Consider the following 72089-nt stretch of genomic DNA (forward strand, 5'->3'; position numbering starts at 1 on the left):
CCTAGTTTCATCGCACCGCCTATTTCTTTGCCGTCCTCGACTGCACTTTCCTTCGACACCCATTCGGTTACTCTTAATAGGCCATCGGCTATCTGCCCTACACATTACATGGCCTTCCCAACTCCACATCTTCCTCTTAATCTTAGCTCTAATCCACATCGCTGTCTCTCTCTTAACGTTACGCTCACCATTCTTATTTTCATCACTCGTAACGCTCTCCATACGTTCTTTTCAAGCTTCTTTGTTAACCTTCAAGTTCCTGCCTCACATGTTAGTACCGGTAGAAGGCAACGATATTACACTTTCCTTTTATTCAAATCGCTAAGGTCGCTCCTCAAAACTACGCACTATTATTTATTATTTCTTTTCTTCAACAATAACGATAAGCTGCTGGCGATGATTTGGCAATGCTTTTTTTATTTTTGTGCATGCATTTTCTTTTTATGACCCTAGTCCCATGTGACTAATACGAAAGCTACAAAAATGGGTTTATCCGCTCTTCCTGCTGTGACTAATTGGAATAGGTAACTCGAGCTTCACTTTAATACCTTAGAAACCCCTCTAGGGGTAATTGGTAGTAGTAGTGGGAATACAACAATATGCATTTTGCATAATACGTAGCTGAGAACATGAACAAGAAAATACACGAGGTAAATGTTTAGTACATAAAACACAAATAAATTGAACCAAATAATACAAACTAGAAGTACACCAGTGGATAAGTACGTTTAACGTAAACCACAGTCGTTTTATTGTGAAAAGTGTGCAGTAACACTCTTCGTGAACATATAATAATAATAATAATAATAATAATAATAATAATAATAATGATAATAATAATAATAATAATAATAATAATAATAATAATAATAATAATAATAATAATAATAATAATAATAATAATAATAATAATAGTTTATTCGTAATAAGACACGGCGCGTTAAGGCATACAGGGTCGCACAAGGCAGAACTGCCCATACCGAAGTGGCTTGGGTGCCCTACCTGGAGCCCGTTGAGGGAGCACCAAAACGTGAAGAAGGGGAGCGAGGTGAATTGTTCAGTCACAACGATCGCTGCCCGGCCTTTATTATAGGCCCAAAGCCTTCGAGTTCAGGAGGGAATGTCCTGGTAATAGTTGGTGGAAGCCGTCTCCACAATGCAACAGCATGCGGCACCCAAGAGCAACCGTGCCTCTCCGTTCAAGTGAGAAGGGGCTCAAGGCGATTTGTGCGATGGTTCGGGCGCGGCCCGCCCACTATATATTGTCTGGTGGCCAAGAGCAAGAAGTCTGCAGAAAAGGCGGGCGGTGGTATCCTGATGCAAGAGGTTGCCAGGAAGCATATCGATGTAGTGTATCAGTCGAGACTTGCGTGTAGGAGAGGCGCTGGTTACTTGGTCTGCTGCTGCGGCTATAGAAAAATTTGGACGACGTTTAAGCTTCGCCTTTAAGAGTGGAGCGCCATAGCATTCAAAGATCCCTGACTGCTTCTCACACTTCCCGGCACCTGCAGCTTATGTAACCGTGGTGTTTGCGGGGAAACGCTGGCGGCGAACGTTATGCACTGTTAGGGTTGGCGTCTGGCACCACGTGTTGAAAGGAATTTCAACCGACCATCTGTCACCCTGCCTCGTCGAAATGAGGCGTGACTTCTCCTGCGATGGTTGGCGTCCCGCACAACGTGCAGAAAGAACTTTCTCTCACCCGTCCTTCTTCCACCAGGCCTCGTCGAAACGAAGCGTGACTTCCTAATTCGCCATGACCATTTTGAGTGTCTGCCGGACTGGCGGAAGCCCCGCAGCGTACAGGCCTCTTTTGTGTGTGTGTGTGCGTGTGCGTGTGCGTGTGTGCGTGTGTGTGTGTGTGTGTGTGTGTGTGTGTGTGTGTGTGTGTGTGTGTGTGTGTGTGTGTGTGTGTGTGTGTGTGTGGGCGCGCGCGTGCGTGTGCGTGTGCGTGCGAGTTTAGAGGCCCTTTCCTCGAATTGGACCTAGAAGAGAACTTCCACGAACCCGCAACGCGCAGAAGAGACGGACAGGCGTCTACAATTCCAGGAGGCGTGACAACCTCCTCCTTGCAGCAGACTCGGTATAACCAGACGAGGAGTGGCCCTCTTTTTGTGCCGGTCCCGTGACGTCGACGGAAGCAAGATCCCGCCCACGATTGTAGAGAGCCTATTTAAGGGGCTCCGAAATGTACTTTTGATCACTTCATGCTCTTCTCATTTTCGTTCATCTACCTTTGAATAAACCGTACAAGTTTCGCACTAGAAATCGTCTGGCCCTTGCTTGGTCGCCATGGTCTACCGGATGCCTGCAGCCCGCCGACAACGCCACGCTACCCAATAAGTAACGTCGGTCGAGCTTCGATAGGCAGGCGCCGCTACTACTCCGCAACAGTACGATACGCTACCCTGGAGTACGCAACAGCACCAAGGCGAGCTTTGCGGTGAAAATGCGGCCTCTTGCACGAACTGATCCTAGAGTTAGTTCACAGCTGCTCCAAAAAAAAAAAAAAGATAATTCCTAGGTTTGACGTAATAGTTCTGCGGGAACCCGCAAGGTCGAGTGAAGCAATTAAGGGAAAATGAGACATACATCCAATCGTAGCAATCGCTACAAAGGAAACCCATACGGGTTCCTCGAAAGAAAAGCCTCGCAGTTGAAGAAGAATTCGACCAAATTGCATAATTCGTACAAATTGTAGCAAGTGCTACGATTGGGTGGATGTCTCATTTCCCTAAATAATGACTTCCCTCGACCTTGAGGGCTTCCGCAGAACTATTACGTCGAACTCTCGCCTTTGCTTCGAGTTGTTGACAAATTCGACTTCGCCCTATCATCTGCTAGCCGCCTGGTTAGCTCAGATGATAGAGCGGTTGTCCGGAATCCCGGGTTCGAGTCCCGAACCAGGACGAATTTTTCTTCAACTGCGAGGCTTTTCTTTCGAGGAACCCGTGCGGGTTTCCTTTGTAGCAATTGCTATGATTGGGTGGATGTCTTATTTTCCCTTAATTAATAATTTCTAGGTTTCTGTTATTGTTTGGGAGCCGCCATGTTGGTGATTGTTCTCCACCTGGAGTAGGTGGTTTGGTGTTGTCGAGCTAAAATCCTCCGCGGATTCCACTCGTACTACGTAGACATACCGAGCCGCTTCCAACCCAACCGCAGTTGGCACTGAAATGGCAGATCCTATAGACCCCACTCGGCCAACTTGCAAGAATATCTCAAAGCAACCAATCCTGACATAATCGCGTTACAGGAAACCAACACCAAGAAAATAAAGCTCCTCGGCTACAACACTATGGCACACACTGCCTGCACCGCAGTTCTTGTCAAGAAGACACTAACTGCACAGTCTCACAAAATTGAAGACACTAGAGTTTTAGAATAGGGGCCCCAAACGTTTTGGGGCCCCAAAGAAATAGCGTCGAAACCACTGCGCATGCGCGAGACGCAAACTGCGTTTGGGTTTTGCGTTGGGAACGCTATTTCACCGATTTAGCGGGAGCTCAAATAACGTTCCCAAAAGCTTTGCGTCAACAAACATGGCGGCACCCATCTAAGCGACGGCTCTAACCTAGCACCAAACTGGGTTCGATTCGCGGTAATGCGTGAAGTTCGCAAGCTAGGAGAAGTGACTGCAGTTATCGCTTTCTCTCAACTAGCGTGTGTTATGAAGATTGAATCATTAGACGCCGCTGATTCCGAATTCGAGTGTGGATTTTATGGCTCGTAGGCCTAACACGGCTAAGCTTGGCTGGTGAAGGCACGTAAAGTTGGTTTTGTTGCTCCAAACTAAGCACAACTAATTGTTTGCGGCTTGAAGAATAACCTCTAAATTGTAATTAAACGCGAATACACGCAAGTCAAGATTACTATTCATATCATAAGATGGTATATTTTATTTAATTATTTTTAATCGTTTTTCTTAGACGCCGTAGTGGCGCTGTCAGCGCAAGACGCTATCTGCAAACGCAAAGCCCTATTCTAAAACTCTTCACTCCTGCGTGCCCCAACGCTAACACCCGCAAAGCTCTTTGGGGCCCCAAAATATTGGGGCCCCTATTCTAAAACTCCCTACTGAAATCGAACACACCATAGTGGAGGTGTTGCCGACTCGCAAGAACCAACAGAGCTTATACCTGGCCAATCTCTACAGCCCGGCGCGGGAGCAGCTACCCCACTACGACCACTTCGTTCGGGACCTTCGCAAGAACGTTGAAGGCAACCGGCTTGTTGTAGTAGGGGACTCTAACGAACCTCACGCGTCCTGGGGCTACCCCAATACCACCAAGAAAGAGGCACGGGTGCACGACGCCGCACAGCAGCACGGTCTTACGTTATAGAATGACCTGCTCCAACACACTCGAGTGGGCAACAGCATGTCGAGGGAAACCAATCCTGATCTCACGTTCACTCGAGACGTGTGAAAGGCCACGTGGACCCGACTCCCGGACACTCTAGAGAGCGATCGTCACATAATTCAAATCGAGGTTGAACAATCTCACTGCGCGCCCAAGACAGGAAAGGCGCGACTCACTGACTGGAACGCGTATAGGAATGAGCTTGACAACGTTTCGGTCATCAAAGACATTTAAACTTGGCTAAACGGTATAGTAGGTGCGGCTGACGGCCGCACCAGGACGATTTCACTACACGAGGACAATCCGGCGGTCGATAACCACCTACTGCACTTATGGGAGTCTCGGCGATCGCTCCTCAAACGATGGCGACGCCAAACGCTCAACCGCAAGCTCCAGCGCTGAATTGCCCTATTAAGCATACAGACACAGGAGTACGCTGAACAGCTAGCGAGTCAGAACTGGCGATCCTTCTGCGACCAACTTCAAAGGACCCTCAGCACAATGAAGACTTGGTATATATACGTCGAGCCCTGGTCGACGACACCCACACCAAAACCCAACAAAGACATACAATTCACCGACTAATCCACAACTATGGCGGCACAGAGGATCAGCTACTCCAAGAACTTCAGACGAAGCTACACAGCTCAGCTAACCCGCAAACCACTGCCACCAACCTTTCCATCCCCAGGGAGTACCAAGGAGCGCCGAACGAAGAGCTAGATCGGCCTTTCACACAGGCAGAATTACAGGCGGCCCTCTCTAGGCTAAACCGCAATACAAGCCCCGGCAAAGACAGAGTCACCAACAAGCAGCTTCGATAGCTACCCCCTCGGAAGTTGACGGCTATCCTTCGGTACTATAACGACTGCTGGATTAAGGGCGGGCTACCAACAGCCTGGAAACACTAGGAGGTAACCATGGTACCCAAGCCAAACAAACCCATCTCCATCGCAAATCTCCGCTCCATCTCCCTTACGTCCTGCGTCGGGAAACTGTTTGAACACATGGTCAACGAACGGCTCACCACACATCTCGAGGAAAACGATCGCTATCCGCACACCATGTTCGGCTTCCGCCAGATGCTCTCCACGCAAGACGTCCTCTTCCAGCTAAAGGAAGATATTCTTGACCATTTGAGCAAACACAGCAAGTGTTCCATTATAGCTCTAGACGTAAAGGGCGCCTTTGATAACGTGAGCCATGAAGCCATTCTCCGTAACCTAGAAGATATAGGCTGCGGTGCCAAAACATACGCCTACATGCGCGCTTTCCTCATTAACCGTACGGCCACGGTGGGGATTGCCAACCTCCGGAGCACGACATTTCACCTACCTAACAGGGGTACGCCACAAGGTTCGGTAATCTCGCCACTCCTCTTCAACGTGGCCCTCCTCAAACTTCCCCGCCTCCTAGACACCGTCCCAGGGATATCATGCTCTATATGCAGATGATATCACATTGTGGACGAGAGGTGCGAGAACGGGTGAACAGGAGGCCCGTCTTCAGGAGGCGGTCAACATCATCGAACGGTACTTCAACACCTGCGGCCTCCACTGTGCCCCGGATAAATCCGAGCTGTTAGTACTCGGGGCACGCACCCGGGGCCGGCCCCCAAGCCATGACGCACCGGACGCACAACCGCACAAGTCCTTCTTCAGGGAGTCCCGATACCGAAGGTCGACTCACTTCGAATCCTCGGAGTCCATATACACAAGAACAGGTCCGGCTCCGCCACACTCCCCAGGCTACACAACACCGTGGCACAGCATACTCATCTGATACGACGGGTGGCCAATCACCGGAATGGCCTCAAAGAGCACGACACATTGCGAATGGTACAAGCCCTCCTTTAAGCCGCATTACATATGGAACTCCTTACCTCAACCTGAAGACAGCCGAGAAACAAAAGCTAAACCTCTTAATACGAAAGGCCACGAAGCTCACCCTAGGACTGCCGACCACCGTCTCCACTGACCGATTGCTTCGCATGGGAGTTCACAACTCCCGGGAAGAACTCGCGGAACCAGATCGAGAGACTCAAGCTCACAACCACAGGCCGAGCAGTCCTCTGACGCACAGGATACGTAACCAACCTAGAACTCGATGGTGAACGTAAGGAAAACATCAAGTCGAAGCTCCGAGAATGTCTACAAGTTTATCAGAACCCTCGGAACATGCATCCAGAACACCATCGAGGCAGACGGCGCGCCAAGGTAAACGCCATCAGACACAAGCACCGTAACGACACGCAGGCGCGCTACGTGGACGCAGCCAAGTATCCGGGCCGAAACGCCTTCGCCATCAGCGTCACAGACTACAGGGGGACGACACTGGCGTTGGCGACAATTCTCACCAAACACGCATACACAGCTGAGGAGGCCGCTATAGCACTCGCCACCCATGCAAGCGAGGAAGCCATAGCGGTCTTCACCGACTCTTAAACAGCGGCATGCGACTACATGAAGGGCAGGATCTCCATCAACGCGATCAACATACTGAAACATGGCGACACTCCTCCCCCCTACACATGCATCATGTGGGTTCCGGGACACGAGGGACTCGAGGGCAGGGGCGTAGCCAGGGGGGGGGGGGGCTTATTGGGCTTCAGCCCCCCCCCCCCGAAATTTTTTCGTGCTGTCCATGCACCGCCGACCACAGCAACCCCCAGCGCCGGAAATCATTCTGAATTTTCTCTGTGATGTCTTTTTCACGCTCGAAAACGCATTTCACCGCGAACATTGCAATCTCGGGCTGGATTTCGCGGCAACGCCTGTGCACCGGGAGTCACATAACGCCAAGCAGTCCCATCCGAGCTCAAAGTTTCAAGGGCGTTTTGATGGCGAACGGGCTCGCCGCAGCGTCTCGCGGAGGCCGCGGTATCTACGGAGCGCATGAATTTCCATTCCAAAACTTTATGGGTATAAAGTTCTCATAAACTTTTCATGTGAAAGGTGCATTGAAATTTCTAAATTTGTGCTTTAGATTTTCAACTGCGGAACTTTGTGGGTTTAATGTTCCTATAAATATTTGATGCCAAAGGTGCATTGACTTTTCTAAAGTCTTACATCGGAACATACAACGAGACAAGCCAAATTAACAAACTATCAGACAAGTTGACAAAGCACGCAGCAAGGTCCGATGAGACGAAGCGTTGTGGTGGTTCAGTTGTGCCGTCATGTCACATAAAAAAATATCAACATTTCTTTTCACCTGCACCAAAGCATCCATGTCAAGACACTAAAGCCAGCCAAGATAACTACGTTCTTATTGATTTTTTCTACTTTGACTTCTATTCGCGAGGACAAATTGAGCCTCTTGGATCTTTTTGTTCGCGCTACCCTAACCGCGGGCTGCCAGAGCCAGCCAGAGCGCATGCGTTTTTCTCTTGTTGCCCAGAAAACCGCGCGGCGCACTTCGGTGCGCGTTCGGTTTTCTCTGGCCGAGTGGATTTTCGCCTGGCAGAGTTTTGGACGCTTTCTGGCTAGCAGACGAGACAAAGAAACAATCGTCACTCGTCGCCATCACTGCGGGGACTCGACGGTTTGCACCGCTTTCGCTTGAGCGCAACCTCTCCGGAAACCCTTGTCTCGCCAGTATAGGATACCGAGTAGTATGCGTATGGTTCTCGTTGGACCAAGTGTCTCACATTTTCTGCCATATTCCGTCGGTAGCCACATCAGGTGCCCAAAGCAGGCATTCGATTGTGGCCAACATACTTCCTTTGCGTTTTTTTTTATTTCGGTGCCCCGGCCACACACACACACACACACAAAAAAGAACAGACATTGTTGCGGCGCAGCGAATTGTCGCATGGTGAAAGTTCGATTTTGTTAGTTCTTTTGCGGAAAGTAATGGGCCACGGGACGCATCAGTTTCCGGATACTCTTATTATATTATTGCGATAGTAATTATATGGACACTCCAGGCGCACTCCTACCGTCGCTGTCGCCCTCATGTTTCGTATAAAGTCCACGAGCGATAACATCGTGACCGCGCGCCGCATGCTGTATGTGCGAATGAAAGCGTAGGGAGGAGGGTGGGGAGGGGGGAGGCTGGAATGGATGAGCCGACGATGGTGACTCAGTCTTTTGTGCGCAAAGGAGAAAAGCGGGGAGCAAGCGCGCCGCCTTCTGTCACGCGCGATACATCAGGGGCAGTGAATGGAATGGGGGCGGGATCTAGATTCTGTGAATCTGTGAATGCGCAACATGTTTGTTTGCCTTGTTTGATGTATTATATACAGTGACTTTCTTTAGATACGTAGACTTATTGGAGAATTATACGTATATTTAAACATCTTGTTGCGAGGTATTATGTATACGTGCCGTGAACTTTGTTTCCAGTGACACATTTTTTTGCCCTTTTTGAAGCTGTATCTTCGCGTTTATACATTTCATTGTATCTTCGCATTTATAATGTACGAGGGCATTTCAATTGACTATGAGCCAACCCACCCCGCGCAATAATGGTTCGGTTCATTATCTGCGAGGCATGCGCGTAGCCCCGAGGCATCTCTCATTTACAAAAGTAACACGCAGGTGTGAGGATAAGTGTTTTTCGATGCTTTCATACACTGGGTTGAACGTGGTTGTGTGACGTTATGGACGCTCCAGAAGTTCAGCAGCATGGTGCCGTGAGGTTTTTAACAGCTGAAGGTTGTTCCCAAAAATAAATTAGTCGCCATATAGCTACCGTGTACGTTGAACATTGCATCTAATTGGCCAATGTGAAGCGTTCGAGCAAACGGTTCAAAGAAGGACGTGAAAGTTGCAAAGAGGATCCAAGCCCGGGCAAATTCATCGTGCAATCACCTCTAACAAAATTGAAAAGGTTGATGAGCTGATGAGATAAGAACGGAGGATAAGCACCGATGAACTGGCAGAGCGTGTGAACATCAGTCACGTTTCGGTTCACGCCATAATTGATGAGCATCTTGGCTCTTGTGTGCGCAATGGATGCCGAAGATTTTGAACCACCGCCAGAAGACGGAGAAGTTCAGCGCTGCCTTAACTCATCTGAACCGGTATCACAATGAGGGCGACGACTTCTTGTCTGCAATTGTGATCGGGGACGAACCATGGTGACACAACTACGAGCCTGAAACACGACGGCAAAGCTTAAAGTGGAAACATTCCAATTGACCACCCCCAAAGAAAGGAAAGGCTGTCATTTCCGCCGGAAAGATGGTTCTGACTTTTTTTTCGATCATCAGGGGCCATTACTGATAGAATTCGCTAAATCTTGAGAGACTATCAATTGTTTCCGATATTGTGACACGCCACATCGGCTGCGTGTCGCAATCAAGAACAAACTACGTGGAAAATTGACAAATGGGTCATCTTGTTCCACGACAATGCACGTCCCCACGTCGCTGATGTGGTTAATACGAAACTGGCAAAGTTTAAGTGGGAAACGCTGCAACATCCACCATACACCTCAGGCCTGTCGCCATGCGACTTCCACATTTTTGGGCACCTCAAAAAACAGCTCAAGGGAACAAGATTCGTGTCGGACGATGACGTGAAAGAGTCAGTTGCAGACTTTTTAAAGCAGGAACCCAAGGAGTTTAATGAGACGGGAATCATTCGACTTGTTAGTCAATGGGACAAATGTCTAAATGATCATGGATACTAGTTTTAAATAAAGTACCCCGTTTGTCATGTATTCGCATTGGCTCACTTTCATTTGACTCGCCCTCTTAAATTTTTCCAGAACTCGTGCTTTTTATACGTGCTCTCTGTTGCGACTATAATTTCGGTGCAATTACTCACAATACACGACCGGTGACAGCTGCTCCTGCGTAATACTTCGGAACAAATGACAGCGCCATTGAGATTTTTCACTGGCCGTCGCATATGTAAAAGAATCTCAACAAGGTTATTGAATTACAAAGTTTCATTAATATATTTATCCTCAACTTGTTCCTTTCATGGCCTTGATATTTTTCATATCAGCGGCATGCACTGTTTTGCTGGTTTCGAACTGATATAGGTCTAGAGTTCGTGTGATATTTTCTTTACTTATAAATTGACAAAATATATGGAAGCATTGATATCAGTTATTTTGGGCACAATTTTTGGCACATGCAAGTATATCCTTTTATGAAAAAATACATATTTTACTTGTTATGACAGTGCGCAGCGTTCAAGAATTCGTTTGCAGCATCTTTGGTAATGGCAATGCAGGTATAATTCATGCATTTGATCCCTGGACAAATTGTTTAAGAGGAGCTTTAGCTCAGGCCCAACTCCGACGCGGCCTATTCGAATACGTGTAAAACGCAGAAATGCTTTACTGGGATAACGCCTGGATCACTTTTAATGAAATTTGTTGCATTTGAGAGCCAAAGTGAACTTGTAGTGTCTATTGGAAGTGGAATTTTGATTTAGGGCCTGAACTTTGTTTAGAATATATTGAAAAATTTGAAAGTTCGAAAAAAAAAAATAGAAGCACGACGTTTACAAACTAATAGCTCTGCATCAAGAACATATATCGCGGTTCTGTAAACGGCATCTATTATAACAAAGCAGACAAATTTGATTTGTCAATTTTTATATTAAGTGAATTGATTACGTTGTGTACAAGGTTTCTTCAAAGTTGTATTTCCATAATACAAAATTTTTTTTAGATTCATGTGTAACATAGCAATTTTGTCCGCTGTAGATGTACTATTAAATGCAATTTACAGAATTATGATATCAGTCTTTCATTGTTGAGTTACAGAGTTTTAAACGTGATAGTATCGTTTTCTGAAAACTTGCGATTTTGGTCAATTTTAATGAAGAATTGACAGCCTAAATGAAAAATTCGAAACCAACAGTCGCCAGCATTTAAGTTTTTCTTTTAAATGCAACAAACCTAGTCAAATTTGGTGCAGTGGTTGCCGTGAAAAACGAATTCTCCTTCTACATGTATTTAGATAGGAGCACCCGTGCTAAAGCTTCCTCTTAAGCAGGAGGCCGACCTGCAACATAAGCTCCCCCCGAACGAAATTTCTGGCTACGCCACTGCTCGAGGGGAATGAAGCGGCACACACCGCGGCCCGCGCAAGCGTCAACCGGGCCTCCCCGCACGAGATTCTAGACATGTGCCACCCACCCAAATCAGCGGAGGAAACGGAAACAATACCGCTAACTTACCAAGCACTGCAACGTGCCAGACACCATGGCGCACCTCCTACTGCAATGCAAGAAAACCCGAGAAACCATCACAGCGGAACAACTAGTCGCAGCAGACGCAGACCCAAACCTCCTCGCTGAAACGGGGGAGGCTGCGATCTCCAAGCCGGACCTGGTCGACCAGCGCGAACTCGTCGCCCGGGCCCGGAGGGCGATCCAAGCCAGAGGGTTCCTGGAATAAGGGACCCTCCCACCTTGACTGACAAGTCACTGCTTCAAATAAAGGTTTCATTTCGTCTTTCTTATGTTATTGTTTCGCACCTTTAATTGTAAATCTGAGAATATTTAACAAAAAAGACACGCGCTGTCGGTGTTTTGTTTTATGAAATTTGTTTGTGGGCTGTCATTATCAAAATTCAGAGGAATAACTCTGTCAAGAATGTAATTAAGACAAGATATGAGCAATTTCAGGGATAGAATGGCGTGGCAATATAACCTGCATATACCGCATGTCATATAGCAAGGCATGGCATATCATCATCATCATCATCATCATCATCAGCCTAGTTACGCCCACTGCAGGGCAAAGGCCTCTCCCATACTTCTCCAACTACCCCGGTCATGTACTAATTGTGGCCATGTTGTCCCTGCAAACGTCTTAATGTCATCTGCCCACCTAACTTTCTGCCGCCCCCTGCTACGCTTCCCTTCCCTTGGAATCCAGTCCGTAACTCTTAGTGACCATCGGTTATCTTCCCTCCTCATTACATGTCCGGCCCATGCCCATTTCTTTTTCTTGATTTCAACTAAGATTTCGTTTGCCCGCGTTTGTTGCCTCACCCAATCTGCTCTTTTCTTATCCCTTAACGTTACACCCATCATTCTTCTTTCCATAGCTCGTTGCGTCGTCCTCATTTTCAGCAGAACCCTTTTCGTAAGCCTCCAGCTTTCTGCCCCATATGTGAGTACTGGTAACACACAGCTGTTGTACACTTTCCTTTTGAGGGATAGTGGCAACCTACTGTTCATGATTTGAGAATGCCTGCCAAACGCACCCCAACCCATTCTTATTCTTCTGGTTATTTCAGTCTCATGATCCGGATCCGTGGTCACTACCTGCCCTAAGTAGATGTATTCCCTTACCACTTCCAGTGTTTCGCTACCTATCGTAAACTGCTGTTCTCTTCCGAGACTGTTAAACAGTACTTTAGTTTTCTGCAGATTAATTTTCAGACCCACCCTTCTGCTTTGCCTCTCCAGGTCAGTGAGCCTGCATTGCAATTGGTCTCCTGAGTTACTAAGCAAGGCAATATCATCAGCGAATCGCAAGTTGCTAAGGTATTCTCCATCAACTTTTATCCCCAATTCTTCCCACTCCAGGCCTCTGAATACCTCCTGTAAACATGCTGTGAATAGCATTGGAGATATCGTATCTCCCTGTCTGACGCCTTTCTTTATAGGGATTTTGTTGCTTTCTTTGTGGAGGACTACGGTGGCTGTGGAGCCGCTATAGATATCTTCCAGTATTTTTACATATGGCTCATCTACACCCTGATTCCGTAATGCCTCCATGACTGCTGAGGTTTCGACTGAATCAAACGCTTTCTCGTAATCAATGAAAGCTATATATAAGGGTTGGTTATATTCTGCACATTTCTCTATCACTTGATTGATAGTGTGAATATGGTCTATTGTTGAGTAGCCTTTACGGAATCCTGCCTGGTCCTTTGGTTGACAGAAGTCTAAGGCGTTCCTGATTCTATTTGCGATTACCTTAGTAAATACTTTGTAGGCAACGGACAGTAAGCTGATCGGTCTATAATTTTTCAAGTCTTTGGCGTCCCCTTTCTTATGGATTAGGATTATGTTAGCGTTCTTCCAAGATTCCGGTACGCTCGAGGTTATGAGGCATTGCGTATACAGGGTGGCCAGTTTCTCTAGAACAATCTGACCACCATCCTTCAACAAATCTGCTGTTACCTGATCCTCCCCAGCTGCCTTCCCCCTTTGCATAGCTCCTAAGGCTTTCTTTACTTCTTCTGGCGTTACCTGTGGGATTTCGAATTCCTCTAGGCTATTCTCTCTTCCACTATCGTCGTGGGTGCCACTGGTACTGTATAAATCTCTATAGAACTCCTCAGCCACTTGAACTATCTCATCCATATTAGTAACGATATTGCCGTCTTTGTCTCTTAACGCACACATCTGATTCTTGCCTATTCCTAGTGTCTTCTCCACTGTTTTTAGGCTTCCTCCGTTCCTGAGAGCCTGTTCAATTCTATCCATATTATAGTTCCTGATGTCCGCTGTCTTACGCTTGTTGATTAACTTAGAAAGTTCTGCCAGTTCTATTCTAGCTGTAGGATTAGAGGCTTTCATACATTGGCGTTTCTTGATCAGATCTTTCGTCTCCTGCGATAGCTTACTGGTTTCCTGTCTAACGGCGTTACCACCGACTTCTATTGCGCGCTCCTTAATGATGCCCATGAGATTGTCGTTCATTGCTTCAACACTAAGGTCCTCTTCCTGAGTTAAAGCCGAATACCTGTTCTGTAGTTTGATCCGGAATTCCTCTAGTTTCCCTCTTACCGCTAACTCATTGATTGGCTTCTTGTGTACCAGTTTCTTTCGTTCCCTCCTCAAGTCTAGGCTAATTCGAGTTCTTACCATCCTGTGGTCACTGCAGCGTACCTTGCCGAGCACGTCTACATCTTGAATGATGCCAGGGTTCGCGCAGAGTATGAAGTCGATTTCATTTCTAGTCTCACCATTCGGGCACGTCCACTTTCGGCTAACCCGCTTGCGGAAAAATGTATTCATTATCCGCATATTATTCTGTTCTGCAAACTCTACTAATAATTCTCCTCTGCTATTCCTAGAGCCTATGCCATATTCCCCCACTGACTTGTCTCCAGCCTGCTTCTTGCCTACCCTGGCATTGAAGTCGCCCATCAGTATAGTGTATTTTGTTTTGACTTTACCCATCGCCGATTCTACGTCTTCATAAAAGCTTTCGACTTCCTGGTCATCATGACTAGATGTAGGAGCGTAGACCTGTACAACCTTCATTTTGTACCTCTTATTAAGTTTCACAACAAGACATGCCACCCTCTCGTTAATGCTATAGAATTCCTGTATGTTACCAGCTATTTCCTTATTAATCAGGAATCCGACTCCTAGTTCTCGTCTCTCCGCTAAGCCCCGGTAACACAGTACATGCCCGCTTTTTAGCACTGTATATGCTTCTTTTGTCCTCCTAACCTCACTGAGCCCTATTATATCCCATTTACTACCCTCTAATTCCTCCAATAACACTGCTAGATTCGCCTCACTAGATAGCGTTCTAACGTTAAACGTTGCCAGGTTCAGATTCCAATGGCGGCCTGTCCGGAGCCAGGTATTCTTAGCACCCTCTGCAACGCCACAGATCTGACCGCCGCCGTGGTCAGTTGCTTCGCGGCTGCTGGGGACTGAGGGCCGGGGTTCGATTGTTGTATTCATATAGGAGGTTGTGGCTGTGATGTGTGGTGCGCGACGTGGTGCGGTGCTCGGGACGGTCGAGAGCAGACGACGCTGAGTGCACGCGCGCCGAGCTGGAAGGAGGAAAACGACGACGCCGAAGAGCGCCCGGCACGTGGACGCGCGGCGCAGGAAAAACAACAAGAAGAAAAAGCAACCAATTAGAAAAGACCACGGGGCGTCGGGCAGCCAATCAGTAAATGCCAAATCGGCCATACCACAACAAAAAGCGTGCCGCGCTGGCAGAAGACGGGGGCGACACGCAAGAGGACACGCAGGGAGACGCCGGGGAGACGCCAGGAGAGTCCCAGGAAGCAACGGCAGGAGGAGGTCAACCACCGGAGCGGGCGTTGAAGACTGGCCGTCGGGTTCCGGACCCGAGCCCACCAGGACTTCACCCGCCCGGGGCCTCCTGCCAACCTGTTCCTGTGCGTCGCCCGTCTACCTGAGCGTGCCGTCAGCTCCTCAAGGCCGGTGAGCTTTTGCGCCAGTGGGCAGGACGAGAACAGTCGGGCTTCGGGCCCGAGTTCTGCGCCAGCTGCCCGGCCAGAACGCCACCCCCGTCTGCCGTGCCGCCTGCTGCCCGAGGCCGGCGTTCGAGCTTCCGCGCCGTGGGCGAGAGGGGAGCAGTCGGGCTACGGGCCCGAGCTCTCTGCCCGGCCAGAACGCCGCCGCCGTCCACCCAGCCGCCAGCGTTACCTCGCCTCGCCAGAGCTGGCGCGCTCCCGGCGCCCGGTCGGTCAACCTACGCCACGACCTTTGGTGAGACCGGCGCCTCTCCTTCTGCCAGCTCGTCGCCGCGTTGCCGCGTCGAGACTGCGACGCGTCCCCGCCCTCGGGGCAAGCCCGGACTCGCGCCCTCGCTAAAGCCCTAAGTGTGTTCCTTACTGCTATGTTTTCTTGAATATTTTATGCATGCTTTCTGCTTCGTTCTATTTGCTTTTTGCCTTTTTATTTTTGATTAAAGTCTTTGTGTGTGTGTTCAAACCAACGGCTTTGTCCTCAATTGGGTTCTCGGAGGCTCCGCCTAAGAGAACCATTAAAACATTGAGAACACGAACCTCTCGCCCCCACATATCAGGGGTCGTCACAAATTGGCGTCCGCGACAGGACAAAGCCGTTCGTTTGGATTTTTTTTCTAGCGGCTAGGAACCATGGCTAACACACGAGACTTGTTAGCGCTAGCCGAACGCATGGGGCTAGAAGGTGCGGAGTTGAGGGCATGGCTCAACGAACAGGAAGAGCGTGCGCGAGAAGAGCGGGTAGCGCAGCGAGAAGAGCGGGCAGCGGAGCGAGAAGAGCGAGTAGCGGAGCGCAATGCTAGGAGGGAGCAACTTGCGCTTGAGGAGAAAAATTTACAATTACGGCTTAAAGTCGCAGAGGCTGAAGGCGCATATGTAGGCAAGAAACAGCCAGAAATTAGTCTGTCTGACTTAGCCACCGTAGCCCAGCGATTGGGTTTGCAGGGGGAAGACTTGCACAGGTGGGTGCAAGACAGGTGGCTGTTAATATGCGCGAAAGCTCAGAGGGAGTGCGAAAGCCGAGTGGCAGAACAGGCGGCTGAGAGGGCACGCCTGGAGGAGGAGCTTCGCAAGGTGCGTGTTCGCATCGAGGCACTCGCGAATGCTTGCTCCGAAGGGACGAGCTCCATTATTGAGGATGCAGCACAGCAGTGCAGCGGCGACCCGAGGGTTCCCCCCGATATGGCCTCAGGCCTCGGCGAGGAAAAAGTGTCTCAAGGAGAGACGACTTGTGACCACGCCATTGTAGGCAAAGATACTGTTAGGTCACAAGACAAGAAGCAGATTGCTTCTGTATCTAAACCAGTGCTGCTTGGGCCCGGCGCATGCGATGACTGGTTTGTGCAAGGTTCAGAGCTACCATGCATAAGCATGGTTGAGAATGAAGTTAGAACTGAACACCTCCAACAGGCTAATTATAGTACGCCTGAGTGTTCGCACCAGGATCAGGATGAACCTGAAAATATCAGGGCTCCTGTGGAACCGTGTTTGGTTTCCCCAAAAAGTATTCAGGGGTCGTTAGTGCGTCCCTCGACACAAACTGTTTGTGACACTATGTGCACTTGGGAGGGCTCAGGCATGTATACCCCACCAACTTATCGCTTTAAGGAACCAGAACATCCTTTGTGTTTCCATGCAGTCGTGTGTGGTTCGACCACTGGCACTGTTGCGGCAACCACGCGTCACAATGTTCACTGCCTTAGAACGCAGGCAGTGACTTGGTCGACGCCATGCAAAGACATTAATGCCCAGAGGGATATGGCCACGAACTGGCCAGTGCACTCTAAACGAGAAGACAGATGTCTAGTCCGCCTCATGTGGGAGAGGGTCACGTGAAGGAGCCGATGCTTCGCTTATGGCTCTTCACGGACTTTTGACCTCGGACTTGGTGACTTCAACTTGATTGTTTATAGAGTGTGTCGTGATAGCCTGTGATGCTAGTTTCTTTCTTTTCAGTTGTTGTGGTTTCTTTGAATTGTGTTTTCCTTTAACCTTTTATCTGTGTGCTCAGTGAACTGTGCCACTCTGTGAACTGTGCATTGAAACATTACAGTGCGTTCTTGTCAACGGACAATGACTGTAGTGTTGTGAACTATGTCGCGCACTGAGCGGCAGTTTTTCTTCAGAAAAACTTGTTAAAAAAGGGGCTTATGTGATGTGTGGTGCGCGACGTGGTGCGGTGCTCGGGACGGTCGAGAGCAGACGACGCTGAGTGCACGCGCGCCGAGCTGGAAGGAGGAAAACGACGACGCCGAAGAGCGCCCGGCACGTGGACGCGCGGCGCAGGAAAAACAAGAAGAAGAAAAAGCAACCAATTAGAAAAGACCACGGGGCGTCGGGCAGCCAATCAGTAAATGCCAAATCGGCCATACCACAACAAAAAGCGTGCCGCGCTGGCAGAAGACGGGGGCGACACGCAAGAGGACACGCAGGGAGACGCCGGGGAGACGCCAGGAGAGTCCCAGGAAGCAACGGCAGGAGGAGGTCAACCACCGGAGCGGGCGTTGAAGGGGCCGTCGGGTTCCGGACCCGAGCCCACCAGGACTTCACCCGCCCGGGGCCTCCTGCCAACCTGTTCCTGTGCGTCGCCCGTCTACCTGAGCGTGCCGTCAGCTCCTCAAGGCCGGTGAGCTTTTGCGCCAGTGGGCAGGACGAGAACAGTCGGGCTTCGGGCCAGAGTTCTGCGCCAGCTGCCCGGCCAGAACGCCACCCCCGTCTGCCGTGCCGCCTGCTGCCCGAGGCCGGCGTTCGAGCTTCCGCGCCGTGGGCGAGAGGGGAGCAGTCGGGCTACGGGCCCGAGCTCTCTGCCCGGCCAGAACGCCGCCGCCGTCCACCCAGCCGCCAGCGTTACCTCGCCTCGCCAGAGCTGGCGCGCTCCCGGCGCCCGGTCGGTCAACCTACGCCACGACCTTTGGTGAGACCGGCGCCTCTCCTTCTGCCAGCTCGTCGCCGCGTTGCCGCGTCGAGACTGCGACGCGTCCCCGCCCTCGGGGCAAGCCCGGACTCGCGCCCTCGCTAAAGCCCTAAGTGTGTTCCTTACTGCTATGTTTTCTTGAATATTTTATGCATGCTTTCTGCTTCGTTCTATTTGCTTTTTGCCTTTTTATTTTTGATTAAAGTCTTTGTGTGTGTGTTCAAACCAACGGCTTTGTCCTCAATTGGGTTCTCGGGGGCTCCGCCTAAGAGAACCATTAAAACATTGAGAACACGAACCTCTCGCCCCCACATATCAGGGGTCGTCACAAATTACACAAGTACTGCACAAGTACTGCAGGGGTCGTCACAAGTACTGCACCAGGGTGGCCAATCCTGCTCTGGTGAGAGAGTGCGTTACCGGTTCTGGTCACCGGGATCAGGCCGCACTCCAGGCCTGTTTGTGCAATTTTCTCAACACACGGTTTTTTTTTGTATTTTCCGGTGGGGAATAGCGCGGCACTGGGATTTGAATTGGCATATACATATACCTAAATATATGCGATGAGCAAAACCAGAACAAGGTGAAAGCGGGAGCCAACGGTTCGACAAGTGGACTTCTCTTTTTCTAGGCGACATATGCTTCCCTCGGCACAGTATCATCATCATCATCATCATCATCATCATCATCCTGGTTACGCCCACTGCTGGGCAAAGGCCTCTTCCATACTTCTCCAACTGTCCCGGTCATGTACTAATTGTGGCCATGATGTCCCTGCAAACTTCTTAATCTCATCCGCCCACCTAACTTTCTGCCGCCCTCTGCTACGCTTCTCCTCCCTTGGAATCCAGTCCGTAACCCTTAATGGCCATCGGTTATCTTCCCTCCTCATTACATGTCCTGCCCATGCCCATTTCTCTTTCTTGATTTCAACTAAGATATCATTAACTCGCGTTTGTTCCCTCACCCAATCTGCTCTTTTCTTACCCTTAACATTACACCTATCATTCTTCTTTCCATAGCTCGTTGCGTCGTTCTTAATTTCAGTAGAACCCTTTTCGTAAGCCTCCAGGCTTCTACCCCGTAGGTGAGTACTGTAAGACACAGCTGTTATATACTTTTCTCTTGAGAGATAATGGCAACCTGCTGTTCATGATCTGAGAATGCCTGCCAAACGCACCCCAGCCCATTCTTATTCTTCTGATTATTTCAGAAGTATGCAGTATAGGGTTCTCCTAAAGCGGAGAGGGGGTAAGGCGGGGTGGGTGCGGCAACGAGCGAAGGTGTGTTAACGGCGAGGGTGTAGAATTCAGAATAAATGGGTGCTGTGCACAAGGCCGGTGACACGGCCGTGTGTCAGTCACATGTCAAAGGTCGTGTGTCATTCGGTGTGTCAACGGCGTCTATTACCTCTATTACCTGCTTCGCTGGTGGTCGTGGGCTATCCTGTCTGTGAAAGAAATAACAGTTGGAGCAGCAGAAACCGGTACTCGTATATATATATATATATATATCTCAAGTACTGAAATTGAATAAATAAATAAATAAAAGAAAAAAAGGATAGGCGAAGAAAATAAAGAAAGGAAAACAAAAGAAAAAAACTAGAAGGAAACATAACACAAGCAACGAAACTAAGTGTTGTTGCCTATAGCTTGAAATTTAGCTTAGCGAATAGATTCTAACGTTCCGCTAACGGGGACGCCGGCGCCGGGCGCCGGATTTTCTGTAACGATGTCGCGTTAAAAATTGAGGGGAGTCCATACCCGCTCCACGCACTAGGAGCTAAGTATAGAGCTGTCGATATTTTTCGCTGTAGCAGCCATGTTGTCGGGGCACAATGGCGGTTTTGTTATGGTAGTGTGTTCACATGCATGTGATGCCCCGTAGGTATCGTACCGTGTAAAAGACATCGTGCGTGCAGGATTGCGTTAGTCTCCATGTATTGTTCCGCTATATTATCTAGACCGTGCTCTACCGGCTGCTGTTGTGGCCAAGTGGGACTGGAAAAAGTCGCAGTTTCGCCCGAAAGGCGAAGTATCGTTTGCGATAACAAATTATGGGACAGCTATACGAAGTAAGGATAGTAGTTTTATCGGCCGTAAAAACTTGTAAACATAGGCACACCAACTAAATTAACAAGCATTGTTTCACGCGTGCACAAGCAAACATGAACACATCTCACTCGATAACCGCGGGCACTCCCTGTCAAAACGCTGGCGTGAGGAAACGCGGCAGCAGCAGCGAGCGAAGTGACATTCGTGCTGCGCAACGGCGGCACGCACACTGGTGCTGCGCAGTGACCGCTTTGTCCTCGCTTGCCTCTTGTCAACGGGAACCTAGCTACCGCTACTCCACGTACCTCTTCCCTTCTCCGACTTATGTCTCCCTCCTCCTCCTTATTCATTTCTTTCTTTTCTTTTTTTGACTGCCATCCTTGCCCTACATACATGGGACACTCCGCCTTCCTTTTGCCCTGCATCCCTTCCCTCCTGCATCCCTGCATCCCCGCTTCCCTCCTCTTGGCATCCATTCTGTAACCCTAATGGTCCACCGGTTATCTAACCTACTCATTACATGATCTATCCAGCTCCATATTTTTTTCTCTTAATGTCAATTAGAATATTGGCTATACACGTTTGCTCTCTGATCCACAACGCTCTCTTCCTGTCTCTTAACGTTACGCCTAACATTCTTCGTTCCATCGCTCTTTGAATCTTCCTTAACTTGTTCTCAAGCTTCTTTGTAAGTCTCCAAGTTTGTGCCCCATATGTTAGCACCAGTAGAATGCACTAATTGTACACCTTTCTTTTTAATGATAATGGTGAGCTTCCAGTCATGATCTGTCGACATCTGCCGTATGCACTCCAACCCATTTTTATTTTTATATAAATTTCCTTCTCATGATCAGGGTCCCCTGTGAGTAATTGAACTATAAGTAAACGTACTCCTTCACACACTCCAGAGGCCGACTGGCGATCCTGAACTCTTGTTCCCTTGCCCGGATATTGATCATTATCTTTGTCTTCTGCATATCAATATTCAATCCCCTCTTACACTCCCTCTGTTAATGTCCTCAATCACTTGTTGTAACTCGTCCCCAGTGTTGCTGAACAAGAAAATGTCATCTGCATATCGAAGGTTACTGAAATATTCCCTGTTGATCCTCACTCCTAAGCCTTCCAAGTTTAATAACTTGAATACTTCTTCCAAACACGCAGTGAATAGCATTGGCAAGATTGTGTCTCCTTGTTTGCCCCCTTTTTTTCTAGGTATCTTGCTACTTTTCTTGTAGAGAATTAAGGTAGCTGTGGAATCTCTGTAGATATTTTCGAAGATATTTTCGTAACCGTCCTGTACTCTTTGATTACGTAATACCTCTATGACTGCTGGTATCTCTACTGAATAGATTCTATTATATATATGTGTGTGCGTGTGTGTCTGTGTGTTTGTTTGTGTGTGTTTGTGTGTTTAAGAATGTGCGATGACACAACCAATGGTATTCTTTCAACAGTGATGTGCCTCACCATAATGAGTTTGTCTCATAATTGAACTATCGATAATGCTATTAGATTAATTAACACACTTTTTGATTACTAAATGGAGGGCGCAAATTGTGATAGAAAAGTAATAATTGTGTTTTAAAACACACAATTTAGTTGCTTTCAGTGTGCTATGAGCCGCATTATTATTTTTTTCTGCGTTATAAAGAAAATGCGCGAACTATGAAAACAGCCGCATGATTACACGTCCATGCGCCACGAAGTTAGGCGTTACGTATATGGCTAGGCGTTACGCGTATATGGTTTAATTACCTATACAAGCATGACAACGAATATATGCCTTCATTCAGCGGTTAATTACTTACCGACAATTATTTCGTCAATATGTAACTTCGTCATCGCAACAGAATATTTCTTGCCATCAATTATTAACTGTACGAACAAGTTCATCACGGCGCAGATGCTGCTGAGGCAAACTGACAGCTCGCGCACGCTCGCACAGTTATGTCACAGAACAGCCATTGAAACACCTATGTTATGCTAGTTATGCGCGCGGTTCAAATTACGCGCGGTACGCCAGACGACGCTAGCAGTGCGCACCGGCCAAGTGCATATTTATTTAACGTCTGCCCCATATCTGCCCGCCCCTCCACAGGCTTGGAGCGTTGTGCCCCTAACTGGTTTTGCGGAGACTCCGGGCGCGTTTACCGAGGATGCTATTAGTTTTTCCTTCCTCCATGTTTTGGACTTTTGTACGAGTCGATAGCCAACGAAATTCATTTCAATCCGAAGCCGCCAAGCTTGTTTTTGTTTTTGGCGGTTTATTTCGTTTTTTCCATGGTTTTTCCGCTAGTTCGCTCGTGTAAACTTCTACTCCTATTTGTGCTAGTCGCGGACTATCAGTATGGTTGCAGGGCTTACTGTTCATTGCAGTACCTTTTTTTTTTTCCTAATGGGTCTAATGAGTGATGAGCTATTTGGTACCCAATCTGTTGCGCAGTGAAAGCGTTGCACGACTTCAGGACCTTCCCTTACTCAACGCACATATTTACTCTGCGTGCCACAGCCCCCTTCCCTCCAGCTTCATTGAACGAAAATTGGGATAATGGCTTCAAAAGAATGTGCATCGGCTTCCCCATTCTATGACGTTAGCATCGGTGACACCGATATACCGAGCAAACTTCGCCATCGGAGCGAACTTTTCCGTCCCTGCCTAGCCAGCCTGAAGTACCGATGTTGGCTGTGCGAAGATGTTGCTGCGTGGAACGATGTTATCAGTTCATTCGGCTATGAGTTGTGTGAAAAACGGACGGGTGTGCTGTGCCTCCGAACAATACCACATGCTAGGGGCTTCGTGTATGAGCAAGTCAGAAAAGCTGCGTCCACCCTTTCAGTTCTCCTCAAGCAGCACACGTGTATCGATGAAGTAAGCTTCAATTACGGAGAGTACTTTTTTTTGAGTACCGGTTGTTTAGTGCGACATGGTTCGAAGGCTTTCCCCGTACGTCTTGGCCCGTCTGTTCGCCATGTGAAAATTTGCAGTGGTAGTGCTTATTGTTACAGTCCTTTGCAAGTCGTCGACCTTCGTTCTTTGGCGACTCTGGAAACTCTCATGTTCGACGGCGTCGGCATGCCTACCAATGTGGTCTATAAGGTAGCTTCGACAGTGTGTCGCAATTCAGCTACTCTGAGGGAAGTGGTGATTGAAAATACACGTATGTTGCAAGAAAACAGCGATGTGTTGTGGCGCTGCCTACGAAGATGCGTTTGCCTGAAGTCAGCTTTACTGTCATACTGTGTGTACTTTTCCGGAGGCGTAGATGGATTGGTCAGACTTTTGAGGTCATCTCATACTCTAGAAAGGGTGATGATCCCAACGCTAACAAAAGTAAACGATATGGCTCGGGTGGCTGAAGCGCTAGGCAATAGCTCATCTCTGCGTGATATTTATGTCGGTGCGGCAACTTTGTCAATTGCATCAGTGTTTATGGCTCTTGAATTTCACTCTACCGTGAAGTGCTTGCATTTAGCCGATTACTGCATCTTGAGAAGCCAGGGAACTTATGTAGCATCAATGCTCCGCTCGAACACTGTACTTCGGACACTAATCATAGAACGTAGCACCATATCTGCATCTGGTGCTGAGGAGATTGCAAAGGGTATCAAGGAGAACTCAACACTACAGTGCTTAGAGTTCCCGTCATCAAGTGTTAATGTAGCTGTCATCTGCTGTCTGTGCAAAGCACTTGATCAAAACAAGACCCTGCAGAAGCTGAAATTCGACGATTTTTATGCATCAAGCAGTGAAAGGTAATTTGTTACATATTGTGTCTTGATCATAAATGTGTTCGTTACATCATTACAGAGTCCATTGTCCCAGCTGTTAAAGGAAAATCATGATAAAATCTGTCGTGATATTTGCACTGTGCTCGCACAGCTTAACTCATTAGTCATGACAGTCTAAAATGATTTCTGCCAGCCATAGCTAGTGTAAATGCTAGAAATGGCCACAATACTTTTAAAAATTTTTCTATGCTACACCATAACCAAAGCAAATATAATGCAGCCTTGGTTCAGTTCTATGCAATACTCCCCAGTTGTTTAAAACTCGTGCTATAACTACTTAAGATTGTAGTTTGGCATATATGGATGCGACATCTCCCAAGGAAACTTTCCTGCACTGCTAAGTTATATGTACAATGGCAGTGCAACCTGTCCTTGCTGTAAATGTTAGGTGTGATGTGTCTTCTGGCATGTTTTTCAGCTTTTGGAGATGCTTGCATACAGGGGCTCGAGTGTGTTGTAGTCCCTCCATTAATGCTTTCATGACATTTAGATTCCTTTACTTCCTCTTGAATGGTGTTGTCGCTAGCTGCTTTAAGTATAGAGCACAGCTGTTTGCAGAAGCCTAACATGTGAGATGCTCCAGTGCATCTAACAATTAGAATAAGGACAGGCGATACTGCCAAGGTGCACGAAATTTCACATTGCAGAAAAGCTTCCTTGCAGGTTTCACAACTCGCCTATTGAATGGGTTTCAACATTATCTGTGGTCTTGGCCAGCATAATTATTTTTAACCCTGTAATGCCCAGAAGTTATTGCTGAAGAAAAAAAATTATTTATAGGTAAATTCACACTTCACATGTCTTATAAAACACAGTCAAATAATGTTTTATTTTTTTGCAGAGATATTTATACATAATACAGAGCGTATCATATATGATACGCTGGGCATTACTGCTATGTCACTACATATATGCCTTACATATGGTAAGCAGCAAAACAATTGCGATCTTTATTAAGGCATAGCTGCACATTACACTTGCCACAATAAATGAAAGAAAAAAAGTTCTTTCCTGGAGGGCAATGCCTGCACCTAAGCCTGTTGGTGCCCCATACTGGCATGTGGCTAACTCCATCCCTGCGCACTTCGTCGTCGGGTGAGCTAGCAGACACTTTGCGTTTTATGGAAGCTCGTATTCCAAATGAGGACGGTCTTCCAACTGGCTTTTTGCCCACTGCAATGAGGCATTGAGCTATACCGGCCTGGAAGTGTCGGAGGTTCACATTCTTCTGATTGAGGCTGTCACAGTGACGCCTGTACAGAAGCCACGCATTCACTGTACTCATCATGAGTGTATGATAAAAAAGGTAAATGTACCATCTTCGAGATTTGATGCCAAACTTGTACAGCTCCACCAAGTAATTCAATAGATCCACACCGCCCATGAAGGAGTTGTAAACCTTTATAGCAGCTGGCTGTGGAACATGAATGTATTTTTTTTCCTTTCTATCCCATCTTCGCACACTACCAACTGGTTCAGTGGATATGTAGTTCGAGACAATGGTGACAGCTCTGTTGTCGTGCCATCTCACTACTGCTATGTTCCGCGAAGAGTCAACAGCGTAGTCGAAGGCGCCACGGCCTTCTTTCTTTAGGTCACTTTCAGATTTGAGCCTGCAGTCCTTTAGTCTGTTGCTTCTCAGCGTCCCGACAAATCCCAAGCCTCTCTTTGAAAGCTCAGCAGCCAGGTCAAGAGAAGAGAAGTAGTTATCTGCTGCTACTTTGTATCCCTTGTTTTCTGGAAGAGCTTGGCACATCTTCAAGGTAACGTCTCCGCCAAGACCATATTGGTAATTCATTTTCGCTTGTCCTTGATAGACATCAAACTGATAGAGAAAGCCAGATGAACTGGCCCGTGCCCATAGTTTTATGCCCCAAGGGTGCGGTTTCGCGGGCATGTACTGCTTGATGGGGCATCTTCCTGTAAAGGAAATCATTATTTCATCGACACTGTTGAGTTCTTCAGGTTCTACGGTAAGAAAGTTCCGCTGAAGTTCATCTAACCATGGGCGGATCTTCCATACCTTGTCACGCTTTGCTTCGTCGCTGGCTTCGTTGTTGTCCGTAAAGTGCAAAAGGCGCACGATTTTCTCGAACCGGTTACGAGGCATTATGTCGGCAATTGGAGCGAACCGCGTAGCGTGTTCCCAATAACTGCGAACACTGGGCATCTGCACTAGCCCCATCAATAGGTTCAGACCAACAAATTGTTCAAGCTCGCTTTCCGTGACATCCAGTGATTTTCCTGTGGTTTGGGTGCTGTACAGGTTGGTCTCCCGAACTACTGCGTTCATCATTGATGGGGTTACGAACTGTCTGAAGTAGGACATGAATGAACGAACCTCGCTAGGCTGCGTGGATGTGTCTGTGAACGCAGGAATACAGTGATCCATCAAGCGCTTCCTCCAATGACCCCTGTCCACGGATCCTGTGCCGCAGTGGGAGCTGCCAACATCGTCTTCATCCTCTTCAGAGGACTGATCAGAGGTGTCAGTATCATCTGTAGCAAGCCTGGGTGCACTGTCTGGAGTGTATTCGTCGTCGTCAGTCAGGTCACCAAAGTCGCTGTCGTCACCTGAAGGCATGCAGGCTATGATATCCTTGACCCTGGGAGCTGAAAAAAGAAGTTGTAACAGATGTATCTGTAAGCGAATACAATTCGTATCATATGTGATACGGACGGCAAAGTTTACGACGAATGCCCACTGTATCATATATGATACACTGAAATGGTGTTCCCAGGAGATCACTTTTACGTAGTATAACACCAAACAAAAGCAACTTAACAACACCTGTAAACGTTCTAGAACACAAATCAGGTGTGTTATCAAAATATTTACCTTTGTTTTTTGAAGAACGACCATAAAATGTTCTTGCCGGAATCGCCATGCCACTTGAGCTGCGTGCCGCCATCTTTGATGTCACCGTGTGGCTCCCTCACCGCGAAATTCAGTACTAGTCAAAAGCGAAAACGTCTATGATGTCCATGGCCATCGGTCTGTGCAGCTTTTGCTTATGTGTTGGGGAAACAAGAACCGCCAGAAATTGTTAAAGACGGCGTAGCATATATGATACGCTGGGCGTTACAGGGTTAACCATGATTCACCAAACAGATTTAGTGTCCTTATTTCATTGTTGCTTATTTTTTTCTGTTGTATGATAATCTTCAAAACCAAGCAGAAAAAAAAAAGAGAATTTGTGAGAGTAATGGTTTATAATAATTTTGTCAACAGCTGATTGACAACGTAGCTAGCATATCCATACTTTAAACATATTTTAGTCATTCTTCAACTAAACTTAGCCTCTCTTTTGTTCCGACCCTAGTGACAACATGGCTGTGTAATTGGCTGCCAAGATTGTATGTAGTGTTCTCTTGTATCCATTGTGCAGAAAACTGAATGGTATAACATATATTATGCTACAGGAACAATAGGAGGGCAAGCAAAATTGTATACATAGTCCCATTTATTTAAAGACCTGACGTTCAAGACTTCATTGGTGTAGATTCCAGTGTATAACTTTCTTTTTTTATTACTTTGGCATTTCCTCGTACATGCTTTCACTGCATCTATGCTAAGCAGCAGTTGTAGGTTGGCATTAAGATGGTTCAGCTAAAATATGTTATACAACTGGCATTTTGCATTTATTTGAAAGCATATTCAAAGTTTTGAGCAAAACGAAGAAATTTTGTTGCACTGCTTAGAGTTCTTATGTTTCTGACTTCTTTTTGGCCGCCGTTCCTGCGACCCGGTCGACGGAGTGGAAAGGGGGGGGTAAGCGTTATAGTGCCCTGGTCGTTCGAACGCTTAGGGCCCAAAAGCGTTAGGTTCACCCAAATAGACGCTAAATAATGGTTTGGCTTGGCTCCGTATATTATTTTTAAATAGGTGGCGCTAAAGCGATGAACGCTACGAGAGCCCTGAATCGGTGCTTCCGTTCTGCCCGTGCGGTATGGTGCGGTCTTCGCCTGTGTCCGTGGCTGTAGGGAAATGATTGTAGCTGTTTGATGTCGTTAAATGTGAGAGCTTGTGGCGAAGTGATTGAGTATGGCCGTAGTGGTTCTGCCCATGTAGTGTTTTGCGGACTTCACCTGTGCCTGTGACTGATCGTGTTGCCCAATAGCTTTGTGGAAAGCGACGTGGCTTGTGTGGATGTCATCGCAGCTTTTGCCAGCTCCTGGGTGGCCCCTGTGCCAGTTATTGATGGCGTTGCCCAGTAGCTTTGTGGAAGTTGATGTACCTTGTGTGGATTTCGTTGCCGCTTATGACTACCTTAATTATAGGTGGTCACGCTGCCTTTTGAAGCGCGTCCGAGCGCGAGAAACTTCACCGATTTTTTTGTAAACAACGTGGACGTCTCGAAATGTTAGCTAGAAATCAACTAGCAGCAAGCCAAGTCTGTATTTTGTGGTTTTTCGAGCTTATGCTCATGCGAGCAGCACAAGGACAAAAGGTCCGTTACATAATGTCAGTTTCATAAAATCAGCTTTGCCGCAATACAGTCATGTTATGCGGTGAAGCATACGTAATGTATTGCGGTAAAGTATATGAAAAAGTAGGCAGGGACCACTGCGTTACTGGGGCGATTTTCTTGTATTATGGTCATGGCCGTGCGCGAACAAGGAAAAATCACGGTCGAAGCGCATGGCACAAATCTTGCCAATGCTTCAATTGGAAAAAGAAAGAAAACGAATTGGAGTGGGTGATGCCAAAAACAAAGCCTTGACTTTTGTATTATCAAAGCAGTTCCGAGAATAGCCAATCATATTCCAAGCTCTTGCATTATTTATGATTGCTTAAAGTATATGCATATATTGTGCACCAGCCTTAGCACCAATGTACTTTAATGATGTAAGTTTAATAACACGTGGCAAATATATAATTTGTGCTGTATGGTGTTGTGCTGTTTATAAGCTGCTGCTTTCATGTGGTAATGTGTACATTGGCTGGAAGAGTTGATGCATCCTCCTTATAGAACTCAGTGAAAGGTGAACCACCTGTCAAGCCATCATTGTTCTTGCGGTTGTACACCAGATTTCACAAACATGGGGATAGTTGTGATATAGAAAGAGTAGCTGAGGTTTAACATATCCACATGCATGCACAGGAGTGCGGGAGTCGACCATCTATCTCTCTAACTCAGGTTGAATGTGCATACTTGAGTAACGTGCAACGCTTGTTTGGTGTCAGGTTTCTTTTATTGTTAGCCTAGTTTGTGTGTTTCTCCCATTTGTAGGTTTTAGTGTGTGTTGCTGTGTATGTATATAATTGCTTCCAGAGTGGCTTTCTTGTTGCTAATAAATTTAGAGAAGGCAGCGTTCTTCATTTTGTGCATCCGACAGCAAGTGAGCATGTTTCAAAGGATGTTGGGTTTTGTTGCCATAAGCAGCAAAAAGGCATAAGCATATAGACTGCTTGCTGGAGGTACTCTTTATAGCATTAAGGATATTATCATGCTGATAACTCTGTGCACAATAATTAGAAAGATCACATCATGTCTGATATGTCTTCTTGCCACCATGAAATCTTGTCAGATGCATAACACGGGACATACACCACAGATCTTGGCCAACCATTCTCATTTGTGGTCTCGAGCTCCTACCATTGAGCAGACTGGTCCAAGAGACAAAACGTGCAACTTTTATCTGATTAAATGTAGCGCATGTTGCACAAAATTAGATGTCAGGTGTTATTGTTGACACAGATACATATCTGTGAGCCTCATAAACTAATGTCAAAAGAAAGAGAGTAATACCCATGAAATGCACTCTTGGTAGGATGGCAGGACCATTCTCTTGCAGAGCTAAATAACAACCATGCAGCAGTATCATGATATCAAGCTCAACAATAATTCACTCCAAGAATAGGTTTCTTCATGCAACATTGAACTGACAGTCTTGAAATACAATACCCATTGCTAACAGAAGGCCTTCCAAATTATGCATGACAGGAGGGCATAATTTAGGAAGCAAGAATGAAAACGGAGCCGGTTAACTATGAAAGTTGTGAATGCAACTCTGGAGAAGTTAGAAAAATGAACCAAATGGAATAGTTTAAAAGTAAGTGGTTTAGAGACAAAAGGCCATTTTATTCCATGCCAGAAAAGCAAGCAGAGGTTGAAATGCTTTCCACATACATACCTTCAAGGTGCATGTACAGGGTCTGTCCTGAGAGTAATGTCAGTAAGGCAATTAAAAATCATTTATTGAATTTGTTGTTACAAAAAGTTTAAAAATCTTCAAATACTCTCCTTTTGCGTCAATACATCGGCTCCAGTGAGACTTCCAGCTCTCAAATGCGTTGTGGTAGTACTCCTCCAGAATGGCCTTTAATGCTGTGGTGCTAGCTGCTTTGATCATGTCCACTGTCCCAAAATGATTGCCTTTCAGGGGTGTTTTGAGTCATGGAAACATAAATAAGTCGGGGGGGGGGGGGGGGGGGAGCCAAGCCTGGGCTGTACGGGGGCTGGGGGATCGTTGGCACCCCTGCTTTAACCAGGTGGTCAGTGACGATGAAGGCGCTGTGGGCCAGCACATTATCGTGGTGCAACTTCCAGTTGTGTGAAATGTCCAGCCGGATATGTTGAACCCTGCGTTTCAGTCTTTCGAGGACATCCACATAAAATTTGGAGTTCACAGTGGTTCCAGGTTCTTCAAACTCATGATGAACCAGTCCGTGGATGTAAAAAAAAAAAAAAAAACGATGAGCATGATCTCGATCTTTGATTTGCTCATCCTGGCTTTCTTCTGGGGAGGGGACGAGTGTGTGTGCCACTCAGATGATTGCCTTTTGGTCTCCAGGACATATTCAAATACCCAAGTCTCGTCTTCTGTAATGACGTTGTCCAAAAATTTTCGCTCACGTTTGCACATGTTGAGATTTACTTGGCACGTTTCCACGCGGCGTGAGTTTTCGTTGTCAGTGAGCACTTTTGGAACCATTTTTGTGCATGCCTTCCGCATGCCGATATCGTTTGTAACAATTTCATGAACTTGAGTTTTCGGAACGTTTAACATGTCGGCCAGTAAACGAACACTTAATCATTGGTCTGAGTTCAACAGTTCCCTCGCTCGTGTCACATTGTCAGTCATAGCGGTCGTGGATGGCCATCCAGCGCAGTCCTTCTCGTCGCCCTCTTCCCGGCCTTCCAAAAGGCCTTGTGCCACCGAAACACTTGCCAATCTGACAGGGCATGTTCTTTATAAGCAATCTTGAGCATAGTAACAGTTTCTGCAGCGGTATTGCCAAGTTTCACACAAAACTTGATCGCAAATCTTTGTTCTAATGAGCGCTGCATTTTCACTTGCACAAGAATAAAAGACAGCTCTCATGGACAGGCCCGTCCAACGCTCTCCAATGTTCGGAGCACACTGAGTGACGAACCGCTGCTTAGCTGGATTCCGTCACTACTAGTTTCAACGAGTTAGACCGCTCTGACATACAGTCACATCACAATAAATTTATTGACATTACTTTCAGGACAGACCCTTTTTAGATATAAATGTTGGGAACCTGGATGGAGGTGAGGGACATGTACAGTAAAAACAAGATGTATAAGGTAAAAAATTACTTCTTTTAGTCAGAAATTGGTCAGTGGTGTCTGGCTTCTCTTGATCCCTGGCCCTGGATGGTGAATACAAAGTGTATATATATATATATATATATATATATATATATATAATTGTGTACAATCAAGCATAGAATCATTGCCTTCTACCTGTGCTAACGTATGGGGCAGAAACTTGGAGGTTTCTTGGAGACAAGAAAGGACATTGTGTTGTCATGTTGGAAAGCACTTTTCCGGAGGAGGGTGTGTCAGCCACTGACATAAATTTTAATGAAATTTATACCAATATAGCTGACATAAAATGTTGAGCTGTCACGAAGTTGAATCAGTTTGGTTTGACAACAGTCTCAAATGATGTTAAGGTGGAAAAAGGTCTTCTTTTATGCGCCTTCTTCAGTGCAAAACACACAAGCTTAGGGAATCCATTTCAGAACCATTGTGTCGGAATATAAATCATGGCTTCATGTTTCAGAATTTCTGCAGACACACCTTGACAGGCTGGGAATCAACGACCAATTCCTTGCTGCCAGCTCTCAGACTGTTGTACACTTCCTGTAGGAGCATAATCTGGGAAAATGGGCAGGCTTTAGTATAGATGCAGAAGTTCTATACAATTCTTTGCCGCAGGTGCGTCTCTTGTAGTTTGTTAAGGACTGCATACACAATCAAACAGGTTTGCTGGAATTTGCTGAAAGGTGTAAAATTCTTGTTGCAAACTTTCTGGAGCTTCTTGATTTCTATTTAAGGTCAATTTTGGTCTAGTGGGAAGGTGAAATATGTGTCCAGAATGCTGGCATCTGCATAGGTTCTGGTGTTGCACCAGTGCTCAGTAATATTTTAAGTTATGTTGACCAGAAAATAATCAAAACCTGAGTGGGCTTGCTCTTAAAATTTTCAGATACGTGGATGATTATTTGTTTTTCATGAGCAAATGATAACTTTCGCAGAGCTGTCATCGAAGTACTGAAGCTATTTAGAGAACAATAGCAAGGTTTCAACTTCACTTAGGAGTTCCAGAAAAAATATGTGCTGCAACTTCTTATGTCAGGCTTACTTTTATGTGGGATCACGTATGCTGGGGATATCAGTCGAGAACTTCTAAGCCCCTTCTTGATTATAGGTCTAGCCATTCAAAACTTATTAAGTACAGTATTGCCACTCACACAATTAGAGATGCCCCAACCAAGAGCTATCCTCACCTTATCCTTGAAAGTGTAAGGAATCTGGTGACAAGGCTTAATGAGGCAGGTTATTCAGTTTCAGTGGCTTTTTTATATTGAAACACGTTAATTAAGGAACTTAAGGTGCAACCAGGGTGGAAGAAGCTTAAGGAGCAAGAGCGGAACAAAGTTGCCATTATCCCCTCTATTAATTGTCGCACAGGTGGCTTCTAAGTTCCGCACAGGTGGCACAGAAAAAGGTGGCTTCTAAGTTCCAGGAGAGGATTGGGTTTTCATTTAAATATAAGCTGAAGGGAATATGTGAAGCAATAAACAAGCACATTCTTCACAACAGGTGTCTGAGCAGGGAGGACTGCAAAGTGAAATATAGCATATAATTTGTCTCTTGCACACAAAATGTTGTTTATTTGATTCCTTTTTCTTGAAGCCTACAAAATATATATCAGTCAGACTGGAAGGTGCTTAAACATTCGACTAAGGAAGTACCATAGTTTCTTTAAGGGTTTTTGCGCATCCACACCTTTCTGTGCATTGTTGCAGCATTGGGCGTCATCCAGTTTTTGAAAGTACTATTCTGCTGTTCACACACGTGTGAAAAGCTCTCACATGAATTAATGGAGGCTTATCACATTAGAAAGAAAAGCTCACTAAATGTTAGCCAGCCATCCATCTCGCTGCAAGATAGCGAGGTTGCCGTGTTAGATCCTAAGTAAAGCCACTGAGTTGCATTGTGCCTTAGTAATTGTTTTTTTACATTGATTAATCAGCCGTGACATGTGTGTTGCCGTCAAAACATGTGCATTCGGTGATGTGAAGGTTGTTTTGGTATGTATCTGCATATGCTAGGGGGCCGGGTGTTGGTCACGTGATGTGTGTTATATATTGGTTGTTTTCTTTCAATAAACTTCATTTGATAGTGCTGTATCCTGTCCCGTTCTATTACTTTTGTCGGCATCTGTCATGCAGTAGCTGCCTTGAAGCTTCAACAACTTGCCCAATTTTCTATCGTATTTTCTATCGTATGGAGCATTAGAGTTACGGAATGGGTGCCATGGTATGTGTGTGTGTGTGTGTGTGTGTGTGCGTATGTGTGTGTGTGTGTAAAGGTAGAAGGTGGTAAGGTGGGGTGGTAAAAGTAAAATGAAGAGATTTTCACATCATGACTAGTCTTTTTAACACATTTACCTACAAAATTAAACACTCTGTTCTTATTAAGCACCGTGTACTTAGGTATTCATATTACTAATAATCTTCCAATGCAAATGCATATCAACTTTTTGAGTAATGCTAATAACTGAACACATGGCTTCTTGTGCTGCAAGTTTTCTTGGACTCCTGCTTCCCTTAAACTTATACTGTATAATATGCTTGTAAGATCAAAACTGGAGTATGCTTCATCAATCCGGGATATACCTACAAAAAACACAACTCTCATATTTAGTTGAAGCCATGCAAAACCAACCTGTACATTTTATTGTAGCTGCTTATTCCCATACCGCAAGCATATCAACAATTAAAGGTTGCCTTGATTGGCTAGGCAACAAGAAAACTTACCTGTTTATTTCACAAATTCTCAATTGAAACATGCTTTTATTACCTCCTTGTAGCTCATTGATATATATGTGTGTGCATGTGTGTGCGTGTGTGTGTTCTGAGGCTGCCTTTTACAGGAATAGTAAAGATTGGTTTGGCAAGTTGGCACTTGTACCTTGAGGTTGTAGTTCATTCTCAATGAGATACAAGGAGGTAATAACATATGTTTCAATTGAGAATTTGTGAAATAAATGGGTAAGTTTTTTTGTTGACAAGCCTGGCCAATCAAGGCAAGCTTTAATTGTTGATAAGCTTACGGTATGGGAATAAGCAGCTGCAATAAAATTCACAGGTTGGTTTTGTATGGCTTCAACTAAATATGAGAGTTGTGTTTTTTGTAGGTATATCCCAGATTGATTAAGCATACTCCAGTTTTTTGATCTTGCAAGCATATTATACAGTATAAGTTTAAGGGAAGCAGGAGTCCAAGAAAAATTGCAGCACAAAAAGCCATGTGTTCAGTTATTAGCATTAGTCAAAAAGTTGATATGCATTTACACTGAAAGATCACTAGAAAAAAAATCTGGTAGGGCAACCTAATAAAAATTATATCAGTTTTTTCTATTGCATTATGAAACAATACAACTGATACACTGATAAAATTACTTTTAGTTCTATTCTGGACGTATCTGTGCTATTCTGCTTGTACAAGTCTACTAGTGTATTCTTTTTATTAGTGTAATAGTGTATTCATATTAGTTTGCCAGATCTATAGTCTATCAGTATCTATGTGTGTTGTATAGGTGTAATGTGCTTCAAGGAGAAGCAAGCTTCCTCATTTGCCCAAAAAATGAGTCAGAAATAATGCATTTATATTATCACAAAAGACAGTACATATAAATCAACTATTAAGCCCAGGATTCAGAAAGGAAAGATTGTTGGAACAAATAAACACCATACAACAGCTTAAAAAGAATAAAAATGTGATCATGTTTAAAAGAGAAAAGATGTTTCAATTGGTTCACAACAAAGTTTAGCCTCTTTAAACAGGAGGTTATTGGCAATCAAGCCACCGAATTGGTTCACACGTACACCACGAAGATTATCAGACTTCACAATCTGGAAAGCTAGTGAATGGAAGTGGTGGGTTCTTCATTATTCATTACCATGCCTTCATAGCTTTTTGCCGGATAAGTATGTCAGACATTCCAGTTTGCTTGTGGAGGGTGTCTATATACTTCTACTAGACACCGTCACTTCAGATGACCATAATGAGATCATCTGATCTTCTCTCGGAGTTTGTTGTGAGAGCACAGTCTTTGTATGGATTGGGTGCAATGGCATAGAATGTACACGAAATCCTGCATGTTCCTAAAAGTGCGGCTAAACTAGGACCTCATTGGTCGCATTGTTCATTTGTATTTGAAGGCGGAAATGAACTTCTTGTGAAATTGGTCAGTGGAGCTAATGATGTTCCTTTACAAATATTGGAATGTTATGTACTTGCTTGTAAGTTACAGGCAGCTAAAGCTAGTTTAAATCTTTCACCAGAAGCAGTGAGTTTTTTTGGTGCGCAGGAGAGGGGAGCTGATCAGCAGACAGTTTCGTTAGGCACTGGAAAGCTGTGCCTGAACTTGGATGAAAGTGAAAAACAGGCTGTAGTCCACAACCGTGGCTGTGACTCAACAAGTGTCACTGAATATTACCAAATGGTCGTCAACCAACAAACATTCCACTCTCTCCAGTACACTTGAACTATAAAGACTAAAAACAGTGCATTTGTCAGCTTCTCAGGTGCATTTTCTCTCATTTGTAGAATTCTTACTGGAGCGAATTCTTGTATAATTCTGAAATGCAAGAAACTATTTCCTGTTGAAATTCTCCATGCAAAGCACCTTTCAGTCTGCGTCAGGAGAGAGGAGCCACTAGTTTACGTAACACCCAGCGAAGTTATGCGCCTTTATGTGTTTATAGAAATAGACAACAATATTTTTGAATGGACAATACGAAACCTTTAAGAAAGAGACTAATTCCCGTGCTCAAGACATGGCAACGATGAACAGTATGTCTTTAGCCATGGTACATGAATGTCTGGTTATAACAGGTTATAGCTTTAAAAAACAACAGTTGGTAACAGTGCACCATGCTTTATGGCGTTCTGTAATAATCAGCTTTTTGATGTTTGAATATATTAAACAAGCCAGAGCCATCAAAATTCTAGAGTGTTTATTTTTTCTTGCGATAGCTTCTTGTTTTCCTAATGAACCAGCTAGCCCAATTTGCCACTCTTCATTATTGTACGCTTGTTAATTAAGTGCTTGGGGAATTGCATGGTCTGCATGTTGGCAGTAGTGACGCAGCTGCTGATGAACAGTTGCAGTAGCCAAAACATGACAATATTTTACAGGACTTATGCACAGTTTCAGGTCGGTGTCCTTACATGTAGCGAAGGGCCCTACTTAACCACGTGACTGCCTTGAGTGGGTGATCACAGTGAACAAACAGTGCTTCACTAGCAGATGGTGAAGAGGTAAAGCTTCTCAGTCTGTATGCAGAGGCATGGAAAGCAGCTGAATGTTAAGTGAGCAGTTATGCTACTTGATACAACAGCATCATTTTCACACCGTGCATCTGTCTTCCTCACTTTATTTTCTCCTTTGACTCAATGTAGCTGGTGCAAGTTTATCCGTTAACTGTGGCGGCATGACTAAGACACTATCTTTTTTCTGAATGAAACAAGCAAACTGTGAAATTTTATTTTAACAGTGTATTACGGTTTTAATCAAAGACTGCAAACACTATACATGAAGCCTGTTCTGATAGTCTTCTTTGCTGTCACGTGCTGAAGGCTACACAGGTTAAACCACTTTTACACATTTCGACGTGCGGTGGTTGAACTAGCACCCAGTGAAGAATTGTGTCTTCTGATTTTGCAATATGTTCACTGATGTTTAGGTGTTTTGTTCATGAATGTGTGGTTTTAAAAATGGTAAATCCATGCTCTTACTTGAACAAGTTCTCAGATCTGTACTCACTTTTGCTTAAATAATATTGCTGTATTGTCATGTTCTGATATATTGCTGTAGATCTTGTACCAATAGCGATGCTTGTCCTGTTTCCTTGCTTCTTGTCAGTGTGCCATGCCAGTTTGTTCTTTTTGCTCAAGCTCACTTGTGTTCTGTCACATATCACAACACTTTTGGGATGAATGCAAAAGTGCATAGTCTAGAGAAAATAGCTTCATATGAAGTTGTAATATTATAAAAGCATGTGCCAATTAGACCTGGTGTTCTATACAGCATCTGTGAGCACAAATGGGCATGGTGAAGTTGGTACTTCAGTCTGTGTTGTTCCTCTTATGTGTTTGTTTAAATGTGGCTCAAGTTGCTTGCTTATTCTTTAGATAATGGAGTGTAAAATAAACCCTAGTCATGTTTGTAGTCATGTTGCTTGTGTCTTGTCCTTGTTCCTTTGTGGATGGATGCATTAGCGTTGTCATAATTTTCAAATCAAGTATGCACCAACTAGCCCAGAAAGTAGCTTTAATGAAATCACGTTGCTAGTGTCTAATTTATGGCATTCACAAACTCAGCCTGACATGTTAGAGCTACAGTTAGTATCCACAGTCTTGAAAGTGCTTTGTTTTGCTTTTGTAAATAAACTTTATTACAACAGTAGGAAGATACCTATGAAGAAAGGAGCCAGACAAGTAGACACAATCTCTGCAATGCTATTCACTGCGTGCTTGGAAGAAGTATTCAAGCTATTAAACTGGGAAGGTTTAGGAGTAGGGATCGACGGCGAACACCTCAGCAACATTCGGTTTGCCGATGACATTATTCTATTCAGCAACACTGCGGACGAGTTACAACAAATGATTGAGGACCTTAACAGGGAGAGTGTAAGAGTGGGGCTGAAGATTAATAAGCAGAAGACAAAGATAATGATAAATAACCGGGCAAAGGAACAAGAATTCCAGATCGCTAGTCAGCCTCTAGAGTCTGTGAAGGTGTACGTCTACCCAGGTCAACTAATCACAGGAAACCCTGACCATGAGAAGGAAATTCACAGAAGAATAAAAATGGGCTGGATCGCATACAGCAGACATTGTGAGCTCCTGACTGGGAGCTTACCATTATCATTGAAAAGGAAAGTATACAATCAGTGCATTTTACAGGTGCTGACATATGGCGCAGAGATTTGGAGACTGACAAAGAAGCTTGAGAACAAGTTAAGGACCGTGCAAAGAGTGATGGAACGAAGAATGCTAAGTATAACTTTAAGAGACAGAAAGAGAGCAGTTTGGACAAGAGAGCAAACGGGTATAGATGATATTCTAATAGACATTAAGAGAAAAAAATTGCACTGGGCAGGTCATGTAATGCGCAGATTAGATAACAGTTGGACCATTAGGGTGACAGAATGGGTACCAAGAGAAGGGAAGTGCAGTAGAGAATGGCAGAAGTCTAGGTGGTGCGCCAAAATTAGGAAATTTGCGGGTGCTAGTTGGAATCGGTTGGCGCAGGACAGAGGTAATTAGAGATCGAAGGGAGAGGCTTTCGTCCTGCAGTGGACATAAATATGATGATGATGATGATGATGACAGTAATTCTGTTTTGAATATGCATTAAATGTTGCACATCTGTCTCGCAAAATTTGTAAATGTAATTTTGTATTAAAAGAACTGGAGCACGCCTGCTACAAAGATGGACTGATACTTTTCTCATGCAACTTCCCCAATGTAGTTTCACAGGCTAAGTAACGCTGCTGTGCTTTGAAAACGTGTGCTTTAATTTATGTTGAAACATGTTTAGGATAATATATCTGCATACAAGCTGTAAAAAGTTTTGATAATTGCACAGTTTACACATTTCATTTTTATTTGATACTCTAATATCCCAACTGTGTTTGTTAATCTGTTCACATGGCAGGCAATGCATTCAGGGTTGTATATTCAGTTCATTTTAAAAACGTCTCTTCAGGCGTGTGGGCACCGGCTTGTCTGCTATTTCTAACATGCTTTATCAGTGCCTCAATCAGATTCCTGTATGTCATATGATGATCTCTACCTGGGTTTAAAAGACTGATACATCATGCTATTTGGTCTTGTAGGCAGCACAGTGAGATCTATCTGATGCCTGCCAGTCTGGTAAAGAGTTCTATGGGTCAGGTAGGAATATATATCACCCTTAGAAGGACCCATACAACCTATACATATTCCTAAGAGACTTGTAGAAATTTCTATCAGTTTTTTTTGCTAGGGTACTGATATTAGGTTTTAAACTAGTGATGGCACTCCGAAGAGACATTAGTGGAGACATTGCCCCACTGGGCACGTGCAGCAGCTAAGCAAGTGGAGGGGGGGGGGGGGGAGATATGGACTGGGCACCGGCTTGCGAGAGCAAGGATGACGTGGCATTGCGGCGGCGCCCTCTCCCCTCACGCAACACCTGGCGCACTAGAGTGATGGCAGACGTACCCTTTCACCCGCTCTGCTCCCTAGAGGCACGCTCGCAATGTGGTCACAACCAATGGGATTTGAGGTTCCATTTCGCTGAGACGACAGACGCTGGCTTTTTTACTCAGTGGGCCATTTGTTTAGTCTGTTTGAACAGAAACGGACCTGCCAGAGTTTGGTTGTTTCACGACAAAACACACAGTCATCAACAAAAAGTTTAGTTTTCTACGTTAAGTTCTTTGCGAGATCTAAAATGAGAAAAATCAAGGGCCTAAACACTCAGCATTGTGGCATGCCAGAAGTGACAAAAGACAGATTTGTGAATTGGAGTTGTTAACATACAAATTGTGTTTAGTCATGAAGAAAGCATTCAGTGAATTTTAGTAATTGCATGTGGATCAATATTAAGTTAGCTTATTCAGGAGAAGGAGGCAGTGGCACAAAGTAGCAGAATTTAAAACGCTAGAAGCATCCATTCAACGCAAGAACTAAGTTCAATGGAGGAGATCAAGTTAGTGAACATGACAATATAGTTATGTTTTTCATGAGAGACAAGGTCTTATGGCAACCATGTTGACATTTGTTGTAGAAGTTTTGTGACACAATTTAGGATTATTATGGAGATTGAAATAAATGATGTTAGGGAGGCTTGGCGATTGAGGCCAGCAATTGTTCCGCCCAAGTGTCTCTCATAATATTACTGCGGCAGATCACCACGTGCATTCTGTCCTAGAAGCTGAAAAGGTAATGCTAATCTGTGTAATGCATCTGTCGAATGCCGACAACAGTATGATGCTGATGGTGACAACGATGGCATGATCGACGATGGGTCAATTCTAGAGTCATCACGATTGAGGCATAACGACTTTGGAATGATGAGTGCATGCATGGCAATGACTGCGTATCTACTACACAGCGTGAAGGCGGCAGCATCCAACGGCGTGATATTACAACTAATTTGAAATGACAATGCAATGATGACGACAGATTGAAGACTGTGAATGGTGAACAATGATGCGTCCACTTGGCAACTAAAGAAAAACATATGAGGACAGCTAAGCATGTCTTATCTGAGTTGTGATTGCGAAAGCATTAATGCCCAATGGAACGCCACTGAGCAGTCCTTCGAGTTTTACGCTGCAAGTGATGCACCCTAGAGCTACATTGGGCCCGAGATAGCAAGCAGCAGCAGCCTGCAGTGCCAACACCGCATGCCACCGACGTGCTGCACGACCAGAGACCAGGAAACAGCAGTGGCCACCAAGGCCGGCAGGCACGCGCAGCAGCTAAGCCAGTGGAGGGGGGAGATACGGACCGGGCGGCGGCTTGCGAGAGCAAGGATGATGGGCATCGCGACGATGCCCTTTCCCCTCATGCAACACCTGGTGCACTATAGCGACAGCAGGTGTACCCTTTCACCTGCTCTGTTTCGTCGAGGCGCGCTCGTGACGTGGTCGCAGCCAATGGGATTTGAGGCGCTGTTTCGCTGAGACGACAGACGCCGGCTTTTTTGCTCAATGGGCCATTTGACGCTTTCGCATAAATAATCGCTACAGAATAATGACGACGTGGTTATGTTGAGCTCGCGTTCACGCTTCATCTGCACGGACCGCCCTACCTGTGTACTTTTGGTACTGGGGCCAATTCTGTACCATGCAATACACTCAGCCATGGAGCACCCGCAACGATCACACGATAGGCAAAAAACGCTGTGCTTTAAACATGCACCCATAGAGTGCCCCAATATTGCAACAAGCCGATCCGCGCATAGTGAAGCGTCCGCATGGCCGCGTTTGCCACGTGGCCGTGCTATGCGAGTGTGTGGCTGATATATTAATTGAGTAATCGAAAGACTGGTTCCGAATGCATTTACTAACCAATTTGAGTCCACAGCACTTTTATGTGCTGCTTTGAATAACTGTGTGTGGCACCGCGGTTCCCACAGTTGCCCAATGCATGTGGCGCATACTTTAGAAGCAGTGCTCAGCGTGTTTCAACTAAAGCATTTTCATTTCAATTCTGCTCGCCACTCATGGCGGCTGTAGCTGCTTATAGTTATACAGTACTTTGGTTATAAAGTACAGTAAGTCTAGTTAATAAATTTTATTGGGATGTGAGGTTTTATTTTGTTAAATCGAGAACTTCGTCAAATTGAAACCACTTGATTAGATCACGCAACATGCCATAAAATTGATGCAAGGGCCAAAAATGTCGTTTTTGCCTACGTTCCCACTTATTGTAGCAGTTGAGCATGTACTCTGCCTTAACAGAAGAAACGATTAAAATCCCCAGAACTCAATTAGACCTACTATACACACATTTTTCTTTTTAATTATGGCAAATCAGGCAAGATATTAGTTGATTCTAGGTTTTCAGTGCTCATGAATGTGACAGTGAAAGTATTGAATGTCATGTAGTGTAATGCAACGAAAACAAGGACACAGGAAAAAGGAAAACACAGACATAATTAGGCGCTTGTGTCTGTGTTTCATTTCTTCTTGTGTTCTTGTTTTTGCTGCGCTACACTACATGCCGTTCCATGATGATCAACGAACAAGCCCACATTGCCACCCCCGTGTAGAGAACAGGCAATTTCTTTATACACTTAAACCTTGATCAGTGGCATAGCAACAGGGGGGGCCGGGGGGCCGCGGGCCCCGGGTGCAAGGGGCCAGAGGGGGGGGGGGGGGGGTGTCATATACGTCTGAAGACACCAGGAACTTGATGATGTCCTCGCCTTCCTCGACTACAGCCGGGGGGGGGGGGGGGGGTGACAGAAGACCTATGGGCCCCGGGTGCCAGACGACCTAGCTACGCCACTGACCTTGATATAACAAAGAAGTAAAATCGGCAATTCGCTTCGTTATATAGAAATTTCCTTGTATTGAAATTCGATCTGTTATGCAAATGAGTACAGTCGCCGATCGTCTTTGTTGCACGGAAAGGGGCCATGCAATTTTCCGAATTATTGGGCAATAAAAAAAGCAAGTTTGAATTAGGAAACATTTTATTTTGACGAATATAGGAGTCAGCGATGAATGATACGGTTTCATATGCCACGTTGATATCTTTACATCAGCGGTACGAATTGAGTGACGCCATGCTTTCGCGTGCACTCCGCCCCCAAAGCGTCGCCCGGTCGCACTGCGACGACGCTATCATGAAAAGCGCCGGCAGCTGGGAGCGAATGCTTCGTCTGCCTCTCGTTCCAACGGATCATCAAAACTCGAGATTGCGCAACCTTCAATACTAAACGTGCGGGAAAACAGCTTACATGGTGCCACGCCTTCATGGCATGCCCGCTCTTTCCACACGCAGCAGATTACCTCTAGAGCAGCGTGCGCGGCTGCGTATGCGCTCAGCCGCGTCTCGGCCAGTCATGGCCGAGACGCGCGCCAACTTCCCCCCCCCCCCCCCCCACTCCGCCCCCTCGCGCGCGCTTGATCGCGTTATCGCGAGCTCGCTTTCCTTCCCCACTTTGCCATTGCTCGCGGGGAAGGCCGCGCTTATGAAGCCACCACCTTTCTTGTCTCACCCTCGCACACTTTCACTCGCACCTAAAGCACAAGTGCGCGGGGCGCGATAGGATCTGATCGCACTTGGACTTAATTTATACGGAACATGATGCGGCTCCAAGCTATTGTTCTTGTCGCGCTGCACGCAGTTTGAGAGGTGCGTTTGCAAGGAGCCGCTTATAATTCAGTCATTTGACTATCTGCGTCCGCGGAAGTTACCATTGATTGTCTCAAATGGCACTCCTCTGCAGCAGAAGCGAAATTTCGTTATATTGAAATTGCACACAAACACACTTCTTTATATTGAGGCTCTAGATGCATGGTGTTCTATGGAGAAGAGGTTATGAAAAGTTAAATTCTCCGTTATGTCGAGAATTTCGTTATACTGAGGTTTAACTGTATAGAGATTTGAATTTATATACCTTGTTGTGCAGCTCCTTGGGTCATTGTTTCTATGACTATGACTCATATGACTCTGTATCTGTTGTGTAGGAAACCTCTCTCACCCCGTTTCCCTACGGTTCTCCTTTTGGAGGAGGCCCCCTTTTGATGCTATCCTTGTTCCACTCTTGGCCCACATCATTTCATAATCGAGGCATCTAAGGCCGCAGTTCCTTATGCTATGCAGCTCTGACATCATGCGTACCATACAGAATTGTACATGAGCCTGAGCCCATGCATAACCATTCTTCTGATCAAATGTTAATTTTTAGACTGACGTCCTTTCCTCTTGCATGACAGTTATCTCTGCTGTATTGTTGCTGCTCTCTCATGTACGTATACCAATAAATTATCTTAGTCAATTTCTTCGTGAACATTGAGTCCAATCTTTGCCAACTTAAGTGTGTGTTGAATGTTAATTTTTTAAGACCTGCCTTCACAATCTGCCTCCACCTCATCCATTTTAGCATCCTCAATTCAGTCACTTCTCCATCCTGAATTCTAGGTGACTTTATTAAACTTGTTTAGGTTCCATACAGTATTGCTGGTCATGTATTGTCTTATAAGTTTATTAGACAGTGAAAATCTTCAACTTGACTGGAACCTGTGTAACATGAATATCATAATGCATCTTTTCAGTTTTTCCAAACTATGTCAATTCTGCTGATTCTGTGGGCTGTCCAAATTTTCCATGTTGGTGTTTTCAGTTATCATTGAACCAAGGTGTCCGTCTTCTCTATGGTTTACCCTCAAGGCTTCCCTTTCATCTACTCTGAGAAATTGGCATGCGGCTACCAGATGTGGGCAGCTTGCCTCACAACACATGCACATGCTCAGCTACTTTCATCAACCTTTGTGCTAGATGTCAATCAGCATGAGCGAAGCAGTCAGAATGGGGAATTATGAAATTAAGGCAGAGGTTCGAGCATTAAGGGAAGTCATACTTATGAGGTGAGTACATGTGAAGAAAAGTATTCACAAATGTTGGGAATTTGCAGTTTCCTGTTTATTGGTCTATTAAACTCTCCCTAGCTATTTCAGTTATTTCATCATGTGTTGCAATTTTTAGTTGTAATATGTTTTTTTTAAGTGCTGCCACACTTACTACTAGAAGTTTGAGAACCTATATTTCTTATTCACTTGGTTCATTAATACCTACAAGCAGCAGTCTTTTCACTTTCCATCAGCTATTGAATGCAATGCCCAGATATGTTCTCAGTCTACTTCAGTGGGAGTCACTAACACAGTGAATGATCATGAAGCATGTGTGTTCTTAGAAAGTGCCCTCACGTGATGCAGCTGTAAGTTAAGGTAGGGGATGCTTTGGAAAGCATGTTATGTGGCTTACATGATAATTATTTTATGCCAGAAAGCACACAAATATTCGTGTTTATTTCTGGTGTTCTTCTTCCTTAATTACCTTCTTGATTCAGCGCGTATATATGAAGCAAGAGATCCTGGCTTCTTCTTTCTTTACATTAGCAAATTACATTAATCATATAATAGCACACTTTACATAATTGAGCACACTAAAAGTCACTTGGCGAGCAAAACATGTACTTGTCCTTTTGAATATCCCAGCTTAATGTTTTAGTGTGTGCAGTTTGGACGTGATTCTTCAGAAGCACTACATCTGCTTCAAGTATATGAGGTATAATTACTTTTGCTTAAAGATAATCCTAATCTTCCTTGATAGCTGTCCTTTTTTTACTAGACAATATAAGTATGGTGCTTAATTCCAAGGTAAATATGCCTGCTGTAACTGTATGCATCAGTGTTTGACTATTCGTTACCTACTATTCCTATTAGAAAAATGTATTTGCCAACCTCCAATTATTTGCATTGAAGTAGTGAAGAGTTTGATGGCAGCCTGTCTGGTTTGGTCAAAAGAGGCACGGTAAGTAGTTTAAAATTAGATGCCAGCCATAAAAATGAAAAATAAGAACTGGTTCAACTGGAGCTTTGTTCACAATCTTTGTGAACAAGGCTTTCAAGTGGGAGCTGAAACATCTATCTTGTATGCCCGATCTTCATTTGCTTATTATTATTATTTGAATTCATCTAGCCCTAAAGAGGTGGCAATTTATTTCGAATACTACTCTTTGCATTTTGTTTCCATTGCTGAGTTGTTTTTTTTTTAAAGTAACTTCATGCACCACACAAGTACAACTCAAACATTTTCATTCTTTCAAGGACGTCACAACTAGTGGAAGGTATTCTGCACTAACATAATTATTTTGAGATTTCCAGTAAATATGTAGTCCACATAAAAAGTATCTAAATAATTTTGGCCTAAGCGGTTATACATTAACCATGTAGGCTTCATCAACTTCTGATATCACTTGGTCTTGGCAAACTTGTAAGCTGACAAGTTTGAGCATGCAGTCACTTCCCTCCATATTTGTTTCGATGAAGGCTTGCCCTTTGGTGCTACTCTGGATCCACCCCAGTTTCCTGTGATTGCCACTACGGGCTTCAAGGCACACACCCTCAGGAAAACTTTTCATGCACAAACCTGGTTCTTTCACACTTTTACTAAGACAGACATTGAAGGCTGTTCTTTAACATGCTCATGAGCACTTATCATGATCAGTTCCCCATATAAGTGGTTTTGCTGAAGAGAATACAGGAATATGAGCAAAATTGACATGGAACCAACATATAGATAACGTCTGCATGATTGCCTATCAAAAGTTATATTTTCTTAGAAAAAAAAAACTGGAACGTGCATCGCGTAATGTAAAACTTATTGCATACACCGCCTTCATTAGGATGATACTGGAATATTCAGCCGTTGTTTGGAGTCATCATCAAGTGACGCTTAAGAGGAAGTTGGAAAGAGTCTGGCGGCGCGTTTTATTTGTTCGACATACCGAAGGAAGGAATCAGTCACGCTTATGTTACAGCGTTGCAACTTCGATCTTCTTGAGGTATGTAGGAAAAAATATAGGCTGAAGGTGCTTTATCAAATAATGCAGGATCAACTTAAGATTGATAAGCTCAAATATCTACATGCTCCAGGCAAAAGATACCTGCGAACTAACCACGACTACGTCATAAAGCCGGACCACACCAACAGTGATACATATCGATACTCATTTTTCCTGGATGCGATAGAAATGAGGAACCAATTGCCAAACGCTATTGTTAGCTTAAAAGATGTCACCGACTTTGAAAATGCTGCTGAGGCATATTTATGGGAGTTTTCGATTTAGTTTTGAAGTACCAAGTGATTTGTGCGACTTGATATTCATTGTACGTATTTTGATAAATGTCAGAAGTGTGCTGAACAGCATTCAAGTGAACATCTTATTAACTGTGAATTGACAAGTGTTAAGCAACTTTACGTACATTGACATTGTCCATATTTGATTTATGTAATTGTATTGTCCTCTCTGTTATGACCCTCTATGAGGGTTGACAGTATAAATAAATAAATAAATAGACAACGAGGAATGTGGGTAAGAACACTTTATTTTCAGCACACATGTTTTTTTAATGAACTGCTGTTATACTGCTAAAATCTGCACATTTAATAAAAGTACACTGCTTTGCTTCATCACTCCATGCTAAGTGCAAGTATCCTGTACCAGGAAGTCAAACCAAGACGTGGGATGTTCAGTCTGTGAAAATAAAAACGAGTTTGAAACATTAACGTGCAAAAACTAAAGCACACTCAAGAAAATAAACACAGCACAGGAACATATCCAATGAATCAGAATTACCCTTGAGAGCAAACATATAGTTTCTATGGCACAGTGAAGAAACCTTATTCCTCCAGCTTTTTTGTGCGCGCGAGAAAATATGAAAGTGCATGCGTTCTCCCCATATTGTGTATCTGTCACCTTTTCACACACAACAAAGATGATGTCTCAATGTGCCCAACTGTCTTTGCATATCCATTTCTCTGCTCTCATACCATGATACCTACAGTTAAAGGCTGTAGCAATGCTTAGCTTGAATGAACCAACACAAGCTACATGCACTGCGCTGTTGAACATGGCATTGTAAGTTAGATTCATGCACAGCACATTCATGTGCCATAAACATTTGATTGTGATTGTAGGCGAGATAAATAAAAAGAAGGTATGTAAATAAGAATATTCCCTAATAAGCTGTGCAGAAGTGCTCTCCCGTTTGGACAGAAGCCGAGCACAGCTGCAGTGAACAAGAAGCCAACTTATACAGCATTTAAAATCTAGGTTCTAAATGTGCTACAGATATTTCTGAATTCATGGTCGAAAATCTAGGTGTTAAAGGTGACAAACATTTAAACAGGTCTCTATTCGGACTGGTAATGCTATGTGTCACCTAGTTTGATAAAATATGCCATATCACTGGTCTCCCAAGCTACGGCTGCTGTCCAGTTGCAAGTGCAAATCACTCAATTATGTCTAGGGCACGTTTGAGCAAAAGGCAGCCAAGATTACTGTGCCAATGAGATCTATTTCCTGACATCTGATTTCTTCTCAGAAAGCTACCTCTAAAAAAAAATGTTCGCAACAACATAACCCAAACCTTTCTTGAGTAAAGCCATCACACTGGTCCTTGAACACTAATTACACAGTGGCTCTTTGTGATGTAATGTTATGTACGTCAGCACCTAACGAAGTACAGGAAAATTTAATAATGGCAGCGTGACAGGTACACAAAAAAGTAAAGGGATAAAACATCACACAAGCTGCCAACAGTGTTCATATCTCCATTTCAATGTGGATGTTTTTAGCAGTGAATACATGTTCTCATTAAACTGAGTCATATTATTACAAAAGCGAAGGGCAAGGGTCTTTACATTCTAAACTGACAAATGTGCTTTATTACGATTCACCGCAATACAGGAGGTGTTTTGCAGTGAACCATCACATAAGGTTTTGGCTAACTACGGCGGGCGTGTCCTACAGCGGGGCCTCTTGTGTATTGCGGTAAAGCGTATTATTGTGACAAGAGCTAACCTGGCACGTATGGCTTTAGCCAACAAAAGTTCTCAAGACATCATGCATCCTGCCACGAGAATCTGCTTTGATGAGAGTAGAACATTAGGTTCGTCGCTGACAGAAACCATACATTCCAGATTCACGTAAATCTTTCCCAATATCGGCATGCTTCACCGCAACACACAACTATGTTGCGGTGATAACGGTGGTCGAACAGGCTGGTGCAAATGTTTCGACACGGGAGCATGCCTTCATCAGGACAACTGCTTTCCTTGGCAGTTTTCATATACGTGAGTGCCCCCAACTCCCAACAGGGGAGATTTACCTGGACCTTTGCCAAGAGACGTACCGGCCAGCGTTTGGTAGTGGCTGGTAGAGATGCAGGAGTCTAAAAAGCATTGCGAAATTCGGTTCCGTAAGGTTACCTTCACCGCAATACAAATATGTTAAGCGGTTAGACATACAAAATATTTTGCGGTGAATCATAGCAAGGGTATCCGGCCTTTGATGCAAAGCAGCTTTCCAAGAGGCACAGTAATGCCGTGGTTAGTTATGCAGTTCCCCGCATGCGAGTGAGTTCCCTGCGTTCGGCGGTTTCCCAGTGACATACAAAATTACATTGATTGACTGTGTTGTAAATGGGCGACGGCACTATATGCTGATGCAAAAGCGTCGTTTCGCTTTCGAAAACTGCGCTCGGCTAAAGAGAACAACCTTGACTCGCATATGACCAAAGCAGTTGAACAGGAAACTACGAAATTACGTAGCTGTTATGGAAGAAATCAACAGCTCAGAAAAAAATGGCCGTGTAAACATTAACTGGCTTACGAGGTCGACAAACCAACGGTTCAAAGCATCACAGCCACGTCCGAAATAGCGCTGAAGGCCGGCCAGTACACTTAGGCGCCTCAACGCGCGTAATGTAACAGGAGACGACAGGTGCACGCGTACATCATTAAGGAACACATATTATTTATGTCGGTGAAAGCGGTCACTCTTCAGTTCAGACATGCTTCAGCGCGTAACACTAGTCTACTGCGGCGAAGCTGACTTCAGGACCCCGATTTCTTCAACTCATCTGGCGAGGCAGGTCCGTTTATCACGCTTGGCAACGTTTGACATTTTCTGCCTTAATTTCGTTCGTTCTTTTTTAATTTTCTTATCACAGTGACCCTGTATCACGCAGTAGCAGAGCTAGTGCCGCGTCTTAACTGCGTAAGGAAAGGCAAGCGTGTATGCAGCAGGCACGGCGGCATTGGCTCTTGTTTGGAAACTTCAAGAGACGCTCTTCCGCGCAGCGATGTCATTTGTATTATTAAAAGAATGCAGGTGACGATTAAATGAGCCGCAGCAAAGCTGTAAAAAAGCAGTAGTAATGCTGTTCTAAGATCCTCTCGCTCGAGCGAGATGGTCTTAGAAAAAAAGCGCGATGTAACGCGATCTGACGGAACAGCTCGTCATGCCAGTGTTTTCTTACGTCCTCGTTCTTTCGCGCATCCTCCCTGAACCAGACTACTGAATGGTTCTGTGCACGCACTGACGATCCTGACGGAGGCAATACCACTCACATGAGCAGCTTTATATAATATGCCACGGCCCATTCCACATGCCGGCTGCAATTTGACGCGGCCAGGAGGCAAAATATGCGCACAAGGTACTTAATGGTAACGCATCAAACTGCTCACAGCCCCAATCCTTTATTACGCGCATATAGCGTGGAAAGATGAATTACTCACGCTCTAAGTGGGCACGGAATACGGACCGTTTCGCAGCGCAGCCGGCTCCGTAAGACAGCCGCCATGGAAATGAGCGGATGTGACATCATGGGTTATAGCGGACGTGACGTCATGGGTGAACGTAGACATTTCGGGCACCTTTCGTTTGCTGTGCCCCGGGCACAGCAGACACGGCCCTTCTTTTTTGTAGGGCAAGCTTGGCAGCCATACTAGCGAGCAACAGCTGCTATGATCGTGTGCTGCTTCCATTGGTTGATGCCGATGTCGAGAACATCTTGTCACTATATACCAACGTTCAGTTTTGTCCCACAGAGCTCAGCCTGAAGAACATTTGTGACATACCTGTCGTGCTTTTTGGAGAACTGTGTGAAGCCCTGGCTTCAAGCACTACGGTGCACACTCTGAAGGTGCACTATAAAGGCCATGAACCTAGCAAGGGAAACTTATTTTCCGAAATGCTTGAAACCAACAGGTCTATCACATGTTTGGAGCTTTCCCAGAACCCAGAAACTACTAGTTACTGTCTAGTAACAAAGGTTGCAGCAGCACTTGTCCACAACACAACTCTGCAGGAACTCGATGTTAGTACTGGCTTTCAGTTTTATCATCACACAGCCTTGTCATTCTGCCGCATGCTGTCATGGAATCAAACTTTGATTAAGGTCATTATTAGACTGTCTCGGGGGCTGCCTATGAAGTGCCTAAGTTTGCTTGCAACTGGAGTCAAGAAAAACAAAGTACTGTTAGAATTTGGCATGAAAAATCCAGAGATTCCATTTAGTGGCATCACTTACCCTATCTTCACTACTCTGCAGCAGAACCACAGCCGACTGAACCAAGCAGTTGAGTTTGTTCAGCGTAATAGTACTAACAGGCAATGTGCCAAAGCCTTTGAGTACCTTTGCAAGAAGCCTCACTTTATGTCTCATGTGGCAAAGGTGGCAGGACAAAGTATGTCGGAAGCCTATCAGAACATTACTTCTTCTGTACGTTACCTCTACGACAACTTCTTTGTCATTGCAGGAATAGTTCAACATTCTGTTGAATGTTATCCTGGCCAAGGAACCCAGATTGATGCTTTGAATGCAGATTGTTGGAATGCAGTTGTGCAGTACCTCAAGGTGTCGGACATTAATGCCTGAGGGCGTGACGTCGTGTAGAATTATGTATATTGTCCCAGCTGTGATCGTCATGCTTTCCTCATTTGCCTGTTTTACATGTGCAGCATCTTAGTCTTCCATGACTTGTGCCGTGCGTGTTTGTACTTGAGTGAAGCTCTCATCAACCATAAGGTAATGTTGCATTTACTGCCTAACTGCTTTCCAAAGTTGGGTATGAACTGCGACAGATTGTGTTAAATGTGTGGATATCTTTTCCAGTGGTATAATCAACCACTGATGATATTCCAAAGCACAGTTTATTATGTGCTTTTGTACCAGAAATTGTTATTGCAGTATTGAAAATTATTGTCTATGTTCAGCAATGGTAGACTGCTTGTTTGGAGAATCTCAATTGCTTTTACATATACACGGTAATCAGACCAAGCTTTGAAAATAAAGTCCGTTTGTAAACTTGGTGGTAAGGCTGCTTTGTTCTGAAACTGTGTGGTCTGATGGTAAAAAAAAAAAAAAAAAAAAAAACGAGTGCTGAGCCATGTCTTGCCCTTCGGCAACTGTACCTCCCTCTGCAAAGTGCACAGATGCCTGGCTTGCAGCAGAAGGCTTGTGGTTGGTGGCACTGGCACCTTTCTACACTCTTGTGCCGTGCATTGCCAAAGCTTCAGCCAGCACTGGCAGCTTAGAGCATCAGCAAAGCAACAGCCACACATTGTGGTGTTCACTTTACCAGTGGACCCTGTTGCACATATGGAACCTTTCTCAAATGTTTGTACAGACTGCACCATGTGCCATCAAAGATGACTTGGGTTGCACATCAGAACTTTTCTGAAAATTCCTTAGCTTTGGAGTATGACTCAAGTCGATACTATCAATCTAACAGTAGTTTGTGTCATGTGTAGTGATCTCTCCATTTTTTGGCAAAGACTGCATATTTGTGCTTTGGATGAGGGTTGCCCTAAAATACGTAAAAGGGTTATATATAAAAAAAGGTTTGTAGAGAGCAGCAGGAAGTTATGACAATGACAAATGTTCTACAGTGAAACTTGCTTGAATTGTGTGTCGATATTGCACATTTTGTCTATCAAATAGTGGAAACATCCTATTAAAAATCCCATGTAAAAGTATACAGTCGTGCACTTATTCAGAACTGCATCTCCCATGACATCTATATAAACAAAGATAGTCTTTTAGAAATAAAACTTGCACACTGTAGAGAATTGGAGAAATGCCGAAAATCTTATTTCACACACTTTATTAAGTTTTCTGTCTGTCACATTTACTTTTTTACTGGCTTGCGCATCACATATGAACCACTACACAGAATGATCTGAAACTTGGCAGTGTCTTGGGTAGTAGTGAACCTCAATGCATTGAATTGGAGATAACCTGTAATGGGCATGGTCTGTTTACAATAACCACATCATCTGATTTACATAAAATTTCTGGCAAGACATGACAGCCTCTGACTTTCTCGCGATGTAACCACTATCAATTTATTAGAGTACCAGATTGCCATAATTGAGCAGTGGACTGTTCCCCTTTCCACTTTCATTGCCCCATTTTAAACGGACCAATTCAATGTTGCTACATAGATGGCTTCCCTGGTAGCATGTTTAGACATACTAATGCTTGTGTGGTTCACTTCATCCATTGTCGTAGTGCCGAGTTTTCTTTGTTACCATGCGAGCCCATGCAGCCAGTATCTTCCGAAAACTGTCGCAAAGCGAATGTAGGAAACTGCTTCGGAAGTTGCTGAACTAGAGAATTTTGACAATGGTGTTGCAGTGAAATGCAAACCATTGGGCGCAGGCCCAGTGCATACATTGAGCAAACTTTCAATTAAAATTTAATAACATTATGGCATTTTACATGCCAGAACCATATTATAAAGCATGCTTTAGCGGGAAACTCCAAATTTGGCTTCCTGGGGTTCTTTAACATGCTCCCAAATCCAGGTACACAGGCAGTTTTGCATTTCACCTCTTATCAAATGCGGCTACCGCAGCTGGGATCGAACCCACAGCCTTGAGTTGTGCAGCGCAATGCCTTGCCACTAAGCTACTGCGGCGGGTCAGATTTTATATGGTGTGGCAGCTGATGTGTTTACATAAAAACTTCAGAACAAATTTTAAATATTTCACGCCGTTGAAAAAAAAAATCACCGATAATTACGCGTGGGCGTGATTCACAGCAGTCACCGTATGCAGACCTCCGCTAATGCAACGCTTTGTTTCCATAGAGACGACACGTGCTACTCTGGTGCCATATCATAGCCATTGTCGCTGCACAGCCCGTCTTGCACAGCACTACCTTTTCTTCTCACACTTTCATTCCACCAATGATGAGAGCGGCCCTTCGTTGTGGGGAAATCGTACCACCAGCAGCGACAATACCCAAGGGAGCATCACATCGAGCCTTACTCATAGCTGCTCGCCATCGCCCCTTGCAGGAGCAGTGAACCACGTCACACAGGCTGGTACTGCGAACCGACCTCGGCAGCTGACACTGTGTTACAATAATAAATTTTATGGAAAAAAGATGCACAACAGGCAGGGTGAGAGCCCTGACGAAAACTGCCAATCACTGTAAAGTTTGAAGCTAGGTCATTTGAGTAATTGGTTTTATTTTTTGTAAAACATGTATACTAAACCAACGAGGCGTGAGGGTAATGTTTGCTATAGGAACAGAAGCAATATTTGTTTCATAGACATCATAAAGCATGTTGCCAGAAATCTACACACTACAAAAATTTCAACTCGCAGCCACAAAAACCAGTTCTTAAGTTTTATTTTCATGTGCAGCACTACTACAAAACAAATGTGTGTGATCAACCACACTACAGCTCAATGAAAGAAAGCTTTTTGGATGGTACATCAATGTGAGGACACGTACACTTCGAATAAAAGTAGGCAAGCTATGGGCTACTATGTCTTGGCCACTGACAAGCTGAGAACTTAGAAGTTAACAATGCGGACCACAATGGTACACAAACAAAAGTGACCACAACTTGCTAACTAGACTTAAATTTCTTGAAAAAAGAGAAATGTCTAGCATCAATGGCACCTTCAGTTACCTGCAAACCCGAGTGGTTCTAAGCAACTGTTTAAAACAGTGTGTAATATGCTCTAAAATCTACTGTTCACAAAGGGCGCACAACAATTACACATACATGTGATGCAACATTCGAGAGCTAGCTAGCAGATGTGGGTGCTCGTACATCAATGGGCCACATACTCTGCCTGCTGCATTTACCTGGACTGTTGCGTTCTTAGGAACAGACACTGAAAGTGGTATGTTTGTATGTATATACTTAAAATGTTCTGCAGACTTGTCCACACATGAGAAAGTCAAAAGCTCACATGAGAGGGAGAGCAAATATTAACAGCCACTTTTATGATAATGTATCAAAATGTTACAGTAGACAAGTAGTGAAATGTGATATGATGATAATTATCAGCCAAGTGCCTTGCTATCATTCACAGAGGTCTCTTACCTTCAGCCATAAGCACCTGTTAAGTCAATGCTTTTTGATGCCAAGGAGACAAGTGCTGTGTAAACAGCAAACTCAAGGGAATGCACAAGGCCTGGGCTTCGATTCCATCCCAAAGGTGAACCATTATACAAGCATGTATATGTGATCCCTGGGTGCAACATGCATGCAAATAATGCATACTATACAAATTCTGCCCCATGTGCAAAGCACTTTGGATGCTGCTGTAAGAGTAGAGAAAGATATGTCTCCTTTACCATTAGGCACTACCCACTCAGAGGCAGATTTGGCCACAAAGCAACATCCTGCAGCCTAAAGCATCAAAACGCTGAACCTACAATTAATAGAAGTAGCTTTTACACAAAATCCCTTTTTCTTTTTTGTTTGTTACAACTGAGGTCTACAAGTCTGGCAATCAAAATTTGTTGGTTTCGAGAAAGAAATGCCTGGAATCAACTTATCAAAGTGCCATTAGAGAGTTTTAGCCCAGCGGATTTACGGCCAGCGGAGCGGAGCGGGCGAGCGGAGACGCGACTGCGCATGCGCTCCACGCTGAGGCGGCCAGCGGTTTTACGGAGCAGCGTTTACGCCCGCTGGAAAGCACTCCCCAGCGGAGGGTATACGCAGCGCGCGAGCGTGCGTAAGCGCGCGCGGGCGTGTATGGGAAATGCAAGATGGCAGCCGCGAACATGAATGCCGGCAGTTCTGCATCGACGACGCCGACTGCGGCGCTGACCCGTACATTAGTACTCAGTATATTATTAACAAATAATGTACTGAGAACATGTAATATATCTTTATTCAACATTTCTTGCATAATAAAGCAAGCGTAATTCAAATTCATTTCTCAGTAACTCCTATTCGGACCACTAGGTGGGGCAGCAGAGCGCCCCGCTCTTTACCCCGCTCGAGTGGGTGAGTGATCCGCCGGGCTAAAACTCTTTTTTTCGCGAGCCGCTCCGCTGGCGCAACGGTGGAGACCGTGAGCGGAGCGAAACGTAAACCCGCTGAGCTAAAAGTCTCTATTACTGCCACCTTAAATGCTTTACCACAGGACAAATTGGTCTGGAATAACAAAAAGATTGACCTCAAGGCACACATGTTGCTATCTGGCACTGTATCAGCCAGGGAGCAGTAGTCATGGCAACTCAACCGCTGCTGGTTTAATTGCTTTACATTTGCCATGAAAATACCGCTCTAGCTTCACTGCTCAAGCTGAGAACAAAGAACAAAAAATTAAAGGGAAGGAATGCCAGTTCTTTGCAGTGAATGGCAATGCAGAAAGGTTGCGAACACAAAATTACACAAACCAATCATTCAGTCACATGCACATATTGAATGTAAGCATGTTCTCACATAGTAAACATGGTGATATAAAGCATTACAGGCTTTGTTACAACGAAAGGAACAATGCACAAAGATGTACAAATGCACTTCATGGAGCACTGCACAGCATTAAAGAGTAATGGAAGTGGCGCAGTTTCATGCTGACAAGGCATGAGACTGGCACAGATGAACGTCTTTAATGCACTGCTTTTTTAGTGGTAACACAACTTCAAAGGTGTTCTCCTTTGTATAAGGGCACAGGTGTGCCACCCAGATTCAAAAGTGCAAATTTCTGCAACACTAACTGCTGCATGAAAGGGATTCATGAAGGTTGATTAATGGGCAAAAACACATAGAAGTACTACACAAAAAACAATGTTAAATGTCTGGACCCAAGAATGCCGACAAAACAGTGATTCACAATTACAAACGTAGCAAACCAAAACTATTTGTTGATGTTTGTCAATGAATCTCGAGTGCTGTTTTTAAGTTTCCACATTGTGAAGCTATCTACAAAGCTAATTATCAACTGACATTTGTGATCAAAGGAACAATAAAAAACACTGACTACCGTTAAACATGTACCACTAATAGACAAAGCAAGTAGATGTACTGTACACTTTTCTGACTTAGATGTATGCAGTAGGTATTAAGGGGGCTCTCGCACAATGCCAACCTGCTCACACAACTTGCAAAAAAAAAAAAAAAAAAAGAACTTACAGCCCTATGCAACATATTCATGGAATTGTGACAGTCGTGTCCGAATAACTCGTAAACAAATTTTGAGCACCCACTGCTTTGCACTCACATGGCATGTTCGCCAAGTGAAGTTGTGTGCTGACAGGCCTTGCTTAGCTGACCGCAATTCACAAAGCAATATAGAGAGCAGGAATACAGCACCAGAAAATATTTTTCATAGGGTTCTTTGTGTCAGTATAAGATATTGAACAAACACTTGAAACGGACGAAGTAGTTGCTGTGCTCTAGCAGCGCTACACAGATGCCTGGTGTGAACTCTAGCGTAATGCAATGCTTGTGTGAGCACTCCTAGGTTTATGCAGACACAAAAGCTGCCATAACTGCAAAACAGAATAAATTCCCAAAGGCTGCCAATAGGTAGCTTTATTTTTTTAACAATCACCTTGCAACTAATCGTCATCTATAATATATGGTCTAGAATAATATGCTATGCTAGTATCATAGTTTTGAACCAGATTCAATCTTCTAGCTACCAGTTATGATACCATTGGTAGAATCAGCTTCGAGACATTGTGGTTACCAGCATAATATTGCAGTGTACTGCATGCACTCGGCTTATAACTTCTTGCTGCACTGCTATCCTCCAGGCTACTGTGTGCCTGCAGAGGACTATGCTCCTACTAACACAGCAGTTGGCAGCCATGTGCGACCACAACGAATGCTCCTCCTTGATATGTGAGCATTGGCTATCTGTCAGTACACTGCTTTTAATGAGTCTTGCAGCTACCTTGAACATTTTTGGTGATGCTGCTGGGCTGTACAGCCAAACAGAGCAAGTTCAGTAAAGGTGGACTGAAGTGCTTGAAAGACAAGGTGCAGAAACAATGTATTGAAGTGTCAGATAAGGGCCACTTGTAGCAACATTGTAATGCTACAGGGCACATAGCAGAATATATACCACAATGCATCAAATTTTTATGGTGAAAGCACTCCTTTTCTAGTCATAGATTCAGCTTGGTGTAACTGCAAGGGTGGCAAAAACTGCGTAATTAGCAACTTTGCTTTGAGACCTGTTATGTAAAAGTTCATGTGTCTTAGCTGCCTTAATTTTCTGGCAAGGATGTAATGCCCAAGAAGCAATAGTGAAATATATTATGATGGAAAAGTTAACTGTATGATCTGATAGTGCTACATAACCATACCTTGCGTAAGCAGTAAAGATGTAAACAAATTGAAGTTTAAAGCTCGCTGGCTTTGTTAATGAAATGCAATGCAGAGCTCTTTGGGGGAATTGATGTCATGATTCTTAGCATGACTCCTCATTACACATATTCCACATGACAAAACATAACTGCAAAGTGTCAGTGTCATACTTCTTCTGACTTAGATACAAGCAACTCTGCACGGTGTACAGCACATACAAGTAAACATAAATAAAATTTATGGTTCTCAGTTTATTTTGGATTCATTTCCAAAGCAAAACTGGTTATTTATCCAACTCTAAGCAATGCAAAATAGCAGCAATAAATGCCCACAGTAAAAACCACACAGTTTAGAAAATGATAACATACACAGGCAACGGTACAGTAGCCGTTAGACAATTCGAATCTTATAATGAAAATGGCAGCAAGATGTGATGCTAATACTACACTGATAAGTGGTACGTAACCACATCTATGAAAGTACAGCATACACCTTGGATGAAATAAGTTGAAAAAGAGAGTAAACATCACAAAACAGAAAGGCACTCATTTGTAGAACACAGATGTTGCAAAATAAATGTGCATCAGTAAGAATGTAAAAAAGTGTAACTCATAACTGTATAACAGTTATGGTGACTTGTTGCAAGGGCCGAATGTTGTATTCAGCTGCTTAAGCACCAAAATGGAAAAGCAAGAAATGCTACAAAATTTTCTTTTTGCCGAATCAAAACTCTGACATTGTGATAAATTACGCAGTAGTCTCCCATTAAAGTGAACACAAAGGGACCATCGAACTTAGTTCAGCTTATCCAAAGTTTGGCTTAAGATAATCCACAACACCTTATGGTTTTGTCCACATGGTTATCACTAGTAATAAAGTACTAAAGTTCCTTTCAAAGGAAACAATTCCAGCATAACCACTATTATGGTGCTTCAGTGTAGCGCCGCCATACTATCACTGCTGTTCCTGCCACCTATAGCCATGTGCGGCACATTTTGTAGCAGGCATAATACCAGCAGCTGGTCAGTAGCAACACAGTCTTGCTGCACTAAATCACCAAACTTCTTTCACTGTGAAGGAGTTATTTGTTTTCCTGCAATTTTTGAGACAGTCTCTTCAATTTTATTATCAGAAAGCTTGTAATGTGTCTCAAGAATTGGATTAGTGTCCCCAACATGTGTGCTCAGATGCAAATAAAGCCCAAGCCAGAGGAACTGCAAGTCTGACTGTTTCCGAAACTAGTGTACACGCAGCTGTCCTAGCTCATATGTTTTCACTTCGAAACACTAAAGGTCAAACTACATGTACGCTTGCCTGAGTGCGAAATTTCGCACCCACATGCCTTGCGTTTGCTGTGCCTCACTAGGAATGGTGGTTTGAACCTACAGGACGTGCCCCAGCACGCATGCGCTTGGCTCACATTTCCGCCTTAGTAGACGCTATTTTGTATTTTTGCGAGGCAGCCAGAGCACCGATATTTGTCTGGAGAAGATATCTACGCTCCCGCCGCGCTTCGGTGCGTACAATCTGCCCTACACCACCTGCGCATGCGTAAGGCATGTGGGCGCGAGCTTTAGCGCGCCAGCACATGTGCATGTAGTTTGGCCTTTATGCTTATCTCAGCTTAGCTACGACTGCTCTACCAAATCCATGATGACCTGATCATTTTGCCATTGTCCTATTGTTCCTTGCTCCTGTTGTGACAAGATGTGGAATAGTGTCACTGTCCTCAAGGTGAAAACAATTGCTTCATTTTCTACTTTTGCTTTTTTTCGATGACTATCACTTAGTTCAGAACAATGCACTGACAGTACAAGGTGCTCTTGCAACCCCAGCCATTTTGGTATGTTGCACTGGAGACTTATCGGATTTGACAGTGTGAAAGTTGTTTACGTTCTTCAATTTTGTTTGAAACTGAGCATATGGACAGCCGACCAAATTGTTTGTTCAGCATGCCTTGAGGTTCATCTTATTGGGAGACGATCACATAATTAAACAAAAATCAAATTTTAGTAAGAAAATGCCAATTGATATGTTTATATGCACAAGCAGCAACACAATATAATGAGCCTGATATCTGTGATACGGTGGTTTCATACACCATTCTACAAGTCATGAGCACTTATGAAAGAGAACTGTATGAATGTTGGAAGGGAGCTAAGCTATACAGTGCAACTGAAAAAATTATCAATCTTGAACAGTTACTTCACAGAATGCAACATTCGCATAGGCAGCAAATAAAACGCAAGCTGCTTGAAATCTTAAGCAAAATATAATGCGCACCTTGATTGAGCGCAGCTCAAAAATGTGGTTAGCTTTAACTTTTGTGGTAGTTCTTTATAATGATTCAGTGACACTTAGCATGGGATGACCGAAGTCATAAACAGAGCAACTTAAAGAGTCAAAAGAAACAAGCAAACAAACACACACAGACACACACGCACACATAGAACAAAATGATTTACACTGAAATATGAACATGAAAACTTCTGAAAATTACACCAAGTGCCATGACAGAAAATTCACATCCATGATATCAACGGACATTGCTGCCAATGTATACAACAGGGAAACTTACACTCACGTAATCAACAGATGCTCCTGCAGACAAACCGAGTTCAATGCTCAGGTTTTCCTTTTGATGATGTGAGACTAGTTTGCCCAACTATCGCTGAAGATCGAACACTCAATTTTTCTTCCTTTGCTCATGACTGCCACCATGCAGCACTCTGTCGGCTGGTTTGTCCCTTGCCAAAGTTCGAATATAGTTGGTGTAGGCTTCCCTTGAGGCTGAACAAGCGTATCATGCAGAGTACAAAAGGGGTAGCTGTCACATTTTCCCTCTATGGAAGAAGGAGCCTGGGACTTCGTTGGCTTCAGTTGTCATAGATGATAACCGGGCAAGGCATCTCCTCTGCATGTCACACTGTGACACCCTTGAACTCCAGCCTTGGCACTACAGTAATCAAAGTAGACTGTTAATGCCGGCATCAACTCGCTTAGTGCAGAGAAATAGTAAGCACAGGGGCACTGCAACACTTTTTGAACACAATAAGAAAATGTTTACCGTTTATAGGCAATAGTGCCGTAAATATGCGAGCCAGAAACTATTCCACTGCATGTATCAGGGAGCTTACAATCTTGCATACAAGATTGCTCTCTCCTGCGGCTCCCTTGAGAAAGCTTGTGCATGCTTACACACTCCTACAACTTTCCAGCAAACGGGAGAAGTGATACGCTGACACGTCCTGCCCATCCTATCACCTTTATTGGAAGCCAACCCTGAAGGGGTACCACAAGTGCACTGCAGAAAGAAGGAAAAGCAAGAAAGGAGCAACACGCCAGGCATTATTATTGGTGCAAGCCCAATTGAGAGGAAACGTTGTGTTGAGAAGGAATTGGGCTCTTTACACTTCTGTTATTATTAGGTTATAAAAATTTCTTCGGGAACACATTTAAAGGCATTGCACCAACTCAAGTGTGTTCTCAGTTGTGAAACAAAGGAGTTGCAGGGCCCTTTTAAGAATGGGAAGTTTTGAAAGCAGTATGGAGCTGCCAACGTACATACAATATTGCACGATTCTACTGTGCCACCGATTGTAACGCGCAGACCACCAAAATAGCCCCCCCCCCCTTCTCCCTCCCGCCAAAAAAAAAAAAAAAAAAAAAAAAAAACACACACTTGGTGCTGATTTTACTGCGCGCATCAAGTAATGAAACCTGAGTCGACGTGTACCGTGTGGAAACGATTTTATGGAATCTACGAAGGAACACAGACACACACGAAGCTAAATCTTAGCAGCTAGTCGCTATCCGTGTCTAATGACGCCTCCTCTCCGCTGTCTACTGATCACAGAAAGTCATTTTCAGTTCCATTTAATGCATTAGCAATGCCACACTTCTTGAAGGCTCGCGCAACCATCGTCTGCAGGAGGGCATTCCACACTCTATGGACCCACCTTGCGACGTCTTCGAGCGTCGCTTTCTTCAGACGACCCGTTTGATGGCACAGTGGCTAGCTACAGTGCACTCAGCTTTTTTTTTTTTTTAGTAAGAATCGGCTTCGTTTTTTATATTGAGTAGAATTAGTTACGATTGTAATACACATGCGAATTTGAATGCATCTTTTATTCAAAAAAAGGTGCTTGTTAGAATCGTGCAAATAAGGTAGATTCGAATCACAGCAGTCGTCACATTTCAACATCAAAGTGTATGTGTAGGGGCATAGCCAGAGTACGCTTTAACCACTTTACCCCTTAAAATTCTTGAGCAGCTTCTTCACAAACAGCTGCCTTCCTCCTAGCCACAAATACCTCTTTTTTGAGTTTACACGTGCTTTCCACAACTTGAACCAAATTGGTAAATGTACACAAAGATGCTTGATGTGTATCAAGCCACAAACTCAATGAGCCATGAAATAGGTAGCATGGGTGGTCAAATTGTTATCAAAACTTGGCCTGGCATAACAGGTTGGCATACTCCCTCACGAGCACACTGACTCATATTCGCTCCAGAATGATATCACAGATGCAGGATAGTCTGTGAGTGTGTGACAAAAGGTGGGGTTGGATCTGGGTGAATGGGAATTAGTGTTGATGGAGGTTGAGTGGATGTGAATATAAAGACAAGTGAGCGCTGTGAAAACACAAGCATCAATGAAAGGTGGCAACACCGAGCTTGAATGGATGTCAGTACAAAAGTGAGTGACTGTCAGCGAACGTGAGTGGACATGAGAAGTGTGCGTGAGTTTGAGTGGACATGAGTAATAGCATTAGTGGGTGTCGCTAAGTGTGAATGGAAGTGAGCGAGTGTTGGCAAGTATGTGTGGGCAGGAGCAGGAGCGTGAGTGAGTGCCGATGAGTGTTAGTACATAAGTGTGAAAGAGCATATAGCAAGAAAATTATATTGGTGAATCAGTATGAGTCAGAATCCACTTGCTGTGCCAAGCAATGCTTGATGCTGGCTTTGGTAGGCACTTAAGCTGCCCATGTAAGCTGTAGCGCTGTGGCTACTTACTAGTTCATTAAATATTAAACTTGAGGTGACCAGCAGGACTAGGTGAAAGCTTGATCAGCTGGCCAATTAGTGTAGCCTACTGGTAGCAGACAAAAAGCCTTAGAAGATGGTCATATGAAGAAAACTAAAATTTTCTTTGTAATGAACTGAGCTATTCATGATAAACACTATTCCCTACAGTACCTATAAAACTACCATATCCACTAGCATAATGATCACACTTCATTGTCAAAAAAATTGCCACAAATTCAGGGGTGCGATCATTATCCGGGTAACCGGGTAATGTGGGAAATTTTTATTTTTTCATCCCGCATTAGCTGTGGGATGACAACAGTTCAACAAATAGGTGGCTGCCGCTGTAACAGTGAAGTACACCAAAACAAAAATGGCGGCTGGCTGAGCAAGCCGAACGCGCGGAACGAGCTGTTTTTTCTTTTCGTGAGTACATTACACGCATTGAAACAGTTTCTTCCATATCAGTAATGAATAAAATCGTTATTATCGGCAAGTCTGTGGCAATAACATAGCCATGTCCACTTTGAAGGGGCAGGGACAGCGATGGGCGTGCTTAGCTGCCAGTGACATAGAAACACATGGCAGGTATACTGCGGAAATTGTGGCATTTGTCTTCACTACTATGCCAATACGGCGTGTTTCCACTAAGGGTGGGCGAATATCTTAGCTCAGTTACAAGTGTCGGCGTACGAATAGGGTAAACGCATCAGTGTAAACGTGGCTACTATCGTTGCCGCTCGCGATTTATTGCGTGCCTACGAGTGCAGACGAGAAGAATCGAAAGGCGCCTTTTTTGCTGTTGTTGTTGACCACAACCATTATAAAGCCTACAAATAATAAAGCCAAGGCAAGTTTGGTTGTAGCTTTTTTTTTTTTCATGGAAGTATGGAAAGTGATGAAAGGAATAAAATGGGGCATCTGCTTAAGAATGTTTGGTGTGTGCAGACCGCTTGGTATGTCTTGAAGAGTCGTTTGCGTAGCATTCGACAGCATTCGACAGATGGTAAGCGCAATCATCATTAGCTGGACTTGGCACGCGACATATCGCTGCAGCAAGTTCGGGTTGCGATCATTACACGGGAAAGAAAAAAAATCGAATTTTGACGCCAAAATTCAGGGGTGCGATCATTACGCAAGTGCGATCATTATGCAAGTAAATATGGTAATTCACATGTTACAACCATGAGGATGCTACTGTGATCAATAAGGGTGACTGACATCACTGAAGCACCTCCTGAAGCATCTTTGGCAAAGAATTGCTTCTCTTTGTGCCAGTGTTATCTGCAAGGGAACTCTTGAATCACAAAAGTACGAAGGGCAGGCCTCTAATGTATTCTAAGCTTCTCAAAGCTACAGGCTACCACATAAAGGCACTTGGTTGGAAATCAGTGCCTAAGGGCTTCACTTTCACATCAGTACTTAGTTTTGCACAGATACATTGACCACACAAGATGGTGCGCTGGTCTATACAACTACAGCCCAGTTGTTCATCGAGGTGACCTACCTGCCAAGGCCAATGAAGTGAAGGAGACTGTTCAGTCCTTGAACTTGTGCCTGGAACGGCTAGCAGGCGCGATGTCGGCCTCACTGAGGAATTCAAGGTAGCCTTCAGCACCAGTGAAGATGACATCCACCCATATACGCATGGCCTCAGCCGTGGGCGCCATTAGGTGGAAGGTGCGCTCATATGTCTTGACACAGAATGTCACACGTGGATTGGGACTCTTGACAGAGTGTAAGTGGTCCACATAGACCTCTTCAATGGCCTGCACAAAATGTAAAGCCATCAGAGCAGAAGTAAAAACAATGCGCGCAACATCGTGCAATGTAATAGGCAATCATAAAAGAAGCCCCAAATAGATGCAGAACAGAAAGCAGAGCTATCGCGTGACTAAAGAACAACAGCAACATGTGAGCTGAGGCTAATTTTAGCATTTTGTGTAATGTGTAAACTGCAGGCCTTTGTGCAATAAAGCCACATTGCATCAGTCTGTGAAATGCATGTAAAGTAGCCGATCGATTTTCCGAACCTGGAGGGAGCCATAAAGTAGTCCGAATAAAATAGCAGTCCGAAAAATCCGCGAGTCGCAAAACCAAACTCTATTCCAGCTAAACTGGACTGAAATAGTCGCGGATGGTACCTTGTTTTAAATTCCTGCTTTTTGTAATGACGTCTGCTTGCATATGTGGAAGCGTCATGTTCTCGTTATATGCACTAGTCAACAAGAAAGTTGACAATGTCTTGCAATGATGCTTGTGAGTGGCCAGGGGTGTCGGAGTCCGAGTCGCTTTGCAGTGGTGTGGTCACCTGCCGCACGATCTTGTCATCCGTAAGCTCCGTGCACAACTCGTTGTTGTCAGTCGCGGCAAACTCGTGGAAAGTAACAGCAGCGGGAAGGTCTATCCCACTGTTGCACAAGTCGGCAATCAGCTTCTCGCCGGTGTCGATGTCTTCAGTGGTGCCGTTTGCCTCTTCGGTCACGGGCTCTTCAGAGTTGCAAAATCCAGCATGGCTAAACCAATTTGCAATCGTCGAAGGCTGAACAGCCTTCCAGGCATCTGCTAGCATGTCAAGTGCAGAAAACAGCTTAACGTAGTACGTTTTTTCGTTGTCAAAGCACATGAGTGTGCGGCCAAGTAAACAGGCCCGGTAGTGCACCTTGAGGTTTTTAATGACCCCTTGGTCCATTGGCAGGAGCACACTCATTGTATTCGTCAGCAAGAATTCAAAACGAATAGCCTGCAGGTTGTTTATGGCACCATGCACCCTGCCAGTTGTCTATGACTATTACTACTTGCCTTTTCTGGTGCTCAAACATCCGGTCCAGACGGTGGACATAATTTTCGAACAAGCTTTGTGTAATCCAGGCCTTTGTATTGCTGCTGCACCGCACAGGCAGGCTCTTCGCACCCTTAAAGCAGTGCAGGTTTTTCGCCTTCATTATCACAAAAAAGGGAAAGCTTCTAGGTGTCAACTGCATTTGCCCCCCAACCATGACAGTTACCCTCTCCTTACTATGCTTCCCACCAGCACAAGCCATATTAGTAAAGAAAGTGAATGGTCCGGCAGCATTTTGAAGACTAGGCCTGTCTTGTCACAATCAAAGATATCTGCAGGAGCATACTCTTGTAGCAGAGCCTTCAACTTACTTGTCCGGTAATCCGTGACAGTAGATTGATCCACAGCACAGCTCTCCCCACAAATTTTCTTGAAAGAGACTCCGTGCTTTTTCTTAAACCCATGGATCCACCCATTGGTGAATTTGAAGTCCCGAATGCCCATTTTTAAAGTGACCATCTTGGCTTTCTGCTTGAGCATGTTGCCCGAAATGGGGAGGTTCTTTGCTAGGACTCCTTTCAACCACAGCTGCAGGGCCTCTTCAAGCTTCGGATGTTGTCCTTTCTGGCCTTTCTGGTCAAACTGGCCAACAGCCAGTTTTGCAGTGCAACTGGTCGACTGCAGACAAGATTTTTTTCTTCGTTTTTCGCGTAATCAGACAAGGTCTGTTTGGAGATATCAAACTCCTTCGCCACATCGACTTGGGTCCGTCCTTGCTCGTTAAGCCTGATGATGGTGGCCTTCTCGTCCAGCGTCATGGTCTGATGTTTTCCACACTTCTTCGACACATTCGGTGGAGGCGGGTGAAGAGCAGGGACCAAGGTGTCAAAAACACGTCGGTGTTGTGCTGAACGAACAGCCGCAAAACACTGAAATAAAATAACGATGATATGTTGTACGGCGGCTAGTGATGGCAGGCAATGATTTCAATTGCCCTGTACTGGATAAAAGCCGGCGGATCACTGCTGGACAAAAATGCGTGCGACACCACCTACGACACCAAGGCAAACCTGATGATGATGGTGGTTATCGTTAGCATAACCTGGCGTTCATAGGTGATGTCCAAAACTGGCCACGCATGACCTGTTTCCAGCTCTCAAGATCACTTCCACCGCAGGCTACAGGCAAAAGCGTGGCCTTTAAGACAAGGTGTTTCTTACAACAGGCCCCACCATTGCCGCGTGGATTTGGCCTTGCTAATCAAATTACTACCGATTCAAGCCACTTCACGTCCAATCCAAAGCTAGTCAGGCGGCTCAAGATTCAAAATGGCATCCTTTCTGACTCATAGCGCTGGTCTGCCGGGGCAAATTTTGTCCGGAAAATCGAACTTCTGGCTTTATGTTGTCCGAATTTTTAGAGTCCAAAGAATCAGTCGGCTACAGTACAAGGAAAATCTGACCATTGCAACTACAGCAAGCACTCAATTAACTCAGTTGCACTACCTGAACATATGCACAGAGCATTGCATGGCATGTAAATATTAATTTGATGTGGTATTATGTGCAGCATGCGATACTGCACATGTGGCTTCGCAGAACAAATTGCAGAAAAGTGATAAGCTAAATTTCTAACAGTAATTGACATCAACAAGCAAGCACTTGCCTCACAGTGTGAAAAACATTCAATGTCACCCATACATGCCTAAGGTGCCGTATGAGATGTGATTAGGTATGTGGTGGGTAAAGGTATGGTTACATGTCTGAATAGCTTTCTATTCCTTTATCGGTTTCAAGGAAAGCAGTGAAAAGCAATTATGTGGGCGTGTATAAAACATAGTTGTGATATAGAACATAATTGTGGTATTGGTAGCACGTCAGAGTAATATATAGTACATCCAAAGCAAGAACGCAGCTGCCTGAAAGCCAGCACACAAAAGAAAGCTTCAGTCAAGAGCCCATCAATGCAGTCTTGCATATCACAACATGGCAGTCACTGCATTCATGTACAGTAGGCGTCAAAAGTTCACAGACCGCGCAATCTTAAAAAAGCTAATATTTTTGCAGTCTGGCCATGCAGCTTGGTAGTATTTCAATTTTCAGCCTATACTAGCATATGTGAACAATGTAGTGTAGTACATTTTTGCTCACTAAGATAACAAATTGCTCTGAAATTCAACAAATTCTCCGATCATGCTGTCTGTAAACTTTCGCCACGGGCTCTACATATACTTCTTTTGCATCCGAGCTTCTAAAAAATGTGTGCTAGGAATGTCACTAAAGGAAGCTGTACATTCCATTTCATTTCATTGATAGGCTGCCACAGAAGACAAACTAGTATGTACTTTTGTTACTTTTGTCTGTCTGCAATTATAAACATCTCAGATCTCTGTACACAGAGCCAGTTTCACTGCAAAGTTGTGTAGCAGCAGTCACAGTGTGCTTAGCGCTAAAACATTCACTTCGTTGTATGCAAGCAAATTCCCAGATAAGTGCTTGTGTCAAAGTACTGCAAGGTACGACTGATAAGTGTGATTGCTAAGCCCCTCTGCTATGTAATCGATGAAGCTGTCCAAAGTTCACGCAGGAGTGCTGCAAGAGAGCAAGGACTGCACAGATAAAAGCGAATAGATAAGCAACTGCATGCGACATTTTCTTGCGCACCTAGTGGAGTGGGCTTTCCTAGATTGCTCCGCACCATCATAGCATTAACCTTCAAATCCTTCTTGTTTTCATACTGACGTGCCACCGTAAGGCACATTTGTGCAATCCTTCCTTACAAAGTTGAGAGGCTGACTTTCTGGCACACAACCTCAGTGGTCTGGTGGCTGAGCTTGCCCCATACTTAATGGAAAAGAAGAAAAAAACTATCTCGCATTATATTGTAACATGACATGAAGTGCTTCCATGAATGGTGACAAATGACCCTGTCATTGCCAGGAGCCATCAGCCTGTACATGCAACAAAGCTACAAAATTTTTTAGTCCTTAGTCCTACCATGTCGTACCTACAAGGAAGGTGCAGTAATTGCCTAGCTAACAAGGCTATTAGCACAGATAGAGGTAGTGTGGTTGGTTAGGGCCTGCAATAAAACTAGAACCATGACAAAAACAAAACCGACTTATATTTACAACAATGCAACAGAAGACAAAAGAGTGGCAATCAGCAGAAAACAGAAAAGAAGAATATGCTACCGATCTGTCAGTCATTATAAAGAGAAACCTGTTACTGACTGTTATTCAGTAGAAAAAAAGCAAAAATCAGGACATCTGGCCGTCCAAACTGTAAAGTTAGGACTCTGGAATGTCCCGCTAAATTCAGTATGTTTGACAACCCTGCGTATGCCTGTGAATAATGGGGTCTCACAAAGACGGGGCGTGTACATTACTCCTGAAGTGAATAGCATAGCAGATGATGCTCACACTGGAGAGTGCTTTGTGCCGCTTGCCTGTACTACTGCCAATCTCACCAGCTCTTGCCGTTATAAGGCTCCGATATTCTATGTGGTCATTGCTCGTGTGAAATTATGATAAAAATTTATATGGTATACAAAACACATGGACTTCAAGAAAGGAAAGGGACAACACTTGTCCCCGTCATTTCGTGTAGGTTGCATTTTGGTGTGCTGTTTGTGTATGAACTTCACCCAATTGCTAACTCAGGGAAACAGTCCTGCAATGTGTCAGCAATCTTGGGAATTCATGCTCTACTTTGTGCTACCTCCCAAGCAAGAAGGGTAGCACAGAGAAGCTGCCACACTCCGGCGATTTGCAATGAGAGAGCAATGTTAAAAGGTAGTTATTAGTGATTAGCTCTATCAGAAAACCCAATGAAATTGCTAAACTGCAGTTTCTTTAATTTTCAAATGCGATGCAGTTACCTTCTTATTATCGGTGCCCAAGTACTATTTAGTATTTACCGGTTATAAACTCGACATAAGGAGTCCCAAGAGCTCATACTGAATTTCCAGTGGTGGTGCCATTCCTGTCCTAGGTTTATACCATTTTATTCGTTACAAAAGCTCTCTCTTCACTTAATGCACACACACCTTGAACATTTGCAACACATTACTTCAGTTTGCCTCCAGTTACCCTCTAATATGCATATGGTAATTTTATTAACTAACATGTTATTTTGCTTACGGTTACACAGAGCATTAACAGTGGCAAAAACTGGCAAGGTAGCATCAAGGCTCGGTTAAGTATTATATATGTGGACAAGTGAAATAGATGAACAATCTCGCCCTCAACACTTCACAATGCCTTACTGTGCTTTGACCAAACTGATGTACCGAGACTAACAACAGAGTAAATTTCACCCCAAGTTTTATTGCTGTAGACAAGGTACTCCAAGAGGCTCATTTCCATTTCTTTCCCACTATTAAACATGTTAGAAAATACCAAGAGGTCTGCAAATTGGCACCTTTTTCATATTACACTGAATTTCTGCTTTGAGTTACTTCAGCTACCTGCAATCTCCTTTCGCGGCATCCATGAAATGCACGTGTCATATGCATACCCTCCTTGAATAATGTTTTGCCACATATGTTTTGATAAATGAAGATGGTTGCAACAAGAGGTGGCCATGGAATTCACACTGACATGATGTTACTCATATGAAAGTCACTGTTGAATAAACCTGTTGCAGAATCAAGATTCCTTGCACTTGTATCCATACCTGAAATGGCACACCACCTTTCAGCTTGCTTTCACTCTTGTCGCTGAAGTACACGAGGGCCCGGCGATTACGGTCAAAGACAAACCAGCGCTTCTTCCACGAGCGCCACTTGCCACCCAGCTTGTGCAGATAGCCACGGCAGGAGGATGACGTGAGCTGCACATGTGGGCACAGCTCGACCTGGTGACCCGCAGACTCCACATGCTGCCGCAGGTCGCACTCAGCACCACGGACAGGCAGGTACCGTGTCAGTGGCCTCTGCACATCCAACACAGAAGCGGGCCGCATGATGGACACAGGAGAGTTATGAAATGAGCTGTGTTACAGAATTTCAGTGATTAACACTGTTACCACATTAAAACCCATTTGGCACCATTGTTCCCATTTGGGAACACAACACGTCGTTAACTTCTGAAGCCATAGTTACTGAAGTTTTAAGAAAGTGCTAATATTTGGTAAAACATCTATAAAAATGCTCGTGTTATTTTGAATAAAGAAAGTTCTTTTTCAGTTTCGTACTTTATGTTATGTGGTGACAACTTCATAGCAGTTGCGTGAACATGGCGGTTTGTCGCACGGAGCAGTTCTGTGAAAAAGGTAAGTTATTTAACTGCCTGGTAAGAATTCCTTACTCTACTTTCTTTTTGGACGTGTTTAGTTTTAGGACGCGTGAAATAGAGTAGCTGTTTGCGTGGATAATGCAAAAATGACGACAAATGTCTGCATGTTCCCATTTGGGAACGTTGGCGCAAAGTGGGTTAGGTCTGTTCATTGTTGTAACTCTGATGCTATGCCCAATTGCCAGTGTTTCACAGATTTGTGCATGTTCTGATTTTATAGACCCTTTCATGTGACGACCATGAAATGTCATAGTGGTGTGGGGGCTCATAGGCCATGTCAGCATTATGAAATTTAAGTTTTATAAACAAATATATCTATACAGCTGCAGTTGCACAATGTAACAAGCAATACATCGAATCAAGTTCAATGCCAGTATTCCTGAGTGGAATGATGGGTCAATTAGAAAGACAGCATACTTCGGCATAAAGTCAACCATGAACTATCCAGAAACTACTTGAATGTGTTATTTAGCTTCCAGGTTCACCTGCATTTGTAAGAGTA

At 44.5% G+C, this 72089-nt stretch overlaps 3 protein-coding genes, 2 long non-coding RNA genes and 1 pseudogene across 8 annotated transcripts in view; 2 read left to right on the forward strand and 4 right to left on the reverse strand.

Moving 5' to 3' along the window:
• Nucleotides 1–22613: 22613 nt before the first annotated feature.
• LOC126532322 (uncharacterized) lies at nucleotides 22614–52889 on the forward strand. Of its 2 annotated transcripts, none has more exons than XM_050180015.3 (2): nucleotides 22614–24246; nucleotides 50836–52889. In XM_050180015.3, exons 1-2 carry the CDS (start codon nucleotides 23042–23044, stop codon nucleotides 51785–51787), a joined length of 2157 nt encoding a protein of 718 aa, XP_050035972.1. In that variant the 5' UTR covers nucleotides 22614–23041; the 3' UTR covers nucleotides 51788–52889. The 2 variants fall into 2 exon arrangements, with proteins under 2 accessions (XP_050035972.1, XP_054927408.1); XM_055071433.2 differs by having other exon boundaries at nucleotides 22614–23362.
• On the reverse strand, nucleotides 24253–27383 carry LOC126532329 (piggyBac transposable element-derived protein 3-like). Its single transcript, XM_050180038.2, has 2 exons — nucleotides 27122–27383; nucleotides 24253–26895 (listed from the first exon to the last, which is right to left on the reverse strand). The coding sequence occupies exons 1-2, from the start codon at nucleotides 27192–27194 to the stop codon at nucleotides 25199–25201; spliced, it is 1770 nt and encodes a 589-aa protein (XP_050035995.1). The 5' UTR covers nucleotides 27195–27383; the 3' UTR covers nucleotides 24253–25198.
• LOC129385182 (uncharacterized) lies at nucleotides 31614–33950 on the forward strand. The gene is made up of 2 exons (XR_008612772.1): nucleotides 31614–33230; nucleotides 33268–33950. It is a non-coding gene; the product is annotated as an uncharacterized lncRNA (long non-coding RNA).
• On the reverse strand, nucleotides 47432–50824 carry LOC129385181 (uncharacterized). Its single transcript, XR_008612771.1, has 2 exons — nucleotides 50646–50824; nucleotides 47432–47598 (listed from the first exon to the last, which is right to left on the reverse strand). It is a non-coding gene; the product is annotated as an uncharacterized lncRNA (long non-coding RNA).
• Nucleotides 52890–54532: 1643 nt separating the features above from the next.
• The window catches only part of LOC126532320 (uncharacterized), a 559184-nt gene continuing 541627 nt past the window's right edge, over nucleotides 54533–72089 (reverse strand). For all 3 annotated transcript variants that reach the window (XM_055071431.2, XM_050180012.3, XM_055071432.2), the window contains 3 exons: nucleotides 70968–71225; nucleotides 65017–65278; nucleotides 54533–61437 (listed from right to left, as the gene is read on the reverse strand). In XM_055071431.2, the coding sequence (XP_054927406.1) occupies nucleotides 65048–65278; nucleotides 70968–71225 (489 nt within the window). In that variant the 3' untranslated portion in view covers nucleotides 54533–61437; nucleotides 65017–65047. The remainder of the gene's footprint in view (nucleotides 61438–65016; nucleotides 65279–70967; nucleotides 71226–72089) is intronic.
• Nucleotides 65329–67744, reverse strand: LOC140218638 (tigger transposable element-derived protein 4-like; annotated as a pseudogene).

This window comes from Dermacentor andersoni, chromosome 5 (genome assembly GCF_023375885.2).
Source record: "Dermacentor andersoni chromosome 5, qqDerAnde1_hic_scaffold, whole genome shotgun sequence".
In the NCBI taxonomy this organism is placed as follows: domain Eukaryota; kingdom Metazoa; phylum Arthropoda; class Arachnida; order Ixodida; family Ixodidae; genus Dermacentor; species Dermacentor andersoni.

Coding starts and splice junctions, on each gene's coding strand:
- LOC126532322 (XM_050180015.3), top strand. CDS start 23,042: ATGGCTTCAAAAGAATGTGCATCGGCTTCCCCATTCTATGACGTTAGC. Junction 24,247..50,835: donor TATGCATCAAGCAGTGAAAG/GTAATTTGTTAC, acceptor TCTTTTTTGTAG/GGCAAGCTTGGCAGCCATAC.
- LOC126532329 (XM_050180038.2), bottom strand. CDS start 27,194: ATGGCGGCACGCAGCTCAAGTGGCATGGCGATTCCGGCAAGAACATTT. Junction 26,896..27,121: donor TCGTTCTTCAAAAAACAAAG/GTAAATATTTTG, acceptor TTCTTTTTTCAG/CTCCCAGGGTCAAGGATATC.